General features: G+C 44.8%; 4 protein-coding genes and 2 pseudogenes across 4 annotated transcripts; 4 read left to right on the top strand and 2 right to left on the bottom strand.

Moving 5' to 3' along the window:
• The first annotated feature begins 6,025 nt into the window (after positions 1–6,025).
• On the top strand, positions 6,026–14,130 carry LOC123061782 (ABC transporter D family member 1). The gene is made up of 18 exons (XM_044485047.1): positions 6,026–6,259; positions 6,846–7,150; positions 7,233–7,338; positions 7,431–7,595; positions 7,892–7,991; positions 8,074–8,182; positions 8,601–8,691; positions 9,495–9,619; positions 9,709–9,858; positions 9,946–10,018; positions 10,805–10,985; positions 11,074–11,232; positions 12,243–12,389; positions 12,462–12,668; positions 12,835–12,989; positions 13,081–13,133; positions 13,234–13,312; positions 13,487–14,130. Exons 2-18 carry the CDS (start codon positions 6,939–6,941, stop codon positions 13,595–13,597), a joined length of 2,223 nt encoding a protein of 740 aa, XP_044340982.1. The 5' UTR covers positions 6,026–6,259; positions 6,846–6,938; the 3' UTR covers positions 13,598–14,130.
• A 1,032-nt stretch (positions 14,131–15,162) lies between these two features.
• Positions 15,163–20,257, top strand: LOC123056951 (GMP synthase [glutamine-hydrolyzing]-like; annotated as a pseudogene).
• A 645-nt stretch (positions 20,258–20,902) lies between these two features.
• On the bottom strand, positions 20,903–39,480 carry LOC123058476 (flap endonuclease 1-B). The gene is made up of 18 exons (XM_044481194.1): positions 39,459–39,480; positions 27,176–27,292; positions 25,233–25,276; positions 25,090–25,149; positions 24,948–25,001; positions 24,737–24,856; positions 23,633–23,747; positions 23,491–23,556; positions 23,365–23,415; positions 23,175–23,282; positions 22,718–22,802; positions 22,555–22,630; positions 22,355–22,466; positions 22,229–22,285; positions 22,043–22,089; positions 21,914–21,961; positions 21,774–21,816; positions 20,903–21,305 (listed from the first exon to the last, which is right to left on the bottom strand). The coding sequence occupies exons 2-17, from the start codon at positions 27,284–27,286 to the stop codon at positions 21,789–21,791; spliced, it is 1,182 nt and encodes a 393-aa protein (XP_044337129.1). The 5' UTR covers positions 27,287–27,292; positions 39,459–39,480; the 3' UTR covers positions 20,903–21,305; positions 21,774–21,788.
• Positions 39,481–39,849: 369 nt separating this feature from the next.
• Positions 39,850–46,293, bottom strand: LOC123056950 (methionine S-methyltransferase-like; annotated as a pseudogene).
• Positions 46,294–47,577: 1,284 nt separating this feature from the next.
• Positions 47,578–49,898, top strand: LOC123058475 (uncharacterized). Its single transcript, XM_044481193.1, has 3 exons — positions 47,578–47,881; positions 48,604–48,681; positions 49,725–49,898. Exons 1-3 carry the CDS (start codon positions 47,635–47,637, stop codon positions 49,754–49,756), a joined length of 357 nt encoding a protein of 118 aa, XP_044337128.1. The 5' UTR covers positions 47,578–47,634; the 3' UTR covers positions 49,757–49,898.
• Positions 49,899–56,329: 6,431 nt separating this feature from the next.
• Positions 56,330–58,465, top strand: LOC123056949 (uncharacterized). Its single transcript, XM_044480158.1, has 4 exons — positions 56,330–56,340; positions 56,418–56,934; positions 57,331–57,607; positions 57,684–58,465. Exons 1-3 carry the CDS (start codon positions 56,330–56,332, stop codon positions 57,514–57,516), a joined length of 714 nt encoding a protein of 237 aa, XP_044336093.1. The 3' UTR covers positions 57,517–57,607; positions 57,684–58,465.
• Positions 58,466–70,919: the final 12,454 nt, after the last annotated feature.

Below are 70,919 nucleotides of genomic sequence, written 5' to 3'. Positions count from 1 at the left end.
ATCTCCGTGCATCGGACGCCGAGCCTCCACAATGCCATGCCGCCGATATCCGCCGACATCGATGTGTGAGATGAAGCACCGCTCCACCATCCCCCCAGCCAGCACTTACTCCAAAACGATGCCCCCAGGAGGGAAAGCGATAAAACGCCATCATCGTCCGATCCGGAAGACCCGGATCTAGGGTTTCCCCCGGAGCATCTCGAGCCTGATGAGGCAGACTGCAACGACGATGCCTCGACAAGGGAACGACATCTAAGACGCCGCCATCGTCCGCCCTGACCGTAGTCGGCGCGATTTTCATCGGCAGTTGCTCCACCAAACGTGCGCCGCCAACGTCGATGGTCCCTTCAACCAGAGCAAACTCCAAAACAATGCCCTAAAGAGGGACTACGACGCAAAAGCGCCGCCATCGCTCGATTCCAAGGAGATCTAGGGTTTCCCCCGTAGTTGCCCGCGCTGTCAAGGGCCAGACAAGGGTAGAATACCGCGGATCTGCCCAGCTGCCGACGAGTCGCACCCACCACCGTGCCGACGGCCGACCAGCGATCAATCCGTTGAACTCGGGTCGTTAGGCTGCACAACCGCATGCCCAACCACTGAGCCAGTGATTGGTACCGTGTGGCGCTCTTGATTGTATTTTCATATACTCCCTCCGTTCCGAATTACTTGTCGCACGTATGTATGTATCTAGATGTATTTTTGTTCTAGATACGTCCATTTCGGCGACGAGTAATTTGAAACAGAGGAAGTATATATATTCATGTTGAGATAGCCCATTTTTCTTGCTATTCTTTCCAATTGCGTAAAGCCTTAACTTCGCCGCCTGCTCTCACTTCCCACCACAGGCCCCGCCGCTCGCCCGATTCCGCCCCCAAATTCGTCCATTCTTTTATCTCCTCTCCCATACTCTCCTCTCCCGTACTGACGGCGCCTCATTCACTTGACCTGGACTTAAAAGTTGTGTACTTTTCTTGAAGTAAATTGCTCAAAACCACCACATTTGTGGCTAGGATACTCCAAAACCACCATCTTTACCAAAAATCATAAAAAACCACCACTTCTGCGCCTAGTGAATAACAAATCGCACTGATCCGAAATTGAGCGCGTCTAATAGTAAAACTGACGGGTGGGACCTGTCTATCCAGCCTGATGTGGCGAAGACAAGTCATAGTCAATGTTTGACCTGTTGATGTGGACCAGGGTCCCACCTGTCAGCCACACATCTTGTCTCCTCTCTCCTTTCCTTCTCTTCCCTCCTCTCCTTCCTTTTCACCGGAGCTGCGGCCATGGATGAACGACAACGGCGAGCCCCCCCCACCCCGGTGCGCCCTTGCCCGCTCCGGCGAGGCCGAACTCCGGCGTGTCCGCGCCCCTGCCCACTCCAGCGAGGTCGAACCCCTCCGGCGAGATCGAGGCGCCCCGTGCCCGCTCCGGCCCCGTGTGCCCGTACCCCTGCCCACTCCGGCGATACCAAGGCCCCGCGCCTGCCCGCTCCGGTGAGACCGAGGCCCCGCGTGCCCGCTCTGGCGAGGCGGAGCCCGCGCGTGCCCGCGTCCCAGTCTACTCCGGCGAAGCCGAGGCCCTGCGTGCCCGCTCCGGCGAGGCGGAGCCCGCGTCCCAGCCTACTCCGGCGAGGACGAGGCCCTGCGTGCCCGCATCGCTGCTGTAGGCTGCTGGGGAGGAGGCAGCGGACCACGGCGCCTTGCGGGGTGGATCCGGTGGCCGGTGCCTAGATCCGGCGGCTAGTGACGAGGGAAGCTCGTAGGGCGTCGCCGTTGTGTCAAGTGAGGCGGTCGGAGCCGGCGAGGCTAGCGAAGATGGTTGCGGGCAGGTGCATGGCACGGTGGTAGCGGTCGACATGGTGGCGTGGTGGCCTGAGGATGAAGAAGAGAATGGGGAAATAAGACATGTGGCTGACAGGTTGGGCCCTGTGTCCACCTCAGCGGGTCAACACATTGACTAGGACTAGTTTTATCCACATCAGCCTGACGAACGGGTCCCGCTCTTCAGTTTTGTTGTTAGTCACGACTAACATCTGATTCAGTGCGATTTGTTATTCACTAGGCGCAGAAGTGGTGGTTTTTTGTGATTTTTGACAAAAATGGTGGTTTTGAAGTACCCTAGCCACAAATGTGGTGGTTTTGAGCAATTTACTCATTTTTCTTGTGTCTAATTCGGTTGCAGCGATGCTCCGTGTCGAGGGGGGGACGCCCTGATTCCGCGCTGTTGCCGTACGTGAGATCTCGGGGTGGTCATCTCGCGGCGGCGACATGCCGTCTCTGCAGCTGCTGCAGTTGACGGACCGCGGACAGGTGCTTCTGGCTTCCAAGAGGTTTGCTCCCTTATTTTTTTTCTTGCTATTCTTTCCAATTGCGTCGTGGAATGCAGTGTTTGCCTCCTCACTGTCTCTCGTGTGGAACCAGGAGGACTCTCGCTGTTGTTTCTGGCGCGCTGATTGCTGGTGGAGCTTTGGCCTAGGCGACTACTAGGCGCCGGCGCGCCGGCCGAAATTTTCGGCCGGTCAACGCCCCAGCGTTGGATACAGCCATATGTAACCGTCAGATCCGGATAAAAAAAAGAAAAAAAAACCCTCGCTCATGTACAACTCCATGACCTCTGACCGCCCTCGCTAGCAGCTCACCAGAGCCGCTCGTCCTCATGCTCGCCGGATCCGCTCGATGGAGTGCACGTCGGAGTTGCTCGTCGGAGCGCACGCCGGAGCCGCTTGCCGGTTGTAGCACCGGTGCTCACTGGGCCACCCCCAATGCAGCAATTTGTAGGGTCCAGCAAAAAATTGGCCTCCAGTTTGCAGCTTTTCCGCTGGAATTAATCGTTGTAGCGTTTGCACACGATGTGGTAGCAACAGAAATTTGCTGGTTATAACAAAATAAATTCTCTGGTTCCAGTAAAAAATCAGAAGGGGATGGTAGCAAAAATCAAATACAGTGGTAGCAAAACAAAAAGATGGCAGTAGCAAATTTGGAGTGGTTCCATGAAAAAAGATGGATCTGGCAAAAAATCAAATACGGTGGTAGCAAAAAATGAAGACGGTGGTAGCACAAATCAAAGGCAGTGGTAACAAAATAAATTGAAGTGGTTCCAGATACATCCAGCAAAAAAATAGAAAAAATAGGGTGGTAGCAAAAATCAAAGACGGTGATAGCATAAATCGAAGATGGTGGTAACAAAATTTGGACTAGTTGTAGCAAAAACAATCACTCCCAAAAAATGGCGGCCACACCGGTGCTAGCAGTCTTGCAGGTTGCAGCTATCCGCAAAGCTGGTTGCAGCTCCCCGAAATGCCGGTTCCAGCAAACGGCATGTGCCGTCGCTGCTCTGGAACGGCTGGTTCCAGCTCCCCCGCGGTGCTGGTTGTAGCTCTCTGTGTAGCTGGTTCCAGCAAAAAAGCGGCGTGTATGTAACATCGCCATTCACTGGGTGGGGAAGGGGGAGGGGGTCGAAGCTCATGGCCGCGAGGATTGAAGAAGGTTGTGCGTGGTGGTGGTGGACGGCTTGACGGTGCCAAGGAGTCAGCACGCGCGCGAGCTTTTTCTATGGCCAAGATGAAAAGAATGAAGCAGCAAAGAGACAGAGGAGGAAGAAGGGTCCCGGTTCCCCTCCTTGTGAAGAGATAAGGATGAATTGTATGTGGTGGAAAGTGAGCCACGTGATGACTAGAGTTGGTTGGCTCACGGGCTGTGTCACGGCCGAATCGAAGGTCGTACGATCTGGCTTTAATCAACGACGCGCGTGCAGCCGGCGGAACGATTCGGCCGGCGCACCGACAGGAAACGTTTCCCTTTGGCCTATGCCCGGTCAAGCTAGAGCTAGCGGAGGAGGCGTTCGGAGGCAAATTATGGCAGCGAAGCCAGTGAATTGGCCACCAAAGGGGATGGGTTGAGTCAAAATGGTAGATTGGCTGCAACAAAGCGTAAAATGAGTGGGCTTAAATCTTTGCATTTCCTAACTGCTATCCTGCTGAAGAAGATTGGTCCCAATGGCACACGCTTCCTTCTAGGCTTGGTATTAACAGCGGTAAGTTCCACCATTTTCTATGATTGCATTCTACTTTTGGAACTTGTGGCCTGTCACAACTCACAAGTGATTCCAATGTCGCAACTGGCCTACTGCTGCTAGCATATAAAGGAATCATTTGTGAATAAATCTGTATTACTCATCCTAGTTTCTTAACAAGGAAAGCAACCTAACAATCCCATGTCAATGAAGAAAGTTAGCAAAAATATTTTTTCCTGAGAAATAGAAAAGAAACAATCTATGTTCAATGCATTTTCCATATGTTTTGATGGTAAAATTTTGAATGTCTAAAAACATTTTATCCTGACTATTTAATAATATGTACTACCATCGCTAGAAACTTTTTTTAACTATTGCTACAAGTTTCTGTTTTTTCAAATGTCTACCTTTGGGAGTTTTGGACAGTATTGGAAGCTTTACTAATGATCTACAGCACCACATTCTTTTTTGCAGGTGCTGCGTACTGCTGTGGGGCATAGATTGGCAAAAGTTCAAGGCTTTTTGTTTAAAGCAGCGTTTCTTCGGCGTGTCCCAACATTTACACGCTTGATCATAGAAAACCTTATATTTTGTTTCCTCCAATCCACATTATATCAAACATCAAAATACTTGACAGGGTCTTTGAGTTTGCGTTTCAAGAAAATTTTAACCGATATCGTTCATGCTGATTACTTTGAGGTACTTTTACTGCAATTTGTTTCTTCATTGGTTCCATTTTGTGTTACTTCCAAGTGCACACATTTCTCACCTGCATCATTGCATTATTTCCTCAGAATACCATGAAGAGTATTATAGAATTTGAATGCCAATAAGGAGTATTTTCTAAGTTCTTAATCTATCAACATACTAATTTGTTCTTGTCAGTATTATGTCATAGATTATGGGACCATTTATAAAACTAGTGATCAGTGCAGCAAAGAACGCATAGCTGTCATGTCATAGAAAAAAAAATTCCATAAAAGGGGAACTATGTTTCATCACGTGCTATTCTCCTACAATCTAAAGATGAATATCGTTTCTATGATAGTCAATTATAGTATTCGGTTGGTGCATGAAAAATATGCTTACCATTTTTTTCTAGTGCTGTTACCAGTAATTTTTTAATCTTACCCTTTCTAGTGCTCCCATTTTCTTTATGCTAGTTGAATTTGCCTGCCAGTTTTTAATTTATGCTAGCATTAATTACTTTTTTCAGTTAGGTTGTGAAGATTATAATTGATTTTGGTTTTAGAAGCTATTTTCCCCTGTTTTCCTTCATGCCTTATTAGGAGAATGCAGTTGCTTTTAGTCATGCGTGCAATTTTAGTACACATGCTAGCAGCTATGTTTTTCATTAATTTATTTAACACTTCTCCTTTGAAATACAATTTTGACAAGACATTTCACACTCTTGTTTGCTCTATCTCCAGAATATGGTTTATTACAAAATGTCACATGTGGATCATCGAGTATCAAATCCAGAGCAAAGGATTGCTAGTGATATCCCAAAGTTCTCTTCTGAACTAAGTGAGCTTGTACAGGATGATCTGGCTGCGGTTGCAGAAGGGCTAATATACACCTGGCGTCTCTGTTCGTATGCTAGTCCAAAATACGTGGTCTGGATTATGGTAAATTCTTGATAGAAAATCTTGGTAGCGATGCTTTATTTACTTATATAAGATGTGATAGCCTATAATAACCTCTATGAAAGTTATTAGTATTTTGTATTGACAGCCACTTTCTTCCTGCACTCATCACTTGGTAATTTTATTATATTTAAATGCTTTCAGGCATATGTACTAGTTGCTGGTGGGGTGATAAGGAAATTTTCTCCTGCTTTTGGAAAACTGAAATCCACGGAACAACAACTGGAAGGAGACTATCATCAACTACATTCACGATTAAGAACACATGCGGAGAGTGTGGCATTTTATGGTGGTGAGAACAGAGAAGCATCTCATATTATGCAGAGGTTTGAGGCTCTTGTTGGGCATCTGAATCTTGTGCGTCATGAAAACTGGTGGTTCGGCATGATTCAAGATTTCTTTCTGAAGTATTTTGGTGCCACTGTGGCAGTTGTCCTTATCATTGAACCATTCTTCTCTGGCAACCTTAGACCTGATTCATCAACCCTTGGAAGGGCTGAAATGTTAAGCAATCTTCGATATCACACAAGTGTAATCATATCGTTGTTTCAGTCCCTTGGGATTCTTTCTATCAGTTCAAGACGTTTAAATATCCTGAGGTACAGTTTTCCATCTATTTTACAAATTGTTAACATTACGTCATTACACCATAGGTCCGAATCATGGAAGGTGACCCTTTGCTCCAAAAGTTACTGAACAGTGGTGCATCTATCTAATTAAATCTACTTTTTTTATGCCGTTGTAATTTGACAATAGTGATACTTCCTGTTCCATTTCTGACTTTCACACTGAAAATAACTTCTTTTTTCATGAAACTATTTTAGTGCTATGATCCACATTTTGTGAAGAGGGAAGAATCTCACTTTTGCTTTTTGTTGTTTAGTGGTTTAACATTTTTCCAAGCCAAAGACATTATTTCATTTTGTGTAGTGCTTGGACGAAGCATAACTGGAAATTGTTACATCCTGCTGTTAACTTGTGATTTAGATATTATTTAATTTCAATTTGTGGAGCTTATGATGTGATTCTCTATTTGATTTGACCTGTTGCATTTTGTGTTAGGTGACCTTCTGAAATTAAATAGAGAATCACATCATAAGCTCCACAACTTAGCACATGTGTTTAGGCTTGAGGTGCAACTTAGCACATGAACCTGCTGGATTTCTAACCATGCCCGTTTCACAGGTTGACCTGGAATACTTGCTAGAACTCTATCCTCTTGATAAGGAAGTTAACTGGGGTGATGAGCTGTCCCTTGGTGAGCAACAAAGACTAGGAATGGCCAGGTTATTCTACCATAAGCCAAAGTTTGCCATACTTGATGAGTGCACTAGTGCTGTAACGACTGATATGGAAGAACGTTTTTGCAAGAAGGTTCGAGCTATGGGTACATCTTGTATAACAATATCTCATCGCCCAGCTTTAGTTGCATTTCATGATATTGTTTTGTCCTTGGACGGTGAAGGCGACTGGAATGTTCAGCACAGAAGGTTGAAACCCTTTAAATAAGTTGTTAAATGTATGTTCTCTGAATTAATTCACTAAAAAATTAGTAATATACTATTTTTGCAGGGAGGACTCTTCCTTTTCCACTGAAGAGTCTGATTTTCAATCATTAGAAACTGATCGCAAATCTGATGCACTGACTGTTCAAAGAGCTTTTATGAGAAGGGCAAAGGTATATGATTTTTGGTCTACTGGATTTCTGTTCCATCATCATTAACAGGCACAACTTAACTCATGCTTCTGTTTAATGGGTTTCCTCACCAGAACAATCCTTCGTTGGGGTCCAAGGACCATTCGTACTCTACAGAGGTCATAGCAACTTCCCCTAAGGTGGAAATAGAACATGCAGTACGGACATCTCGGGTTCCACATTTGCGATGCCACCCAAGACCTTTGCCTCTCAGAGTAGCTGCAATGCTCAACATACTAGTATGATGTTCTCCTTGGTGCCTTTCTGTTCCCCAATAATTCACTCAGCCACTACTTTAGAATTTAGAAATCTTTGCTTGTTGGTTACTCCTTTGTTTGAACAAAAACATCTAATGTGATATAATTACTAATAACCTTTCGAGTATACTAATGCTCTACAAACTAAGGAACTAGTAAAAAAAAGAGGAGATTCTACACACATAGATCGGATGAAGCCCCTTAAACTAGTTCTAGGAACTTTATTCTCGATGTTGATACACCCTGAAATTCTTATGCTACTCTCCTTTGCTCCCCAGGTTCCTAAACTTCTTGATAAACAAGGCGGGCAGTTGCTTGCTGTTGCTGTACTTGTTTTCTCTCGTACATGGATCTCTGATCGTATTGCTTCATTGAATGGTTCTTCCTTTTCACCCTTGGATATCTTTCATAGTTAAAAGCTGCAAGTAAATTTCTCATATGATATGTCTCATCTTGCCAGGGACAACTGTGAAGTTTGTCTTAGAGCAGGATAAAGTTGCCTTCATTCGCTTGATTGGTGTCAGTATTCTACAAAGTGCTGCAAATTCTTTTGTGGCACCAACTCTTAGGTAATCATTGGTTAACTCCATTTCAAAGATTTATTACTAGTTAATTGTTACACATGGATGCCATAGGGTCTGTTGCTGCAGCTTTAGTGCACATAGGGCAACAGCTATAGATGTGGCTACAAGCATCAAAGAGACATAGCCTGCATGGAAGCCATGCAGCAAGATAGCAGCAGCTTGCATAGCAATATATGAGGACAGCATATTGCTAGTTGTTTGATGCATTGTCTTATCTTAACATTAGGAAGTTGCATTATTTGACAATTGATATGTATCAGGGATTGGTTTTAATTGCATGCACATCTCGCTAAGAAAATTTAATGAAGAACATACAGTGTTTCATCAGTGAATTGCATGCTACAAGGTTTCTATAGTGGGAGTATTTAACGTAGGATTGAAACTTTTACATGTATCTGTACAGGACCCTTACCTCTAAACTTGCCCTTGGATGGCGAATTCGCTTGACCAATCATTTGCTTCGATATTATTTGAAAAGAAATGCATTCTACAAGGTATCTTCTCAAGCAAAAACACATAAACACATTATTGCTTTAGTTTCCTTTACTGGTTACCTGTTGCACATTATCGCTTCTCAATAGTCTAGTTATGGTATGACAGGACTTTGTAGGTGGTGTTATAGCTGTTCTGATATTCATTTGAATGCATCATTTATGTGACAGTCTGTACTAGTGGAGAGTTGGAGACTATTTTGTTCAGTATGAATTGCTGGGGTTGTTGCTTTGTTGGGCACTTGCTTATGTAATTGTATGGGTGTGCCTCACAGAGCTCGCTGTTTGAAATTTTAATTATGGGCTTTGAATGGCAAAGGTAAAATACTTGAGCCGTTGCCTAAAACGTACCCTATACACATTTGAGCTAGTCAAAATGTTCTTTTTAGTTAAATCATAAGGCAGAAATACTCCCAAGTTAGAAGTTGTGCCTTCTCGAAAATTCAATTACTTTAGAGGTTCTAATTTGGATGCTCCAGTCTGCATGATGGAACAAGATGCTGGAGTCTGGTACCTCCGGCACTCCAGTGGGCATCAACTTTGTGTGTATTGTCCAAGCTGGAAATTTGGATTTTGGAGAGGGATAAAAAACAATAAGGGAATATGTTTGACCTGTAACGTAGCCTCCATGCCCTTTTCTATACTCCAATGCATTTATTTGTTCCTAGTTTTTTGTGAAGACGGAGATCCTGAGTTCTGAGACTGGAGATGGCCTAGCCATCATGCTGTCTAGTGGTGGCATGACAATTGTTTTAGGGTTGAGATGGACAGGAAAAGTAACAAGTTATCCTTGTATATGTTTTCAGGTATTCAACATGTCAGGTAAAACTATTGATGCAGACCAAAGATTAACACTTGATGTAGACAAGTTGACCACTGATCTTGCTGGCCTAGTTACTGGAATGGTAAAACCAGTGGTTGACATTATTTGGTGAGTTATCCTTGCATCTATTGCTAATTATGAACTTGGTTTAAAGTTACCCTAGAATTCATTGTGATAATTCTAGCCAAACTCACCAGGTTTACATGGAGAATGAAGCTCTTGTCAGGACGAAGAGGAGTTGCTATACTATATGCTTACATGTTACTGGGTTTGGGCTTCCTGAGAGCAGTATCCCCTGACTTTGGTCGTCTCTCGGGCCAAGAACAAGAACTTGAAGGAACATTCAGGTAAATACTGCATATGTTGTTGCGTCTTGGTAGAGCCAACATGCCATTTAAAAAAATTGAAGTGCTAATCTGATGAGCTTTTGCAAGGTTCATGCACTCAAGACTGCGGACACATGCTGAATCAATTGCTTTTATTGGTGGTGGTTCAAGAGAGAAAGCTGTGAGTTCCATCGCATTACACAGACAATACTCAAGTTCATAAAAATGACATGTGTTTAATACATCAGTTAATTAAATGCTTGTTTGATTATTTTAGCCTCAAATGTGAAGTGCAATGATAGGTAAATAGTGGATTGTTGAATGATAGCTGGCTTCTTTTTTTTTTACTTAAAAAGCATATTTTTGACTCAGCCACTCTGCTGAACTTGTAACTACATTCTCACTTTGTAGCTTTATGAAACCAGATATTGCTTCCTTACTGCTTTATTGTGTTTATCACTCTATATTTAGTTTTGCCTGAGATAGTTTGCTTTCCGTACCTTGTTGTCACCTTCCTAGCGAAGTTAATGTTTGCTTGTTTTATTCTTAAGAGTAGCTTGTAGCAGCCTGATTTCAATTTTTTTCAATGTGTTATATTTAGAGATTATGAGATAAAAATGTTATCATTATCCCAGACAGTGTGGCTTATTTATACACATTGCGTGTAGCCATGACGCCATGTACATGAGATGGAATATTGAAGAACTAGGATAATATAATGTGGACACCCAGTAGTTCCATTTTCTGATACTTCTATATGGCATTTGTAGAGACCATTAAGTGCTTAGACTTTAGAAACTGTTCGTGTGTGGTTCTCTTTCAATTGTATTTGCAGTTCCAACAGACATGTTATATTTATGAACTCTAACTGACAAAGGTCCCCACCCCCAACTAGCTCTTCTGCTACCCTTGCTGTGTTAGATGACATGAACCTGACTTTCAGCATATAATTCTTTTCATATATCAGATGGTTGAGGCTAAATTCGTAAAGTTACTTAACCACTCAAAGATTCTCTTGAGGAAACAGTGGCTTTATGGTATTGTTGATGATTTTGTTACAAAGCAACTTCCTCACAATGTGACATGGGGTCTTAGTCTATTATATGCTTTGGAGTACAAGGGAGACAGAGCTTTGACCTCAACTCAAGGTTACTAATCTTCACAACTCTTCCATTCTACATTAATTTTTCATCTTTAACATCCCGAAATACATTGTTCCTTTGGTTTGTGTAACAGGAGAGCTGGCACATGCTCTACGATTCTTGGCTTCAGTGGTTTCACAGAGCTTCATAGCCTTTGGCGACATTCTTGAGTTACATAAGAAATTCCTTGAACTCTCTGGTGGGATTAACCGTATCTTTGAGCTTGAGGAGCTTACATGTGCCGCTCAAAGGAGTAAGTTCAGACCTTTTTTATTCCATGCAGGAGAACTGTGTATCAATATATTAAGAAGAAAGGGTGTAGAACACGAACAGAATTACACCAGTTAGATAAAACCTGTTCATCACGACACACACTCACTATTACGTTGGCTTTCTAACAGACAATAAAAATCATGTTAAATTCTCTAATTAGATTTTTCAGTAAGGAATTATGTAGCCCATTTTAATTGTGCATAATATAACACAAACTAAAACACAATATATTAGGGTAGTAATTGATCCTGTTATTGAACTGTCAACTTGCATAATTAGGCTCTACAGAATGTACTGGTATTTTATACAGCACATATTGTGACGAATCCTGTTCAGCATATTATGGTTGAACTTGCCACCTCCTAAGAGTTTGGCACGTGAAATCTATGAAACAACATTCTTATAGCAATTCTTTTACCATTCCATCATGCCAAGTTAAATAGTAAGGCTGTGTAGCAGTGTACTGAAAATGGTGTGGTGGGCTTTATATGTTTGTTAACAGTTGCGTGTTTGCAAAATTGCCAATAGTTGGCAGAAAATTTAGGGTGTGTTTGGATCCTAAGCAAGAATGATTCTTGCCTTGCTGGGCAAGGGCTGGCATTTGGTACAAAAGAAAACAACTCACTTTTGATGGCAAGCTAGGCAATAACCGCAGCAAAAAGCTTGCCCGCGAGCCGGATCGGCTCGCTCGCGAGAGCAAAGTGCGGCATGAAAGAAATTTTTTGGCAACTGCTAAACGACATGGTGTCCTGTGTGCAAGTGCTAGTAAATCCAAAGAGTGCCTAGCCTCCGCGAGCTATTGCCTGGATGGATGGGCTAGCTGGGCATATCCGAGCTAGGCAAAGGTCAGCTACGAATCCAAACGTACCCTTGATAGCTGCCACCCTGAACAAGTTAAAAACTTTGATAGTTGCGCCAGGTTGAAGTTAGTGTTCATGTTCTGTCATTAGTTAAGTTTTCGATTCTGAACATGCTTTTAAAATTCTCCAGATACCATGGTGTCTTCCAATGCCATCAGTGCAGCCTCAGAAGATATTATTTCAATTCATGAAGTGGACATCATAACACCATCACAGAAGCTATTGGCTAGTAAACTGTCATGCAATGTAGTACAAGGGAAAAGCCTATTTCTGACTGGTATGCGATCTTCATTATTTTCTTCTCCACAGTGACCTTATATTAACAGGATTCATTTTACCCTTCCTGAAGGTCCCAATGGTAGTGGAAAGAGTTGTATATTTAGAGTGCTTAGAGATTTGTGGCCCATCTTCTCTGGGAGAGTTATCAAGCCCTCTGAAGGGATGTTCCATGTCCCTCAGCGTCCATATACCAGCCTAGGTACTCTGCGGGATCAGATCATATACCCTCGCTCACGGGAGGAAGCAGAGATGAAAGTTCTCTCACTACATCAAGCTGGTAGGCCCACTTACTTTTTGGTACATGTGTCTATTGGATTAGCAAGAAACCATGTGTTTGAAAGTGTGAACATAGCTTTATGATTTGCTAGGAGGATGCCAGTTAAAAGGGCGTACTAAATTATTTCGTTGCTTGTCCTGATAACGGGAAAACTGTGGTAATATAGGCAACAAGGCTAGTGCTTCCATCCTGCTTGATGATCACCTGAAGACAATTCTAGAGAATGTGCGGCTGGTGTATCTTCTAGAAAGAGAAGGGTGGGATTCTACACCAAACTGGGAAGATGTTCTGTCACTAGGGGGACAACAGAAGCTTGGGGTGGTCAGTATTAACTGGCAAGCCACCTTTATTTGTTTTTTCATTTTGTATGTTGTTGAGTTCATTGAAAGCAACTCTCTCATCTTTGTTCTAGGCCCGTTTGTTTTTCCAGCATCCTAAGTATGGCATCCTCGACGAGTGCACCAAGTACACTTTCTGTCACGATTTTCTTTTGACTTCTCCGATTTTTTTTAAATACTGTTTGCTAATTAATTACCGTGGTTCCTAAAATTTTCCTTGATTGCAGTGCTACTAGTGTTGATGTTGAAGAACATCTGTACAGGCTTGCAACTAACATGGGCATAACTGTGATCACTTCCTCACAAGTAAGTGCTTCGATAATCCCTGTGACAACACAAAATTTCTTATATTGGTGAACTGTTAATGTTTAGGAAAAAAAGATAATGAACTGTTGTCTATTATCACCCAAAATTTATACTTTGTTCTCAGGAATGAAAGCAGAGTTTTGCTGAAAGCAACATTTTTCATGTTTATTACAGAGGCCTGCTCTGATACCCTTCCATGTCTTGGAGCTGAAGCTCATTGATGGTGAAGGGAACTGGGAGCTATGTTCGATCCGCCAGTGCGTGATGCCATACCTGAGCGACTGAGCTGATGCTACCATGTGCGCCAGTCACCTGCATGTACAAAAGCAAGTAGATATCGCATTGCCATTTGCCTATGGATGGATAACAGACAGTGGCAGTGTTGGTGTCCTGAAAGACAACCATATTCTTGTCAAAATATGTTTGGCGTAGAACAACAAATTACTCATAGTTTAGCTTACATCAAGGAGAAGGGTGGTGCATGATTGTGATCCACGAATGATGTGTGGCGAGGTTTAACTTGTAGAGGTGTTTCCGAGTTGCAGTAGTTGGACAGCAGAAGAGACATGTAAATTAGCAGATACCTATTGATTCATTAGATTGCATTGTATTAGATTCTGTGTAGTGTAGTAGACAAATATGCTATCACAGGCAAATCAATAAATAACGTGGATGCTGCACGGCTAGCGTTGTTTAGATTAGAGGCTGTACTGTATGTGCAAAAAAGCATCTGGCTGCATGCATGTAAATGGCAATAATTTGCTGAAGTCTTGCTCCTTTTTGTCCATGCTTTTTTTAAGAAATGGAAATTTCCAATCCATGCGCTTGGTTTATTCCTTGTGACTGGAAGTATGTGCTGCATTTTTTTAAGAGAGGAGAATCGAGGTGAACTCCAATCCTGTCACGCCAAAGTTGAAGTAAGACTGTAAACTTTGGCACCCATTTGATTAGCATCTAATCGAATCATATTTGGTATGACATGCCCATATTTTGGTAGAGCGTGTCCATTTTGGCCTGCTCAAATTTTGGTACGACAAGTTTTGACACCCATAAAACAGATGTGCGGTGATGACCTTGGTGCTGCCAGGGTTTTTCTTACCGTTGGGAACCGGTGGTTCCCAACAGCTCCAGTTCAAAATTTTCAAATTTGATTCAAAAATTGAAAAATGAAAGAAAATTCCTAAAAATACTTCAAGGTGCGTAGAATCTAATGGTGTTAAAAAATTTCAAATATTAGTTCATTTAGTATTTTTTTGGGCATTAGAAGTTCAACCAAAAAAGAAAAAGAAAAAATTCGCCAGTTAAACTTCTAATGCCCGTAAAAAATACTAAACACACTAGTATTTGCAAAATTTTGACACCATTAGATTCTACGCATCTTGAAATATTTTAAAGAATTTTTCTTTTATTTTTCAATTTTTTGATTCAAATTTGAAAACATGCATTTCATTGATTCGCAAACGACCGGCTAACCGATCTTACCAGTCGGTAAACTGGTCTTACCGACCGGTATACCGCTCGCTACCGGTTGAACTGGGTTTTGAATTTGATTTTTTGAATTTGACCGGTTTTAACCGGTAGCCGAGGTAACCGCTTCAGTATACCGCTACCGCAGGCCGACTGTAGCAGGATACCGGTCGGAAAAAAAAAACCCTGGGTGTTGCGTACTTTTTAACTGGGCCCGTAACTAATTTTTTGCCCTCTATTTTTGAACCAAAAAATTTGATGGCGGCTGCTTTTGGACGACGGACACAGGGAATGCACACAGAAAAAAGTGATAATTTTCTTTAAAAAAAGGAAAAATGTATGCAGATACAGGTATATTACTTTTTTGGCCGAGTGGTATGCAGATGCCGTCCTCCGCGCTGTACGGGGAGGCGGACACCGGGAAGCGCCAGACGGTGTGGATGAGCCACGGCGATGAGGTGGTCAAGCTCCCGCAGGGGTTTGAGGTGGTTGCACGCAGCGTCCAGGGCGCCGTCGCAGCCATCGAGAACCGGGAAAAGCGCTTTTATGGGCTCCAGTATCACCCGAGGTAGCAACCGTTATGATTACTCTTATGATTTAATAAAAGTTACTCCCTCCATTCCACAATGTAGTGCCTATAGATTTCTGTGAAAGTCAAACTTTGCCAACTTTGACCAAGTGTATAGAGAAAACTTTCTACATCTACAATATCAAACATGTACATTCTGAAAATATAAGTCATGATGTATCCAATGATGTGCATTTGGTATTCTAGATGTACCTATTTTTTTCTATAAATATGGTCAAAGTTTGTAATTTGTTCCCTCTGTTCTTGACTCTTGAAAAGAAGGCAAAAGTTGGACGTTTTGTGGGAAGCTGTACGTTTGATTGTTCTGTTTCAATTTTGAATTGTGAGTTGTCCGGATTCTTTTGTAAATACTTGATGAGAAAACCAAATAAACACCATGCTTTCTAAAGTGGGTACCAATTGAGTTGGAAAAGAGGTGCTTAGGAACAAGCTACATGGTTGTTGTTATTCAATTGAATTGTTCTGTTGATATGGATGGACTGAGTTCTGCTTATATGGATAGCGAAACAGATGACAAATCATTTGGTATTATCCACTGTGTATCCACTGTATTGTGGTTACTTTTTGTGTATCATCTGGTTGCTCTTTGCATGACCGTTGAACTTTTTTAATTAGGTTACACATTCGCCCCAAGGAATGGAAACACTTCGTCTCTTTCTCTTTGATGTATGTGGAATCAAAGCTGATTGGAAGATGCAAGATGTGCTGGATGAAGAAATCAAGACCATCCAAACCATGGTTGGCCCTGATGAGCATGTTGTCTGTGCTTTGTCAGGTGGAGTCGATTCAACTGTTGCTGCCACTCTTGTTCACAAGGCAATCGGAGATAGGCTTCATTGTGTTTTTGTTGACAATGGTCTCTTAAGGTAACAATATGCTGCCTTATTGCTTCAAGTTCTTTTAAATAGAACTTATGCTTATTTTGGCTGTGCGTGCAATGAAACTAACATAGAACCTCGTGTTTGCAGGTACAAGGAGAAAGAACGAGTAATGTCAACCTTTGAAAGTGACTTGCACCTGCCAGTTACATGTGTTGATGCCTCAGAGCAATTTCTCAGCAAGTTGAAGGGTGTCGAAGACCCAGAGAAGAAAAGAAAGATTATTGGCAGGGAATTCATAGCTGTTTTTGATGATTTTGGTCACAAGCTGGAACAGAAGATTGGGAAAAGGCCTGAGTTTTTAGTTCAAGGGACATTGTACCCTGATGTAATTGAATCATGCCCACCTCCTGGGAGTGGAAGGACACAATCCCATACCATCAAAAGCCATCACAATGTTGGTGGACTTCAAAAGATATGAAGTTAAAACTCATTGAACCACTCAAGCTCCTATTCAAGGATGAGGTACCAAACTGCATCAATATCCTTAATCAACTTTGTAATTTCTCCATTCAAACTTGATCAGGTGTTATATGATGTGTTAGAATATTATTGTGTTTAAGATATAGGTAGGAGTTAGAGATAGAATAGGTTTAACATGTATGACTTGCCCTCTACTCCAAGTCTCTCTCCCTCACAATGTATTCTATATATACCCCATATGAGGGTCGGATCAATACAACAGAAACAACACCATATTCATCCATCCTATAATATTTATATGGTATTAGAGCGGTTAGTCTCACGACGCCGATCCTAAGACCTTTCACACCTTCCGTAGCGCGCCGCCCCCGGGGAGATTAATCTCCTCTCCCCGGGGGCGCGGCACCCAATTGATCAAAGATCAGATTGGTTCCGTAGATTAGATTAGATGAATTCTTCATAGTTAGAAATTCCATTAGATTAGTTTTTCATTAGCCACCAAATAAATCCAACGACCCTCAGATTCCGGAGCCTACAGGAATACGATCTTCTTCATGAAATCGTGCGGTGCCAGGCGCGGCCATGTACGGACGCATGGACACTGATCCGACCGGTCTACACGGCGCGAGGACGACGATCGTGGCGAGCAGCTGCGAAGGGGACGCACCTCCGATCGCGGGAGGGCGTAGATCTCGCGGCGATTTCCATCACGTACGAGATCGTACGCGGATCTCCCGACGGCGCAACCAGCAACTCCTTCGAATCAGCAGTTCAGCACGGAGTTACCCATCGCCAAACGCCAGCAGCCGCATCGACTTGTACGCGGAACAAGGCCATGCGCACATGCATACGTGCATGGCAAAACTCGCAAAGACCGCCATGCGTACGCGCATGGCATGGTGCCTTGAACTTGAGCCACGGGCCTTCTGCAAGGATCAAAAGGCAACGACGCGTGGGCCTCTGCGATCTACGGGTGGGAACAACCATCATCGTGATCCGATCTGGCCGACGACCACAGCAGTCTCGGTGTGTCGGACACCGGGAGAGCCCGTTCGAGACACGCGCACGGACGCGATCTTCAGCAAGCCGACTCCATCAACCTCCTGCGCGCCGGCTTGCCATCTACATCAAGCTGTACGATCTACACCGGCCGCCATGTCCGGAGCCGAGCTACATCATCTTCTGCATGGCTGCATCGACCGCCACAGTCGATCTGCACGGCTTGCCATCTACATCAAGCTGTACGATCTACACCGGCCGCCACGTCCGGAGCCGAGCTACATCATCTTCTGCATGGCTGCATCGACCGCCACAGTCGATCTGCACGGCTACACCCACGCCTCTGCATTGAGCCGAGCGACATCAAGTTGTATGACTACGCCAGGCTACGAGCCAACATACTTCTTCGACACGACACGACATCGACACTTCGTCGCCACGAGGGACGCCTTCAAGCGACTCATCATTGTCGACACGCCACGGCAACGCCATCACAGGCACTTCATCGTCAAGGTCTTCATCAACGTGGTCTTCACCAATATCTTCATCAACACACCACCACTGCCGCCTCGTCCACAAGATGGACACCTAGCGTCCTCTGACAGACTTTTCTGCAAGACGCGACCTCGACGACGGCAATGACCGCGTCACGACGACGGCATCGACCGCGTCATCCACGACGGCACGACTGCATCGACACGGCGTCACTTCAGTGATGACCCTATACAGCCACACGGTTCTGGCAAAACCGATGTGTGCTCGGTGGGCTTCCTTCGGTCTTGGCAAAACCAATGGACTCATCGCCGGCGACACCCTCTGACATCTGCAAGGTGCATCGTCAACATCTGCAGCTCCGTCATAGCGCATTTTTTTTGCGCCTCCGGCTTTGTGCGGCTTCATCATCCACGACGACTACACCATCGATCATGGCTACCTCGACCATGGCTATATCGCAATGATCGGCTACCTCGACATCGACATTCATGGCTACGTCTACAGCAACTCATCGGCGACAACTTCAGTCAACAGCGTCCGCGTCGTCACTAGCGTCCACGCCACTCCCGCTGTGACTGCGGGAGGGAAGAGAGGACAGACAAGGAAGGCACCAGAAGGGGACGCAGTCACCGCCCTAGGTGTCGACCCATCAGAGACGCAGTTGATGATGGCGCAGTGGAGAAGACGACGAAAGCGCAAGACTACAAATTCAATCGCAATCGTCCGCTTCACTCCCGCTACGACTGAGGGGGAATGTTAGAATATTATTGTGTTTAAGATATAGGTAGGAGTTAGAGATAGAATAGGTTTAACATGTACGACTTGCCCTCTACTCCAAGTCTCTCTCCCTCACAATGTATTCTATATATACCCCATATGAGGGTCGGATCAATACAACAGAAACAACACCATATTCATCCATCCTATAATATTTATATGATGAAAGAGAAATTTAATTATTTGTTCATTACAATTTTTATGATTGTAGGTTCGGAAGTTGGGGAGTATTTTGAATGTCCCAGATTCATTTTTAAAGCGACACCCATTTCCTGGGCCTGGTCTTGCTGTACGTGTCCTAGGTGATGTTACACGCTTTGGACACTCTTCGTCAGGTTTGAAACTTCTAGAATAATTTGAAATTTTGCTAGAGCTCCTTTGATAAACCTGTGAATCAGCATTTTTTTTCTTTTAGGTGGATGAGATATTTGTTCAAGCTATTAAAGATGCTGGCCTCTGATAAATTTGGCAAGCTTTTGCTGTGTTCTTACCAGTACAGACAGTTGGGGTTCAGGGTGACCAGCGAACCCACTCCAATGCTGTTGTCTTAAGGGCAATCACCAGTGAGGATGGCATGACTGCAGATTGGTATGTATCACTGAAGTTTCAGCTCTGTTACACTTTTTTTTCTAGGAAACTTTAGAAGTTTAGATACAGCTGTACTTCAGTGAAATATTTTGGTGCAGTCGTACAGATAACTTTGCTTGTCTGCAACATTTCTTGTATTCTTATCACTCTTAGTTTAGTAACAAATAATTGGCTCACATCACGATATAATTGGTTAGGTTTTTTTCCCTTTTCTTTTCTTTTCTTGCTCAACCCAAAACTCTTACGTTGCTCCTGTTATATAGTGTAGTTAACCCAAAACTCTAGCCATCTTATTTATGTGCCAACTGCAAGTGATATAGTGTTCTTATAGTTTGTAACAGGCCCATGTGATGACTAGCTTGTGTAGTCTTGGTAAACTTCTGCTTTGCACTCTGCAAATTGTACAGAACTGTCTTCTCTACCTCGTAGTTTTGCTAGTAACAGTAAACTGCAGGCTGTGTTTTAAACAGTTCATCTTCACTACCTAAAAAACCTGAGTTGGTGGTGGACCTGGCAGTAGTGGTTGGTGGTACCTTGGAGGATCATCTCCTTAACCAGTCCCTTCTCAATTCTCATATCATGTCATCATCTCTTCAAATTTGCAGGTACTATTTTGGCCATGAATTCCTAGTAGATGTGGTCAACAAGATCTGCAACAACGTGCGTGGCATCAACCGTGTTTGCCAGGACATCGCATCATAGCCACCTGCGACGGTTGAGTGGGAATAGGAAACCACCTCTGATGCTGTGGTGGTGGCATTGGGCCTTGGAACTTGAGGAGCAATTTAGATAGATGATAAACACAGCAAAGCTTGTGTACTCTGCATACTCTGCTAAATTCCTGAATAGACTTTGCTTCTGGGTCACTGAGCGTTTTCTTGGACATATGGATATGGAGTTTCATGCTTTCTATTTGTGGATTGAGCATGTGCAGGGGAAGGCTCAGTGAAAGCGCACTTGTTTTCTTGCGCACTATTCTATTCTGAGCCTGTTTTTTTTTGTCAACATATTATTGGAACCTAATCAAAAGGAACAGCATGGCTTTTTGGCACCATGTTACGGCACATATTTGCCTGTCGTATAGGCGACCGGTCAAATCAAAAGAATAGGAAATTTGCAATCCATGCCTGCTTGCTGCTTGGTTTGATTCTTGTGACTGGAAAATCGAGGTGAACTCCAAAGCTGAGAACTAGGCCTTCAGTTGGCTAACCTCGCAAGGATATACATATTGATTATTGAAGCTTTGTTGCCGTTTTGTGTATTAGTTTATTAATCACTGTTCGTGTCATTATTCGTCCTCACTTGGAGTCGTATGTTGGACTGGTGATGATTCCCGAGAAAAATTGAGCACGGCGATATGTCTAGCGCACAGGCTTTAACTAAGTTTAACATCACTTTTAAATACATAAATCATCACCAGCCCTTTAAGCGTAAAGTAGCAAACAAGAAACTTTGCACAAGATATGGGGAAAAAAAGAAAAGGGAAGAGCCCATGTCTGCAGTCAATTGCTCTACCATAACAGTTAATGTAATACTCGACTGCAACCATCATCATCTGGCTGGGTCTTGCCGGTATCAACAACGAGAAAAAAGAACCAAATGGAAACAGAGGTCGTTCCGATCTTACGTTACAAGTCAAACTAGCAGAATTGCTCCCGGAAACATACAACTGACTAGAAAAGGCATTTTGTAGCCGGCATCAACTTTTTTTACAAGCACTTCAAAAGGCTTCCGTTCTACCGAGAGCCGTGCAGAATTGGACGAGCTACTTGTCATCCTGCAAAACAAGTTTGAATTTCAAACATCAATAGTCTGCAGTGAGTTTCCATCCCACATGTACCCAACTATGGTTATGGGGCAGAGGTAGATTACTGAATCTGAATAATCTCCATGATAAAAGTGACCTGTCTAATGGTATGTTCAGTTATCACATTTTACTTAGAACTGAATCCGCTTGAGCAGAAAGATTAAGTTGTTGCAGAAAACTACTAGAACTACGTTTGAAGCCACTAGCACGAAATAATTGGAACAGATCATATACAAGCAACTAACAGGCCCTGGTGAAACAGATACGGAATTCAAACAATGTCATGTACATAGTATTAGGTAGTAGTACCTTGTAGTTGGTAGAAGTACTCAATTCTAGTTTGTACCTAGAGCTGACTTTGCTATGTACGTATAAAGTAGAGAGCAGCAGTAGCTCTCTCAGTAGTTCAATAGCAGCTAGTTTAAACATTAGCAGTACCTTTCGTTTTTGTGCTCATGTTGGCTTGAAAAATCTTTCAACGCTGATCACATGAGGTAAAAAATTAGTATAATATGGTCAACTTCAACAAATACTATATGTGCATAAGTACTCCATTAGAGATGGATCATAGTGCTCACGTCGGTTGTGTCTTCTTAGGTAACACTCGCTTGAAAAAGCTTTTGATTCTGGTAACATGATGTCAAATAATATAATCAACTTCAAAAAAACAAAATATGTACACAAACATTCTGTTGAAGATTACTCACGTTGGTTGCGATCTTAGAGATCTCGCATTATTAATCCTTTTTACTACCTACACACACAAAAAAAAATCTATCAGGGTAAGGACTAGGGTTCTATTCTCTTATAAATGCAGCTCTACTGCATGTTCAAGATTTTTTTTTTGTAAAATAGTAATTGAACTGGCAATTATAACAAGTAAATGTTCATACCAGTTCCACACGATCTTGACTGAAATCATGCTCACCTACTAAAAACGTAATGAGTTCCTGGAAAAAATAGAAACATTAATGATGGATGAATGACGACAAATAATCAATTAATGGCAAGTAGTGTACCTTTTCTTTAGGTGCAGTCCACTGAAGGTCAGCAACATCTTTTGTAACATCAGGGTCCCTGAATAACTCCCGAGCTTTTGCATAAGGCCAATCATCAGGAATTTGGAACCTGCTGAATACATGCACGAAGCAGTATTGAACATCAGATATTTAAATAGATATCTAAATGCCATTAGATATTTAAATCGAAATAGATGAACCTTTCTGTATTCTTCAAAATTTCTTCTATACTACGGTGTTCACGAATGAGATGCAATGCCTCTTTGCTCTCCACTCCTGATGGACAAGCAGGAATAAATAGGAAAAATAAGTTTTCACAAACTACAATGTTTTTGGAAGTGTGAGAATCTGCATATTGGTTACCTTCAATTTTTTCACAATAATCACAACCACATAGAATACAAAGATCAAGAAACTCTTCCAGAGAGAGCTTTAATCCCTTTAACACCTGCATCATAATTAGTTACATCACTAACAAAAATGTGACATTAAAACAAGTACTGAAGGGGAAGGAGCAAGCTAATGGTGGCTGCTGTTTGGTCGCCTGGGAGAAGGTCATGCGGCCTCTTGATCTTGGGGGGTTAGGAATTGCTAATCTGGAGAACCTTGCACCTATGGTATTCGCTAGCGTGCCTCCTAGAATTCGTAAAAGGCAAACAGTGGCAGAAGCTTTGGCCAATAATGGGTGGGTCTCTGTAATTCGTGGAGCTCTTTCATGGATTGTGATTCGGGAATTTCTGCAGTTGTGGGACTGTGTCCAGGGCATTGAATTAAATGAGCAGGAGGATAGACACATAAGGAAACTAGAAGCTGGGCATACATTGGTGGTATTGTATTCCTCCACAGGTTGATCAGCCTTAAAGTTCCGAAGAAGTAATGGCGTCCCGAGCGGAAGACAGTCCGAGTCTTCCGAGGCAACAGCATGCGCCTAAACAATAGACAATATATTCTTTAACTCAAAAGAGGCAACATTTAAAGAAAGCGAAGGAAACAGGTAAGGTTAAAAGAACCTTGCTCTCTTTGCATAACTGGACGCACTGGGCTTCTGCTTCACCGGGAGCCTATTAGTACCAAAAAAGGATTAATAATTCTTTAAAATATAACATTCAGCGTCATAATAGGCACAGCTTAATTACCTCTACGACAGGAATACCGATAAGTCCAAACAACCTTTTACAATCATTTAAGTGTGTGTTTGTGAGCTGTTCATCAAGGAAACATCGTCTTAGTTTTTTTTATGGAAACAATATCTAAATGTATGCAAAATGAAGAAACTACCTTCGTTGTCCTTTTTATCAATTCTTTCATCTTTGCAGCTTTACTTGGATCCTCAAGTACATCTTTGTCGTTGATCAAAGATTGTACGCAATAGGCTTGTGAAGCAACGTCAACCCTGCATGACGTGGTAAATAATAATTATAAAGCTCGCAAGTCCAAATTGTTAAGACTCTTCTATGGGCCAGCAATATGAGAGAATGAAGAAGAAGTGCCGGACGCGACACACTCGGTCGGCCCTGTGTCAAACACGAAATAGGAGTCTGAGTCGGATGTCGTGTGTGCCTAGTGATAGTTTAAGTCTAGTAGCTCTCTATGTGTTAGCTATATTTCTATTTCCCTAAATATCCCTGCTATGCCGGCCACACAGGGGAGCCTTTCTCGACAGTTTGGCTGAACAGTAGAGAGAGGCGATTTTTCTTCCTTCCCCAAATCCAATCCCCTCTAGATCGTGATTCAGGGTAGGGAGATCATCTGTGCGTCTGTGATCTTCTCGCAGCGCACTTCTGTTGCCTTCCACTTGCATCCAGATCCCGACTTTGGTCCCCTGGTGCCCTTGTTTTTCTACTGCGCGGTTCGGGGCGACAAAGGGGTGAACTTTAGCTTCACTGCCCGCCCTTGGCTTGCGCTTGCGGTGGAGACAGGGAGCTTTTTTCTTCTTGGTGCGAGCAGATCGGGAGAAAAAGGAGGGAGGCGAGATTGTCCTGTCAGTTTGAGGACTTTCGAACTGCGTGCCCAATGTGAGGCTAACACTCCCTTTTTCTCTGAAAATAGATATGATGAAGGCACATGACAGGGTCGAATGGAGATACCTTAAGGGAGTCATGTGTAAATTGGGTTTTTCTGATGAATGGGTATCTACTGTTATGAGATGTGTGACCAATGTGAGGTACGCGGTACGAATTAATGGAGAACTTTCAGAAGCTTTTATCCAACGAGGGGGTTGCGACAACCTATTAGCCCTTACCTATTCTTGTTATGTGGCTGAAGGACTATCCAGTCTAATGAAAAAGAAAGAACATAGGGTCTCAAGAATGGGAGAACAGGCCCAACAATATCTCATTTGCTCTTTGCGGCTGATAGCACCTTTAAAGCATAAGATCATACCTTGGTTTCTTTGTTAGTCGAGAAACGCTAGAGACAGAACTAGTCCTCCTGATATCTTCAGCTGCCTGAAGCCCAGCAATGCCTCTGAATTCATGTTCTGCAGTCTGTCTCTTTAATTTTCTGAAAAGAGAGGGGCACTAATTTAAGCAAAAAATAAATATACCCAAGTCCAAAATATCGTTAAACAATCCAAAAGTGAAAGACAACATACCTTTCATCAAGTGTTCCCTTCTTCATTTCAGGAGGTTTTCCTTCAAGAACGTATCTGAAAACAAAATGTGATCAAATAAAATGTGATCAAACAAAACAGTGATCCATTGTACTAATTCATATCGATGGAGGAGAGTTCTTACACTGGCTTGATTCCGGCCTCTAAATATTTAGCAGTTCGCTGAAGTAAGCCTAGAATATGGCTGCGTAACAAAATCAAAATAAAAAAGTAAATGCTGTTAGTAGAACTTAAGATATTAAAATGCTTAAAATATATTTTATGTACCCGGTTTGTTGATCGTTATGATTTTTGAGATCTCCATTTGCAGCCTGTGAGCATAAGATGCGACAATTAGTAACTGCTTTGTAGTATCTCAAGATACATACTATATGTTCATCTTCATTTTATTTTTGTTTAAGAAAATGCAAAGAGTAAAATTCACGGGCTTTTCTATGCCTTCTGGTCTTTAACTTTCCATGTGCAGTTTTGTACATAGATGAGACACAGGTGCCAAACACAGAAAACGAAAGAAGTCCACATACCCCCCTGAACTGTCAGATTTCGAGCAGATCACCCCCCCCCCAACTGCAAAACCGGATTCTTAATCCCCTAGACTAACATATACCAGACAAATCACCCCCTGAGGCCGTTTTGGTGGGTTTGTGAGGCCAGTTTTGCCCAAGGGGCAGGGGTGGTTGAGCATTTTAATCGAATGGGTTGCCACGTCGGCAATAGTTGGGTGGTGACGGTCTAGTACACCCCCTCGCCCTGCCTCGACCGCTCCGCTTCACCTTTTCATCTCCCGCTCCCCTCTCTTCTCTCTAACGACACGGCGGCGGTGATTTGGGCGACCACGGCGGTGCAGGCGACGATCGTCGGCATGTACTGAACAACTCGACCGGCGGCTATGATCAGGTCAGTGCTCCCTAATATTCCTCTGCAAATCTTGCCTTTCTATCCACATTAGGGCTGTCAGTTAGGGGTTTCAGGGGATTTGATTTGGGGGCTAGGGTTTTGTTCATGTTTTTTCACAGAGTGGTGGAAGCATATTAGATGGTGTTTTAGGGTGCCTTCTGTAGATGAAATCGATGTGCATATGCTTAGTATATGAATAGATGATGTATGGTTTTGTTCATCTGAAAAAAAGACAGTTTTTTGAGAAAAGTTCAGAAGTTCAGTTAATTCAGTTGTTTATTGTCTGATTTTTTGTTTAGGAAATGGATCCACTAGACTATCTTTCGGTCAGATTTTCAGCAAGTGATTGGGAGTTTGAATGTGCAAATGAGTTTCAAGCAGAGCATACAGATGATATGCAGAGAGAGCAAGGGCATGGGCATGCAGGGCATGTAGAGGAGGTGCAGGCAGAGGAAAGAAATGCAGCGACTGATCAATGCAGGACCAAATTGCCCGTGTTCAGAGCTGCAAGTTTAGTGTCTGATAGAGGAAAAGGGGTTGCAACCGAGGAGCTGCATATTTCAGGTGACTCTGACAGTGATAGTGACAGTGACTATGTTGTGCCTCCTGCTGAGAGCAATAGTTCTGCTGAAGATGAAGAAATCATTGAGTACCGAAAATATGCTAAAGAATTCAAGGAGAAAAAGAGAAAGAAAATGCTAGGGGAGGAAGAAGCAAAAGCTTGCAATGTTCCTGAGGAGTTCATTGTACCAGAAACATGTAAGCTAGATGATGATGCAGATGACACTCCATATTTTGAAAGTGATGACGATCTCTCTTATGTTGAGGCTAGTGATGGAGAGGTTAATGCAGTCAGAAGGAGAAAGACCAACCATAAGGTGTATGATGATACTTCAGAAGCACCCCAGTTTGAACTTGGCATGGCTTTTACTGACAGCAGAGAATTCAAAAATGCACTAGTTAAATATGGACTGAAGAATTTTCATCATTTGATATTTCTTAAGGATGAAAAGAAGAGAGTAAGTGCCAAGTGTAGCTGGGTTGGTTGCAAATGGAACATCTATGGGTCAATAAATAGCAAATCTGACTGGTTGATAGTTCACAGGTACAATAATGTCCACACTTGTGTGCCTAGGAGAAACGATAAGCTGGTGACTAGTACTGTGATTGCTAGGAAATACTTCAGGCAGATTAGAGACAATCCAACATGGAGGGTGGAGAAAATGCAGGAAGCTGTACTAGAAGATATGCTAGCAGATGTGACCATATCGAAATGCAAGAGGGCAAAGAAGCTTGTCATGGAAAAGTTGTACCAGAAACTGATAGATGCAGATGCTTGTGTCAATTGCGATAGTTTCTCCAAAGTAATGCGTTAAATCCCACTTCTTCATCGAATCTGGAGCCTCTTCCGAAATCAACTTCATCAAACCCTAAAGAAAGACACGAACAAGATCAAACCTGTGATGCCCCCGATTCAATCGTACACTAATCATGCACCCAAACGTGTACGATCAAGATCAGGGACTCACGGGAAGATATCACAACACAACTCTAAAACATAAATAAGTCATACAAGCATCATAATACAAGCCAGGGGCCTCGAGGGCTCGAATACAAGTGCTCGATCATAGACGAGTCAGCGGAAGCAACAATATCTGAGTACAGACATAAGTTAAACAAGTTTGCCTTAAGAAGGCTAGCACAAACTGGGATACAGATCGAAAGAGGCGCAGGCCTCCTGCCTGGGATCCTCCTAAACTACTCATAGTCGTCGACAGCAGCCTGCACGTAGTAGTAGGCACCTCCAGTGTAGTAGGAGTCGTCGTCGAGGGTGGCGTCTGGCTCCTGGACTCCAGCATCTGGTTGCGACAACCAGAAAGAAAGGAAAGAGGGAAAAAGGGGGGAGAAAGCAACCGTGAGTACTCATCCAAAGTACTCGCAAGCAAGGAACTACACTACATATGCATGGGTATATGTGTAAGGAGGCCATATCGGTGGACTGAACTGCAGAATGCCAGAATAAGAGGGGGATAGCTAGTCCTATCGAAGACTACGCTTCTGGCAGCCTCCGTCTTGCAACATGTAGAAGAGAGTAGATTGAAGTCCTCCAAGTAGCATCTGCAAGTAGCATCTCCGGTAGCATCGCATAGCATAATCCTACCCGGCGATCCTCCCCTCGTCGCCCTGTGGAAAAGCGATCACCGGGTTGTCTATGGAACTTGGAAGGGTGTGTTTTATTAAGTATCCGATTCTAGTTGTCATAAGGTCAAGGTACAACTCCAAGTCGTCCTGTTACCGAAGATCACGGCTATTCGAATAGATTAACTTCCCTGCAGGGGTGCACCACATAACCCAACACGCTCGATCCCATTTGGCCGGACACACTTTCCTGGGTCATGCCCGGCCTCGGAAGATCAACACGTCGCAGCCCCACCTAGGCAAAACAGAAAGGCCAGCACGCCGGTCTAAACCTAAGCGCACAGGGGTCTGGGCCCATCGTCCATAGCACACCTGCACGTTGCGAGGGCGGCCGGAAGCAGACCTAGCCTAGCAGGCGTTCCAGTCCAATCCGGTGCGCGCCGCTCCGTCGCTGACGTCTGAAGTGCTTCGGCTGATACCACGACGCCGGGATACCCATAACTACTCCCACGTAGATGGTTAGTGCATATAGGCTCGTAGCCAACTCAGATCAAATACCAAGATCTCGTTAAGCGTGTTAAATATCCGCGAACGCCGAACAGGGCCAGGCCCACCTCTCTTCTAGGCGGTCCCAATCTGCCCTGTCGCTCCACCACAAAGATCCACACAGAGGGCCGTCGGGACAAAGGTCCTTTCAGCCCCCAATCCGTGAATCACTCGTGGGTTCTCTTTGAGCTGACCCGACTTTAGTAACCATCTGTATAGTATGTATGTATGAATAGTATATACCCGTGATCACCTCCCGAGTGATCACGGCCCAATAGTATAGCAAGGCAGACTGACAAGAATGTAGGGCCAATGGTGATAAACTAGCATCCTATACTAAGCATTTAGGATTGCGGGTAAGGTATCATTGACTGTAGCAACAATGACAGGCTATGCATCAGAATAGGATTAACGGAAAGTAGTAACATGCTACACTACTCTAATGCAAGTAGTATAGAGGAGAATAGGCGATATCTGGTGATCAAGGGGGGGGGGCTTGCCTGGTTGCTCTGGCAAGAGAGAGTGGTCGTCAACTCCGTAGTCGTACGGGGCAGCAGCAGCGGCGTCGGTCTCGTAGTCTACCGAAGAGAAGAGGGGGAAGAAACAATGAATACCATGTAAACAGATGCATATCGATGCATGACATGACAAGTATCGATGCTAGGTGTGCCCTAACGCGGTAGGATGTGATACCGACGAAGGGGGAAGACATCCGGGAAAGTATTCCCGGTGTTCCGTGTTTTCGGGAAGAGGAGCCAGAGGGGGAAAGTTGTGAGTTCGATAGGTTAGGGGTGTGTGGCGGACGAACAGGTTGCATATCCGGAATCGTCTCGTCGTTCTGAGCAACTTTCATGTTGAAAATATTTTAATCCGAGTTACGGATTAAAAGATATGATTTTCTAAAGATTTTATTAATTTCTAGAATTTAGTTAATTATTTAATTAATTCGAAAAACAGATTAATGACATTAGCATGATGTCATGCTGACATCAGCAGTCAACAGAGTTGACTTGGTCAACCTGACATGTGGGTCCCAGCTGTTATTGGGTGCTAATTAACCTAACAGATTAATTAAATAACCTAAGTGATTAGGTTAATCAAGTTTAATTAGTTCAACTAAACAAGATTAATTAAGTTAATTAATTAATTAATTAATTAATTTTAATATTAATTATTTATCTATTATATACTATTATTATTATTATTTATTCATTTATTTATTTTAATTTTTTTAATTCTTTTTTTCTAAAAACCGCCCTGGGGCGGCGCCCCCTAGTCAGTGCCCCGGGGGGCCTAGCGGGTGCTGGGTACAGGCATCGGGCGCAGCCCGAATGGGCGCTGCGGGTGTGACCGACAGGGGAGCACCCGACTCGGCGCCGGCGGCCACGACATGGCGCCGGAATAGGGGGAGGCCGGTGGCCTGAGGCAGCCCGGGTGGACGCAGGCCGGCGACGATGGTGGCAGGGGAGGCTGCGATGGAGGGAGGCAACACGGAAGGGGGCTGCGGGCGAGGCCAGTGCGAGTGGGAGCGCGGTCGGAGCCGAGGCTAGGGGCTCCAGCGTGGCCACGCGCGGGAGGTGATGGCGGGCGCGGCGGACTTGGCAGGTCGCCAAGGCAGGGGAGGCTGGTGGCCACGGCGAGCGCGGGCCCGGGCGCGGTGAAGCTCGACGGAGTCCGGTGGTGGAGCCGGTCGGGGAAGGAGAGGCGGGGGCGGGACGGTCCGGCGCGGCTGGGCGCCTCCGGGGCGAGGTGCAGCTAGGTGAGGCTCGGTCGCGTGCGGGGCGGTGCGTGTGTCCGCTATGGAAGGCGCCGACGACAGAGGGGAAAGAAGGGAGCTCACGGTGGTGTGCAGGGACAAGGGCAGCGGTTGTTTAGGGGGAGGACGGGGACGGCATCCAATGAGGAAGCAGGCCGGCATGGAAGAGGAGGCAGCTCCGGCGGGGCAGCTCCGGCGAGTGCGTCGAGTGGCGGGGGCGAGGCGGTGATGGACGGCGATGGCGTACAGGCGCGGCAAGCCCCGGTCCGATCTGGATCGGGGGAGGGGAGTGGGCGACGTGGGGGTGAGTGTGCGATCTGGGTGGGGCTAGGGTTTGGGTCGTGGGAGATATGGGGAATGGGGGGGTGGCCGGTTGGGCCAGGCCTGGTCGGTTGTGGCCTGGTGGGCCGAAGCCCAAGGGGCAGGGGGCTTTCCCCCCTTTTCTCTTTTTTTTTTGTTTTGATCTTTTACTTTTATTTATTTTGCTTCGGTTTAAAAGGTTTTAATATCAAAACAGTTTTATCAAACTATAAAACTCATACCTAAATTAGTAAGTAGTAAGGTAGCATAACTCACTGTAATAAAATGTTCACACGTTATCTTTATTAGCTTACAATTACCTGTATACATAAAAGCATTTATTAAGTATTTTCAAATATTGTTTTACTTATTTTAGTGCACATAAATATTTTATAAAAGTGTGGTTTCGTCACCTACCACTACTTATGGATTAATCGACACACTCAGAGCATTTTAGTTTTAAAGTTTGAAAATTTTTGTTGTTGACATATTTTGAATTTGACTTTTGAACCGGTTTTGAACTAACGAGAGGTTAGTAACAGTAACCGGGGTGACGTGGCATCGTTAACATGGGATTACTGTAGTCTGGTTATCCGGGCGTCACAATTCTCCTCCACTACAAGAAATCTCGTCCCGAGATTTAAGAGGGGGACTAGGGGGGGAAGGTCTGGTTACGAAATCCTAATGAATCTTCTCGTCTTTGGTTGCTCTTCTCGAAGAGGTGGATCCATTGCGTTGGAGTCTTCATTTCTCTGCTCCAGGTCATCCTGATCAATTCATCATCCTTTCTTCGGGATCTCCATCGTCCTACGAACGCGATCAAGGGGAAAAAACTCTGGAAGAATGCATTTGCACAAAGCTGGTCATCTGACGGTGAACTCAATGGGAAATACACAAGGTACCCCACGAGTTGTATTTCAGTGAATTTGTTGAGTGCAATATACGATTGTACCAAAGTTTCAAACGGGTAGGCAATCGTTCGATGCCTGAAACAGGGCGTGAAAGGGGTTCAAAACAACGGGAATAAGTATTGTGTCTGATTCCAGAATTGATGATCTCTCGGAAAGTGGCTCATGAATTACGCACGAGGCCACGCGCGAGGAACAACCTTGGGAACAGGGGGGTGTACAGGAGAGTCAGGTTTCGATCCTGAGGAACTGTGGGTTATGTGCCCACCAAGTGGGTTAAAAGCAGGAAGGGTGGAGACGTCTTGCGTGATCATGCAAGCAAGGTATGTCAGAGGATAGCCTGTTGATTATGTCGGCAACAACGTCGGTACCAAGGGCGAGGGACGAAGAGAACCATTTTCCTGCTCGTTAGGATGAGGCGGACCAATAGGCAAAGTTCTCGTCCATCGATGGTTACCAGAATGTCATCAACAATAGTAACACGATCTTACTGATAGAGTTGTACACTGAGGTGTTCACATAAGCAGGAGAATATTATTGCTTAGATCATAAAGATCATAAGAAACATTAAACCAACCAATGGAAAGGAAAATACAATTATCAGATTAAACAGAAAATGGAAAGGAAAATGTGTTTAAACACATAATTCAAGGGTATATCCTTCCCAAGGACAAGCAGAGCATGATACCCATGACAAGATATAATGTAGAAAACTCTTTAGGTAGGGGAGAAAATTTTTATGACATTACCCACACAGCGGTGTTTGGATAATTGATCAAGAAACATTTAGCATTGGGCTTTAAATGTTCTTGTTGAAAATCGGAGTACCACAGACATGCTTCGAGATAGCATTGTCATGGTCTTCAAGCAAAGGTCGGACTTTGGATTCACAAAGGATCCATCAGGAACAACTTATAGAATAAGTCTTACAATTTCCTCATGGAAGAATCGATAGCCTTGCTGACAAGGAAACTATAACAATAGGTCCTCTGGCCAGGTGTACTAGGCATGACACCACCTTACCGGGTCATATAAATACCAATGTTATAACTCTTGGAAATATGTTCCAACCATCATATCTGACCGAGATTCAGATCTGGTTGGGGTCAGGATACCTTAGACTCAGGATGCCTGAGAAGAAAAAGGTGCGACACATTTGATGAGACGACATTATATGATTCTTGGGAAATGAGCTATGGAAGCGAGTTCCGAACAAGGGTTCACCATTAAGCCAAGGAGAGGATGAGGAGGTGGCTGATGGACTCAGCGATAATTCAATGAGATATCCAAAAAGATGGATTTCCATAACTATGTGAACAAGGAGATAACATTAGTCAGATCAAATGATATAATGATGTATGCTCTAGGAAAACATACACAATTAAACATTGGTTGAAAGGTGCGCCCAAAATATGGGTTGGGTTGCACGACCAATGTCAGAATGGTGATTCAATAAGCCATAGTCATAGAATGAAACTATAGACCAATAACTTCAAAGCAAGAGGGTTGCTCGAAGTTTAGAATTTACACATCACAGACCATTTGTCGGTATTCCGGTTAGAAACATCACGGGGACCAAGAAAAGAATGGTGATGTTAATAAGTATCACTGGTATCAAGAATTCTTAAGGGTGGTGAATTTCTCACAACATTGAGGACATAAGAGATGTTAATGTTCCAAGGTAAAGAAGAACAATTACTGGATAGCAAGGAACTCAAGTTATAACACCAAACACGAACAAGCTTGTGTTGGTGGGAAGGCAATAAAGTGGTCGATGATAACGCAGATCATCGAGGGCAAGGATGGTATTTCTCATCATGAACTCATTTGATATCCTGGAAGAGCTCATAAGGTTGATGATGATCATGACACACTTTGTCGAGAGATTTCAAGATGTAATCGATCGGCGATGACATCAAGTCAAATGAATGATGAAGTGAAAGGTTATTGGAACCAAGGGTACGACACAAACTCAAAATCAAGCTTGTTGTCCAAGGAGAAATGATATGATGAGGAAGATCAACGTAAGCTTAGCTCATCATCAAATAATTGTGCTACGGGAAGAAGGACTGGGTAGCACAGTTAAAATTTAACATGGTAATGATATAGCCGATCAGGCTAGGAATGACTTGAAGGATTATTAAACTCATAAGCAACGGAGATTACTTTATTGAATCGGAGTGCGGAATTGATTCACTTATCAATGTCCTTGAGTGTCTAACAACTCAGAACCTGGGGAAAACTGGAATCAGTGAGAAATAATACTTGAAGAACTCATAATAAGTTATGCAGTTCCATGATATTCTTGAGATACCAGAGTTTAATACTCAACGGTAGAGAAAAGTGAAGGTTGGTCAGGTGGAATGATCTGCAGAAGACAAGTACTTCAACTTGTCCAAGAAATGGTATTTAAAAGGAGAACATGGCCGGAACCACGATTGCAAAAGGCCGAATCCCAGATATAAGAACTTATACCAAAGAGGGTTTAAGAGGAGCATCCATGATAAGATTAGCATCGTGTCCATGGGCATGAACACAAAGTTCAAGGTCGACTCCCACTTCTTCAATGTATAACCTTCCATTCACCTCTCACTTTCTAAGAAGTTGTAGTGTTGAAATTTTACCTAGCAAAATACCAGAAGAGTATGACTCGTGAAAACTTTCGAGTTCACACATATTAGGAAGGCATAGGTTCAACCCATCAGGGTCTCTTAGGAACATATACCACAAACTTCAGGAGTAAATAACACCAGCTCGAAAGTAGAGCATTGTTCAAAAGCAGATGATACAATTTACCAAAGGCATTATATCCCATGGAAAGGCTCTCAAGGTTATTCAATATGAAGGACATTGTCGGATAAAATCCAACAAAGGAACCGATGGTCCACAAGGGATCTGATGTGAGCATCGGTACTCAACTAGAGGAAGAAGAATGCACGGGCATCATATTATAGAACATCTGAATAATTCAATGCTTAGATAACAAAGGAATTACGATTTCCAAAACAAAGGATCGGAAGCAGTCGCTCTGATCAAGGATGGATAAGTTGGATAGACCAGAGTCACAATTGACGAACAATAGTTTGGTCAAGAACCAGCTCATGTTCAGAATGACGTCTGAGTCGGGAAGATAAATTCTAGGATCTGACTGAGGTTTGTGAGCATTCGCAATATATTGAATCAACGAACTCGAAATGATAATGACAAAGGATACCATGAATATTGCTAGACATATGGAACACATCCATAATGCAAGCAGACAAGTATTTGCCGAGCAATAGCGGGCAGAGGATTTCTGAAAGATCAGATAGTATTTCAATGTATCTTGTGATTCATATGAACAACGGGGGAAGACCGGATACTCGACAAGTGCGAGGAATTATCCGTAGGGGTTATTCATTAGGCAAGAACTGTAGGGCAGTAAGCTCAAAGGATTTTCGGAACAACAAAGAGTATTTCGGGACATCTTGCAATAACAAGATCAACGGGGAATGATTGTATGAATGGCAAGTGTAAGCAGTTTTTCATAGGGGTTGACGGTGGAAGGAAATCGCAAATGCGATGGCACAAAGACTCGAGAGAACATCGTAGAGTAACTTCGGAATCTTCTAGTGCAGCAGGCGATCATCTGAAGTGAGGGGCTCTCCGTGAGCAAGTATTATCGAGAACCTAAAGTTAGTTTTGTTTTTAGCAAAATCATTTAACCCGAATAGAAGAGAGCTCAGAGTCCCAGAGTATAGGCGAGGAGTAAAAGATCCTATTACCACCCAATGGCGACGTGGGCCCATGGGCCGCACAGCCATGTTAGTAAAAGTTTTGTAAAGTCAGGACTCGACTTCGGCCAAGGAGTTGGAAGGGGGATTCCTACAGGCAGTCGGCTCTGATACCAACTTGTGTTTCCCCCGATTCAATCGTACACTAATCATGCACGCAAACGTGTACGATCAAGATCAGGGACTCACGGGAAGATATCACAACACAACTCTAAAACATAAATAAGTCATACAAGCATCATAATACAAGCCAGGGGCCTCGAGGGCTCGAATACAAGTGCTCGATCATAGACGAGTCAGCGGAAGCAACAATATCTGAGTACAGACATAAGTTAAACAAGTTTGCCTTAAGAAGGCTAGCACAAACTGGGATACAGATCGAAAGAGGCGCAGGCCTCCTGCCTGGGATCCTCCTAAACTACTCATAGTCGTCGACAGCAGCCTGCACGTAGTAGTAGGCACCTCCAGTGTAGTAGGAGTCGTCGTCGAGGGTGGCGTCTGGCTCCTGGACTCCAGCATCTGGTTGCGACAACCAGAAAGAAAGGAAAGAGGGAAAAAGGGGGGAGAAAGCAACCGTGAGTACTCATCCAAAGTACTCGCAAGCAAGGAACTACACTACATATGCATGGGTATATGTGTAAGGAGGCCATATCGGTGGACTGAACTGCAGAATGCCAGAATAAGAGGGGGATAGCTAGTCCTATCGAAGACTACGCTTCTGGCAGCCTCTGTCTTGCAACATGTAGAAGAGAGTAGATTGAAGTCCTCCAAGTAGCATCTCCAAGTAGCATCTCCGGTAGCATCGCATAGCATAATCCTACCCGGCGATCCTCCCCTCGTCGCCCTGTGGAAAAGCGATCACCGGGTTGTCTATGGAACTTGGAAGGGTGTGTTTTATTAAGTATCCGATTCTAGTTGTCATAAGGTCAAGGTACAACTCCAAGTCGTCCTGTTACCGAAGATCACGGCTATTCGAATAGATTAACTTCCCTGCAGGGGTGCACCACATAACCCAACACGCTCGATCCCATTTGGCCGGACACACTTTCCTGGGTCATGCCCGGCCTCGGAAGATCAACACGTCGCAGCCCCATCTAGGCAAAACAGAAAGGCCAGCACGCCGGTCTAAACCTAAGTGCACAGGGGTCTGGGCCCATCGCCCATAGCACACCTGCATGTTGCGAGGGCGGCCGGAAGCAGACCTAGCCTAGCAGGCGTTCTAGTCCAATCCGGCGCGCGCCGCTCCGTCGCTGACGTCTGAAGTGCTTCGGCTGATACCACGACGCCGGGATACCCATAACTACTCCCACGTAGATGGTTAGTGCGTATAGGCTCGTAGCCAACTCAGATCAAATACCAAGATCTCGTTAAGCGTGTTAAATATCCGCGAACGCCGAACAGGGCCAGGCCCACCTCTCTCCTAGGCGGTCCCAACCTGCCCTGTCGCTCCGCCACAAAGATCCACACAGAGGGCCGTCGGGACAAAGGTCCTTTCAGCCCCCAATCCATGAATCACTCGCGGGTACTCTTCGAGCTGACCCGACTTTAGTCACCATCTATATAGTATGTATGTATGAATAGTATATACCCGTGATCACCTCCCGAGTGATCACGGCCCAATAGTATAGCAAGGCAGACTGACAAGAATGTAGGGCCAATGGTGATAAACTAGCATCCTATACTAAGCATTTAGGATTGCGGGTAAGGTATCAAAGATGTAGCAACAATGTCAGGCTATGCATCAGAAAGGATTAACGGAAAGCAGTAACATGCTACACTACTCTAATGCAAGCAGAATAGAGGAGAATAGGCGATATCGGGTGATGCAAGGGGGGGGGGCTTGCCTGGCGCCTGGCAAGAGCAGAGGGGTCCTCAAACTCCGTAGTCGTACTAGCAGCAGCAGCGGCGTCGGCGCTCGAGTCTACTCGGAAAGAGAACAGAGGGGACACAAAAATAAGAAAGCCATCAAAGATGCATACAAGCAAGACAGACAATATGCGGTGCTAGGTGTGCCCTACCGGTAGTAGTGATACCGGGAAGGGGGAACATCCGGGAAAGTATTCCCGGTGTTCCGTGTTTCGGACAGAGGAGCAGAGGGGGAAAGTTGCAGGTTCGATAGTTAGGGATGTGTGGCGGCATGAACGGACTTGCGTATCCGGAATCGTCTCGCTCGTTCTGGAGCAACTTTCATGTGATGAAAATATTTTAATCCGAGTTACAGATTAAAAGATATGATTTTCTTAAGATTTTATTAATTTCTAGAATTTAATTAATTATTTAACTTAATTCGAAAATTGGATTTATGGCATCAGCATGATGTCATGCTGACATCAGCAGTTCAACAGGGGTTGACTGGTCAACCTGACATGTGGGTCCTAGCTGTCATTGGGTGCTAATTAACCTAACAGATTAATTAACTAACCTAAGTGATTAGGTTAATCTAGTTTAATTAGTTCAACTAAACAAGATTAATTAAGTTAATTATTTAGTTAATTAATTAATTTTAATATTAATTATTTATCTATTATATACTATTATTATTATTATTTATTCATTTATTTATTTTAATTTTTTTAATTCTTTTTTTCTAAAAACCGTTCTGGGGCGGGGCCCCCTAGTCAGTGCCCGGGGGGCCTAGCGGGTGCTGGGTACGGGCATCGGGCGCAGCCCGAATGGGCGCTGCGGGTGTGGCCGACAGGGGAGCACCCGACTCGGCGCCGGCGGCCACGGCATGGCGCCGGAATAGGGGGAGGCCGGTGGCCTGAGGCAGCCCGGGTGGACGATGGTGGCAGGGGAGGCTGCGATGGAGGGAGGCAGCACGGAAGGGGGCTGCGGGTGAGGCCAGTGCGAGGGGGAGCGCGGTCGGAGCCGAGGCCAGGGGCTCCAGCGTGGCCACGCGCGGGAGGTGATGGCGGGCGTGGCGGACTCGGCAGGTCGCCAAGGCAGGGGAGGCTGGTGGCCACGGCGAGCGCGGGCCCGGGCATAGTGAAGCTCGACGGAGTCCGGTGGTGGAGCCGGTCGGGGAAGGAGAGGCGGGGGCGGGATGGTCCGGCGCGGCTGGGCGCCTCCGGGGCGAGGTGCAGCTAGGTGAGGCTCGGTCGCATGCGGGGCGGTGCGTGTGTGCGCTATGGAAGGCGCCGAAGACAGAGGGGAAAGGAGGGAGCTCACGGTGGTGTGCAGGGACAAGGGCAGCGGTTGTTGAGGGGGAGGACGGGGACGGCGTCCAACAAGGAAGCAAGCCGGCGTGGAAGAGGAGGCAGCTCCGGCGGGGCAGCTCCGGCGAGTGCGTCGAGTGGCGGGGGCGAGGCGGTGATGGACGGCGACGGCGATCCAGGCGGTGGTGTACAGGCGCGGCAAGCCCCGATCCGATCTGGATCAGGGGAGGGGACTGGGCGACGTGGGGGGTGAGTGTGCGATTTTGGTGGGGCTAGGGTTTGGGTCGTGGGAGATATGGGGAATGAGGGGGTGGCCGGTTGGGCCAGGCCTGGTCGGTTGTGGCCTGGTGGGCCGAAGCCCAAGGGGCTGGGGGCTTTCCCTCCTTTTCTCTTTTTTTTTTGTTTTGATCTTTTACTTTTATTTATTTTGCTTCGGTTTAAAAGGTTTTAATATCAAAACAGTTTTATCAAACTATAAAACTCATACCTAAATTAGTAAGTAGTAAGGTAGCATAACTCACTGTAATAAAATGTTCACACATTATCTTAACTAGCTTACAATTACCTGTATACATAAAAGCATTTATTAAGTATTTTCAAATATTGTTTTAATTATTTTAGTGCACATAAATATTTTATAAAAGTGTGGTTTCGTCACCTACCACTACTTATGGATTAATCGACACACTCCGAGCATTTTAGTTTTAAAGTTTGAAATTTTTTGTTGTTGACATATTTTGAATTTGACTTTTGAACCGGTTTTGAACTAACGAGAGGTTAGTAACAATAACCAGGGTGACTGGCATCGTTAACATGGGATTACTGTAGTCTGATTATCCGGGCGTCACAAAACCCTAAAGAAAGACAGGAACAAGTTAAGTACATCAGCAGATATCCAAACGGGAGGGAGAGGGGGATTCACCGTGATACCCATCTCGGCGCGGCGGCGGAGAGCGGGTGCGGACCGGCGGCGGCGGCGGAGAGCGGGTGCGGACCGGCGGCGGAGAGCGGGTGCGGACCGGCGGCGGCGGCGGAGAGCGGGTGCGGAGTGGCGTAGGCGGCTCGGCTTCGGCCTTGATTGGTCCTACTCTTGTTTGTGTCAGAACGCCCAGAGGACTCGCTCGTTTGTGTTGGAACGGCCCGGAATGAGGCCCGTTTCGGGCGGTTTGGTTCGGCATGAAATAAAAATGCTGTTTGGTTAGCCTGATTCGGAATCAAACCTGATTTTACAATTTTAGTTGGGACCCATTCTTACTTTGCCGATGAAATATAATCATCTCTGGTTTCATGATAGAAGTAGTACAAATATATAGAACTAGTGTCCGGGAATTTAAAAACCTTGTCTAGAGCTACCCCGATCTGATGGAGATACTACAAATAGAAAACAGTACAAGAAGCATGCACACGTAATTGCGTAGGTTAAGAAAGTTGGATAATCTGAGTTTAACTTGACAGAGAAGAGAATGTGTAAGCTGGACGGGACAGACTTCAGGTACAACATGTAGCCATATTCCTTTACATACATATTTGGGCAATATTACTACTTCATAGCACTAAGGTTTGATTTTCAAACAATGGATTGATTGCCTCCCAGAACGGGAATGGGATGGAGGCGATCGATCAATCACCAGTCTGCCATCAGTTTCCATTCATCTAAGCCTGAACATTGCCTCCCAGAACCAACTCCTTGAACCGAGTTATGCATCCCATTGCGCGCTCAAATTTGCCGCTCTCCAGCGCAAAGCTGAACCGGCAGTAGTCGGGTATCCCAGTCCAGGAGCTGCTGTTTATGCACAGCCCCGTGGCTCTGAGGATGGTTTCCCTGATGTTGCTCGCATCCAGCTTGCCCTCAAAGCCATCAGCTTTGAAGCGCTTCCCAATGTAGGCAGTCGGTTTCGCCAGCATCGATATGCCAGCACAACCGCTGGCAACGTCCCAGCCACAGCTCTGCAACGTCTGTTCATTGTGCAACGGTGACACAAGAGAAAATGTCAAACATAGCTTGAAAGCATAGAAACTACAGAAGAATGATCATCAGCATGTACAGAAGAATGATCATCAGCTCGTACTGCTGCTCCGCCATTAGATCAGAGAAATGCTGATCCTTCTAGTTCTTCAGGCCAAGTAGCTTTTTGAAAATGTGCTGTGCAGCCGACTCAAGCTCGGGAAACTATGAAACGCATCAACCAAGGATGGGTCATTCAAAATTACAAACTCAAAGTCATGTCCTGCTGCAATCAGCTCAAAAGACAGTTCTCCTAGCAGGACTACAGATAATGAGGGCTTTGAACATTTTAAAGAAGAAAGGCATCCTTCCAGATTCCACCGACTCCAGCCATCCATTACCACTCCAGGCCTAGAAGGAGGTATCTATCGCTACCCTAGTAGCTCCATATTCAGCGCAGACGGAGAGCAGCTCTTGAATATTACTTTCACTGTACAGAAAACCAGTAGGGTTGATCGTGGGGCCACAAATGTACACCCATGGCCGAGATACATTCTTAAGAGTGTCAGCTAGAACCTTTCGCTGTTTCGCAAAAAAGCTAGAACCTTTGGCTCAATCTTGAATCCTGAACTGAAAGTTGTAGGTATAGTCAAGGTGCTTGCATTCACAAACTTTGCTGCAGAGATGTAATGGCCATTGGTGCCCAAGGGGAAAAGCAAGGTGCCCTGTTCTTGCCTGCAACAGAGAACAAGCTTATTGAAGAGTGCAAGAGAGGCATTGACATAGATAATTTCAGAACAACCATCTACCGATAAACCATAGCTATCTTTCACCAGCTGCTGGATGCTGGAATGAACATCGGTCTCAGAATCAGTGATGTTTCACCTGACAAAACTTTCAAAGGCACAGGCATTCACTGCAGAAGGTACTGGCAGAAAGCTGTGATCTAAATCCATATGAGTGACACTGATTCATTTGAATCATGAATGAAAGTTTCAGCTGCCTTTACAGTAGACATAGCTGGATCAGAAAATCCTATCATCTGATGAGGTATCACTTCTGCCGGTGCCTCTGAAAAAGAGCAAGGGATACATAAGATAACAAGTTAAGGAAACTAATAAGGCCACCAAATATCCTTGTGCTCTGGATGCGTTATTACCTTGCTCACAATTATACAAAATCATTGAAAAACACAATAAAGCATCCTACCACACAATAGTAGGTACTACCCAACTAGTAGAAGATTTAAGAACTACCTGATTTACACTAAGGGAGTAAGGGGAATGTTCACTAACCATTACAAAGAATTAGTATGGATGGGTTATGGATGAGGCAGATTTGGACCTAAGCATGTTTACCTCCTGCTGTGGATGCCGGTCAGCAATTTGAAATGCCAGAAGCTCATGGAAAAGGCAACCATAATAGTGCTGGCTGATCAAAGACATGTGGCCTTCTAATAGCTCAATAGTTTGTGACAATGCTTTATATACAGCTGCATCTTCAGATATGGCAAAAGAAACTTCAGATCGGAATAAACCTACAACCAAAATCAGAAAGCAATTACGAGCGAAACTTATAATTTTAATTCATAGCAGTACAGTGCACCAATGGAATTAAATGCTGTGTTTAAGTTGTAGGCACCTGGTTCTTTACTAAACCACACAGTATAGCTGCATGGGAAGGTAGGGTCTTTCCAGCAAGATATTTAAATACACCATTAGAGCTTGGCAGACTAGACAACTCTAGATGCTCTGAAATATCCAGGAATAACCAGGGAGACAACATCTTTTGTTGCATTTAGTAAGTTCTCAAAAGCAGCACTTGTGATAGCCTCAAATTGAGCCATCCCAGTAACAACAACTTGAGGCTTTGGCTTCCTGATCAACTCAATCAGTAAATCTGACTGGCGTGGTGCCTCAATCACAGTAACTGTACTCTGTTCTAGCCTGAAGTTTCCAAAAAAAAAGTGAGTGTTGGCGAACAACCAGATCCATGATCATAAACAAAGATATAGAACAAAAGCAAGTTACCTCAATTGCTAAAGATGTTAACCATTGCTTGGGCAAGTGTCTGGTCAAATGTTCATCAACAATTGCGAGCGCCGGTGAGAACAATTGAAGAGCATTTTCTATTGCCACAGCACGAGAAGGGAACACAACAACATTCTAGGAACCAGGAGAAAAAATAGCATCATGTGAATTATAGGTCAGAAGCATAGGCATATAATCAGTAGAGTTCGAAGATAATATTGACAAGTCTTACATCAGGAGTTAGAGGAATGTGGTGGTAGCTCTTCATAAATCGTTTAGACATCTAGCTGGTGGCTCACAGGAATTGGACTTATTCTCTTTCAAAAAACTAGCTAGGTTGCTAGGAAGGGAATTTGTTCGACAGCAACAGAGTCATCATCAAAGGATAAATCGAGGGTATTGCTGACTTCATGAAATCCATCTTTAAGAAACTCAAATATTTCTGTTGTCATATTGCAACTTTTAGAAATCAATACAGAACAGAAAGGAACCTGGTTGGGATGGCGAAGTTGACAACTATACACAGACAAAGCATGTGAAATGCGGCCACCTGATTTCATCATACATGCCCAGGCAGTGCAAGCACAGATAGGCTGATCCCCAACAAGATCCATGAAGAACTCAAAGCGATGTCTGCTATTTTTCTCAATTTCAACTAAGGCTGAAATATCTGTGTCAGCAGCCTGCAACAAGGCAATTGATTGGTAATGATGCTGAAAAAATAATGCTAACTGCAACCCTGATAGAAGATTCAATAAAACAAAAGTTCTATAAGTACATTCACTTATTTAATTGGTGTTTCAACAACAATTGTTTAAACGAGCACACAAAGCTACATGAAATACAATGCATAAATAGATTTAGTACAGATCCTTAACTCCAGATCAAGAAAATTTTGAAGAAAAAACAATTTAATTAAATGGGGCTTGATTTTAAGTTTCATGAATGCGACTGCATTTTGATTGAGTGAAGAATGTATGTAAGACACCCTTAAACTAACCTAAAGTGCACAGTAGTTACTCAATGAGTACAAAAATTTCTCATTTGAATTTTCAGTTACAATCTTTGACATTGCCTCTGGATTAGGGTTAAGAATCTGAAACAAAGACATGTAATTGAGTAGCATTTTTTTCTTTCATTTTATTTCACCAAACAAGGGGGACAATTGCCTGCACCTGTGGTATGCATCCAACAATGCGATCAAGCTCTATCTTGTTGTCTCTACAGTAAGAAAGAAGATCGGATTCATAGAATTCAACTCTATCAAGCAATGTTTTTCCAGGTGGGGCTAGTGTCGTTAGTCAGAATAATCTTCAAACCAGCCCTTTCCAGAAAAAACATTTATAGAGAATCCAAAATTATATAATACAGAACATCCAAATGTTTACAAATGTTTTCCTGTAGGTGTCCATTCTTTAAGCATTCTGAATTTGCAAGGTGTCCATTGTACATACCTACCGGAAAACAACAGGTCATATGTATCCTTTCAGTTCCAGAAATGTACAAATGTTGTCACTCTTTCACCTGTAGAGTACAAGTTTCATCTGAACTTTTAGTTAATTCCATATGTTCAGTGGATAAAAAATTACCTGTGTTATAAAAAAATTAATGTCCACCATGTTAAGAGGATAAGCATTGCTGCAAACCCATGAAAAATACTAATTCATATAGAGAACAAACCATAAAATGAATAAAGCAATATCTAACTGAGTCAAGCCGCCATCACCGATCCTCACTTGCTATTGTTAGGTAGGTGGTCCCTTTCTTATGAATATATGATGATGAGGAAAAAATGATGAAAATACATCTCCCTCCTCATTAGGATGCACCGATGTGCAAGTAATTTTGAAAATGAATGTGAAATACTAATCTGTGAGGGATCATATATAGCTACAAAAAAATTTGATACAACATATGCTATCAAAAACAATCCAAGACCTAGAAGTGAAGCACTCAAAATTGACCTTCATTAGTAAGAGCATTCTTTTCTAGATGGCTTCCACTGCAACTCAACAAGGAGCATTTGTTCTATAAGAAAACAATATGAACACGCTTGAAATTGCAAGAAAGTGACACATCAAATAAGAAGGAACAAAGTAACCAGTCGGGATTGATTTGTGTCCACATACCTTGGCAACACGAGCATGGGTTGGGAGCTCAGATTCCCTCATTGCCTAATGATTCAAAATATTCTGACAAAAGAATAAAAAAGCATTACATATTGCAATAAAATTAGGAACAATGTACAGGTTGTAGCTTATACCTACTAAATAGCAGCAGTGTTTCTTAGATGCTTGTATTGTTCTGGAAACCTGCAAACTTTCCAATATGTTCAAACTGAAATTATGAGAGTGCTGATGACCTTAGTTTTGATATTCAATCTGCTAAAGAATTTTTTGACAAGTTGGTTTTTCAACAGCCGTGTCTAAAAATGTTGGTGCTGCGTATCTTTAAATGTGCAACTTCAATAAGGATACATGCCACATGGAGAATGAAATCTATGATCAGATCTCTAAAAGCCCATATGGCAGCAAAATAGGGAGGATCATAGAAGGATAAGGGATGTACCAAAAGGGTACTCCCACGAAGATAATTTATTTCAATTAATAACTGGATGGTTCATAAATATAAATAGGAGCGGCAGAACTCGGAAGAACAGAAACTGACCGTCTATGGGATGCGGTAACTGAATCGATGTCAACTTCCTCCTTGCACAAGGTAATAATTATTGCAGCACAAATCCCTAAGTCATGACATGGTCTTGAGGAGATAGTAAGCTGATCCGAAGGGTGCTGCTACTTTCCTGGTATGAAATAGGAGCCACCCCATCAGCTCTCATCTGACAAAGTAATGTAATTCAGTCTATGAAGGTAGTATGACAGATTAGATGCAGATAGTATGACAGATTTCATAAATAAAATGAAAGAGAATACACATTTGACAGCTTTCACTCAATAATTTCAGTCTATGCCGTCATTCTATTTAGCCGCCATTCTTTTCATTTTTTTTCGAAAAGGGGGGCATGCCCCAGCCTCTGCATCTGAATGATGCATACGGCCAATATTATTAATAAGCAAAATATCCAACATAAGTCTCCCGGTCTCGAACAAAGAAAGAAAATTTAGCCGCCCATTCTATTGAAAAGATTGTTTGCAAATTCCTGAAGAGAAACAATTTATCAAGCAAGAGAGCAGCTGCCATCTCAATTTTATTATTCTCACTTAATTCAATAATTTACTCAATTAATGGAATGGTATATGATGCCATTAGCCCATTATACTTGACCTTGCTGTACTTCAAATACTGTAGCAGTGACGGGATGTCTTGCATCAGATACCAGTAACTACGCGAAGCATGCAAGCGTCGATCGAATCATCCAACACAGGACATGTTACGACATTGCAAAGTGGAAAATAGGGAGCGTTCACCAGTACGTGGGGACGCGGAATCAGTAGATGAGCGGCCGCGGAGACGGGCTCGACATATGGGGAGTTTTGTCCTTGAAGCTGAAGAGCGTGCGCGGCGGCCGTCGCAACCCCGGCCCGTGCCGGACAGCCGCCGTAGTCGCGCGTCGCGTCGGGCCTCGAGGGGCGCGGCCGTCCACACCACGGCACGCGTCGGACCACGTCAGCACTCAGCCGCGAGGATGTCGAGGACGCCGCGATGGCCCTCGCGCCCCAGTGCGCCGCGCGCTGCAGACCAGCGTAGGAGGCAGGCCGGGTGCCGTGGCCCGCGCCCCTGAACTGCTCGTCCCAGCCCTGGCCTGCCGCCGCTGCTTCCTGACCTCACGCTAGTCACGCATGCCGGGTGCCGGTGGCCACGCACCTGCCCACCTCCGTCGCCGCTCTTGTCCCCGCGGCCACACCCCGGCCGAGGCATTGCTGCTGCCGCGATGGAGGCATGGAGCAGCCAAAGCTCGGATCTGGCCACCCGCGCAATCAGAGAGAAAGGGGTGGCGTTGGTGGACAGAAGGCCGCGGCGGCAACGCAGGTGGATGACGGCGGGGCCGCGGCACTGTAACACCCGTGGATTCGGTGTATGGACAGAAGGGCCCACCTGTAAGGTTAGGGGGAGAGAAGGCATATAAGGGCATGTACAATGGTGCTATTTTAGGAGACAAGATATGATCTCTTAGCACAATATGTCTCACCATGTTTACAGGAATAACTAGTTATTGAAGATAAGGCTAAGACATGACCCATTGTAGACGTCTTTTTTTGTCATATCTAAATTAGATGCAAGACTGAAGATAAGACTATCACCTGTAACGACCCGACCCAGGATGACGGCTAAGACCCACTCTACACGTTGAATGGACCACACCTATCAGTTAACCTCTTACTCTTTCGTCCTCGCTTCACGCAAAAAAGATCGATCTAGGTTAACAAGCCTCCTAGGACCAACTATTTAGCTTGGTCTGGCTCACCTCGGGCTAGCGATGTGGGACTAAATCCCACTCCCACTCGCGTTACAGTGTTTTCAGCGCAGCTAGAGTAACCGCACTACAGTAACCAGCTTCTGGCCCGGCCCACCTTGGCCCAACAACGGCCCACTGGGGTTGGTCTATTACAACTCACCTACCCTCGGAATTCGACGTCCCCGTCGAATTGCTAAGCCAAGCTACCTTCATCCAATCTAGCCAACTGCATCTATATCTCGATCAAAAGCTTGCTTCCTTATCTTCTTGAAGTGTTATCTTGATTTCTTGGATGAAGGTTATGGCAATGTTTGGATTCTAAACTATGTGACTATGATGATTCTTTCTTTTCTTCTTCCTACCAAAAGATCTCTACAAGCTCATAAGAACCAATTTCTTATCAAGATGTCCATATGTTGTTGGTGCTATAACTCTATCAAGTAAAAAAGTTTCCAAATCTATCTTGCACTTATTAAGTATGAGCTTCTCTAATCTATCTTGTTCTTTATCGAGAAAACCCTATCTCTCTGTTGCTTCATCGCCATTCCTATCATCTCCTCATTTTTTCCTTTTCCGTCCTTACTTGAATCTCGGGGACGAGATTCCTTAAGGGGGGAGAGTTGTCACGAACCAAAAATCCATAGCCACGGACAGTCCGTCCCTAGGGCACGGACAGTCCACCCGAGCTCGTCAGACCGCATCAAAAGCCACCCAGAAGCTTATCCGCTCACCCGTACGTCTCACTCACTTTCTCTCACTCTCATTCTCTCCCCCATTGCCTCCCTTCTCCTCCTCTCTTCCCCATGGAGCCATGGAGGGAGCAAACTCCTCCCCCCACCAAATCCACCACCAACCTCACCGGAGATCGCCGGAGGATGTCCCTGACAAGCTTCTCCACCACCTCCTCCTCGCCGGGAACCATGGGAAAGGTCAAGCCCAAGCTTTTCCTCTTCTTCTTCCTCAAGCTCTCAAGGATGAACTCGGCCCGATCTACTTCTACGTTGCCCTACGTCAACAAGCGGCATCAAGATCATGCTCTACTCATCGTCGGTGAGCTTTCCTCACCGCTCCCTCTCTTCCTTTGCCATCAATCAAGCTCCCTAGCCCCATCTATGGAAACCTAGGGTTCCCAATCACCATTGATGGGTTCGAGCTTCTAAAACTTGTTTTCTCTCAAATCTATCACTTGGAATCACCTCTATACACTTCTAGCAACCCATAGAAACAAACTCCATCCAAAAACATGGCCGGAGTCGCCGCCGGCGAGCTCGACGGCGAGCCACACCTCATCCGTGGACAGTCCGAGAGTCCCGGACGGACTGTCCGTAATCAAAACCAAATCATCCAGAGATGATTTTGGATTTTCGGGGTCCCGCGAACAGTCCGTACATGAGGTTCGAACAGTCCGTCAGCTCATCGCGGACAGTCCGTCAGTTGACCACGGACGGTCCGCAGTTACTATTCACAGCCCATGTATCATTTTTGTAAAATTCATATAAAATTGCATATAGCTCAGAAAAATGTGAACAAATTTTGTTGGTTTTCCAATGATGTAAAGAACCTGTTAAAAATGAGTTTTCTCACAAAATAATTAATTAATTTTCTGAATTAATTATATGAGTTTTAATCTTGTTAATTGCATAGTTAATTCTCTTTTAGTCCAAAAATCATGAAACCAATTTTGTTAGATCATATTTGAGTATATTTTTTCTCATGTCATTGCACTCATTCATGGTATGTTTATTTATTTTGTATCATTGCATTTCGTGTAGAGACCGAAGCGCTGGAGCAAGAGGTCGGCGAGTCCCAACAAGACCCCATCGCCAACGATGCCTCGGTTGGCACCCAAGGCAGGCACCTAAGCATTCTTTGAACCCTAATTTGGATCAAATGTGTATATGTGTCTTGTATGTGCATAAGTCAATATTAGTGTATATGTTTGCTTAGCTCCTATCTTTATGCATTTATCCTTCCTTGATCTAGAATAACCTCCTTTAGGTGAGTATGCTTGTTAGGTGTCACGTTTATAATTGCTTATCCATGCTTAGCTTCGGTAGAAGTCGAGAAGTGGCAAGGTCACCACCCCTCGCGAGCTATATCTATGCTTGATCTAATAATACTTGGATAGCTATGTTTGGTTTAAAATTTGAGCCATGATAATCATGTTTCGAGACTTGAGCAAGTGTGCTAGGGTCATTTGAGATTGGAGCTCACTTGATTTAGACTTGATTGAGTTGATTGAGGACCTATCTTTGTAGCTAGGCTCTTGAGCACTTTTTTGTACAAACCACATGCTGATTATGGGTAGGTAAGCCAAGTAGCATAAGTCGCACCGTTCCTTGACCGAAATTCGAGAGCGGGGTGTGATGAGGTGTGATCAGGCTGCGTTCGGTGCACCTATACACTTCCGGCCGTTCGTTCATAGTGGGGTGCGGGTATGTGAAAGGTTGGGGGCATGAATTAACACTTATCTTGTGTACAGGGATATGGTCGTTGGTCTTGCCTTTTGTGTGGGTACAGTTGTACACCCCTGTAGGGTTGTAATCTATTGCAATAGCCTCGCTCCAAGTCACGGAGCACGCTCTTGAGTTTAGAGTCTCAAAGTAGAGTTACCGTTGGGAGTTCATGGAAGACTGAGCTCATATACTTGATCACCTTACTTCATGTACTTGCTTGATGTTTGGCTTAGAGCATAGAATGCCAGGTCTTTATTTGTTTATATCACAGTAAACTTTACTAGGTGCTTTTTATGCAACTTATTTACCTATTGCCCTTCCTTGCTACTAAACCAAATGCATACTCATTGAGAGTCGGGCAAGTATATACCCATATGTTGGATAAGTCCTGCGGAGTAACTTTTGTACTCACAGTGCTGCCGTTAAGTTGTTTGCAGGTGACCCACAGCTTTTCCGTGGACGGGAGTGAAGGTCTAAGCCTGGAGGAAGACACTATCTTCATATAGTGTCAACCTTCCGTTTAGGTGATCGTGAGTGCCATGCTAAAACCTTTCACTGTAAATACTCTGAATTTGTTGTAAATCAACTTGAATCTATTTATGCAAAGTGATGAATGGTGTTTAGATTTGTTATTGGTCATTTATTATTGTGCTTAGTGAGGTGTGTTTAAATCCTGGGCATCGCTCATGACACATCTCAAGGACTACCGGGGTTATTCCTTTTTAATTGGGTTGATAAGTGGTGATGACTCGATTAAATGGGATTAACTTGGTCGGTTCCTCACAGCACCTCTGGCGGTCACGGGGCGGGTCGTGACAGGCACACCTCGCTGGGGAAGATCACCGTGACAGGCACATCTCGCTGGGGAAGATCACCGCGGGCGTGTGCGGACGGCTGTCGGGGCTCACGGAAGGAGGAAGTGGTGCGTGAGGAGGGGAAAGGCGCGACATGATATCGGGAGAGCAGTGGATTGGCTGGGTACAGGCGGCGGGTAAACATGAGGTGCGGTGTCAAACACATTCCAAATGTCATCAACAGATCCCACGCCCCAGAGACCACCATGCCTACTTATCGCTCCATGACATGTGGTATGATGATCATTATATAAGTTGTGTTTGCAACGTATCAACTTTTCCATGTCATGATTAGTGTTTGAGATGGTACCTACCTTCAAGCACTCATCATTATATAAGTTCCCTCCGCTATCGTCATACAAACCACATCCTTTCTAGATACGTTGGACTCCGTTGCCGGGGAGTCTGCACAAAAGTCAACATACCAAGTACCCATCACAATCTCTATCTCCCGCATTACATTATTTGCCATTTGCCTCTCGTTTTCCTCTCCCTCACTTCACCATTGCCGTTTTATTCGTCATCTCTTTCCCAATCTCCTCTTCTCTTTTTCCGTTTGCTTTTTTCTCGCTTGCCTGTCGTTATGTCTAAATTTGGGGAAATTATTGCCGATATGGACAATAATAATATCATGGAGAATTCTGATGCTCCTGCTGAAGAACCCCCTACCTTGCATACAAAAAAATTCGTGTTGGTAGCGGTAATATTATTGGAAAATGAGTTATTCAAGATTTCTTTACTTGTGCCGGTGCTTTGCCTTCTATGGGCGGTTCTATTCTTCATAGAACTAGTAGTCTTGCGGACGCTATTGCCATGCTTATAGTTGAACTTGAAATGCAATTTATGCACATGCATCCTTGCATACAACGAATCTTCTTAGAATTCTCTAATATTGAGCATTCTTCTGTTAAGCGTGCCGTCACTATCTTTTTGGCTCATGAGTTTAGATTTATAATAAAAGAGGCCAAAGAAATCTTTGCGCATTATAGGGTGGATGCTAGTCATCCTCCCATTGAAGCTATCCTATTTAATCAAGAAGACATGATGCGTTTACAATCTTTAGATCATATTGCTTATAATGAAAATCTTAGGAAAAAGGTTCCTGCCGCTGTTCTAGTTGATAAAATTTCCGAGCTTAATGATGATTTTGCTATTCAAAATAATGGACTAGGTTTTCCTTTTGAATGAAGGATTGTAGATTTTTGCCAAAAGAATGCTCTTAATGATGAATTGGTTGTGCAATACAAAGGGCCTAGGGAGGCACCCATACCTCCCGAGATTGATCTTGGGGACTTTTGTCCCATTAAATTTAGCCCTTTTGATTATTTTTGCTTGCCTCAAAGAAAACTTACTGCTGAACGTAGAGAATATGAGAGAAGTTTTCATGATTTGCCATACCACTATTATGGCAATACCTAGATCTATCCTTGCTTTTATGTCTAGCTAGGGGCGTTAAACGATAGCGCTTGTTGGGAGGCAACCCAATTTTATTTTTGGTTTTTTGTTTTTCTTTCTGTTTAGGAATAAATAATCCATCTATCTTCTGTTTGGATGTGATTTTGTGTTTTAATTAGTGTTTGTGCCAAGTTAGACCTATAGGATCTTTTTGGATGATAGTTATTTGATCTTGCTGTAATTTCCAGAAACTTTGCGCTCAGTGCCCGAATTGTTAAAAATCACCACAACGTGATAAAATAATGATTCCAATTGCTTATGATCAATAAAAAAATTGTCTAGGTCGTCCTATTTTGGTAGAATTTTTTGGCTTCCAGAAGTTTGTGTTAGTTACATATTACTACAGACTGTTCTGTTTTTGACAGATTCTGTTTTTCGTGTGTTGTTTGCTTATTTTGATGAATCTATGGCTAGTAAAATAGTTTATAATCCATAGAGAAGTTGGAATACATTAGGTTTAACACCAATATAAATAAAGAATGAGTTCATTACAGTACCTTGAAGTGGTCTTTTGTTTTCTTTCTCTAACGGAGCTCACAAGATTTCTATTGAGTTCTGTGTTGTGAAGTTTTCAAGTTTTGGGTGAAATCTTTTGATGGATTATGGAACAAGGAGTGGCAAGAGCCTAAGCTTGGGGATGCCCATGGCACCCCCAGGATAATCCAAGGACACCAAAAAGTCAAAGCTTGGGGATGCCCCGGAAGGCATCCCCTCTTTCGTCTACTTCTATCGGTAATTTTACTTGGAGCTATATTTTTATTCACTACATGATATGTGTTTTGCTTGGAGCGTCTTGTATTATTTGTGTCTTTGTTTGTTAGTGTGCCACAATCATCCTTGCTGTACACACCTTTTGAGAGAACCATACATAAATTGGAATTTGATAGAATACTCTATGTGCTTCACTTATATCTTTTGAGCTATGTAGTTTTGCTCTATGTGCTTCACTTATATCTTTTGACCTTTATAATTTTACTCTATGTGCTTCACTTAGATCTTTTAGAGCACGGTGGTGGATTTGTTTTATATAAACTATTGATCTCTCATGCTTCACTTAGATTATTTTGAGAGTCTTTAATAGCATGGTAATTTGCTTAAAAATAAAAATATCCTTGGTGTTCAAGGTTTGCGAAACTTTCTTTTGAGTGCGTTGAAGAAAAGTTTGATGCTTGATAATTGTTTTGAGATATGGAGGTGATAATATCAAAGTCGTGCTAGTTGAGTAGTTGTGAATTTGATAAATGCTTGTGTTGAAGGTTGCAAGTCCCGTAGCATGCACGTATGGTAAACGATATGTAACAAATTTGAAACATGAGGTGTTATTTGATTGTCCTCCTTATGAGTGGCGGTCGGGGACGAGCGATGGTCTTTTCCTACCAATCTATCCCCCTAGGAGCATGCGCGTAGTACTTTGGTTTTTGATGGCTTGTAGATTTTTGCAATAAGTATATGAGTTCTTTATGACTAATGTTGAGTCCATGGATTATACGCACTCTCACCCTTCCATCATTGCTAGCCTCTTCGGTACCGTGCATTGCCCTTTCTCGCATTGAGAGTTGGTGCAAACTTCGCCGGTGCATCCAAACCCCGTGATATGGTACGCTCTTTCACACATAAACCTCCTTATATCTTCCTCAAAACATCCACCATACCTACCTATTATGACATTTTTGTCGTGGTTTTGTCACGGCAGATGTCCTCATGAAAGGACTTAGTCATGGAGCCATCGCTACGGGTTAGCTTGAAGGGGTTAAAGCGGAGACAGGGACACAAGAGAGTTTATACTAGTTCGGCCCCTTCGATGAAGGTAAAAGCCTACATCTAGTTGTGATGGAATTGATGGGGTTTCGATGACTAGGGAGCAAACAAGCTTCGCCTAAGCCTCGAGTTGTTGTCTGTTTTTCTTTGAACCATCGCCGGGTCGTCCCCTTATATACATGGGTGACGCCCGTCGGTTTACAGAGTCCCGAGACCGGCTCATAGATGTGTCTGGTTCGGTCTCTATTATCCCTAACTTACAATACAAGCTATATACCGACACTGGTTTACGACTACAGGCCTTAAACCGATAATGGGCCTTGAGCCCTCATCTGCCTTCATGGGCTCTAACATACTCAATTACTGATGAAGTTAACCCGGCATGTCTTGGCCGGTTTACTCCCAGTAGTAATATCCCCAACATTAGGCCCCAGATTGATTTGAACAGGTTCATGTCAATCCTTAGCAACAAACTTCATCTTCAACGTCTTCTTATAGTCTGGTGAACCGTCGTGACGTCATCTTCTCTGATCATTGTAAACCAGCGTGATGTCATCTGTCATAAAGAAACTATCCATGATACCTTCTTGTTTAATAGATCTGCGACAATCGAGGCGACAACTCCGTTTCCAAACTTACGGCCCCTTGATTTTCGCGCCTGACACATGTCCATTGCTTTATAAATAGGACCGAGGGGTCATTTCTTTTTCCCCTTCGTGCCCTTCTGCTTCGTCTTCCTTGCACCGCCCAGCTTCGGAGCTCTGCCGCCGCTGTCAACTTCTGCTCCAACCTTGGCCGCTGCATCACCCTGAGTGTACCAAAGCATTGCGGCGACCTTCCGTTTCTTCCTCAGCTCTGGTAAGTCTTTCACCCTTTCCACCATAGATCCGTTCTAGGGTTTCCAAGTTCTTCAGTGTTCATCATCTGCTTCTTGTTCATATGATAGATCTTAGATGAATCTGCGAATCTTTGCTCTGTGTAGTGGTAGTTTTTAACCTCTGTCCTTACTTACGCATCTCAAGACCATAGATCTCATGTATACCTTTGCTCATTGATTCGGTACTGCTCCCTTTGGACTTTGAATATTTATCTCTTTTCTGAACACGCCCCAGATCCAGAACTGTAATATAACTTTGTGAAATATGTTTTTGCATATTTAATCATCTGCAATCTTGACTCTTCAATGTTTAGACCAGGCGGTTTAACTTTGTAAAGAATTGACAAACTGGTATATATCATTAGTCCCCTTGTTGAACCGCCAGAATCCTTTAGTAGGGCACTGCCGCTTTGTAGAACTCTGGTTTATAGATAACTGCCTCCGGTTTAGCAATATATGCGTCAGTGTACACCTTTCCAACATATTCTTGAACCGGTAATTACTGCCTTGTAGATCTTGCCATGGCCAAACAAGTGTACGAGTGCAACTGGGTCCCTTCTCGAGTGACCGAAAATCAACCCAACAACTTGGTCAAAACTGGCGCTTTAAGCAAACAAGATGCCATTCACTAGAGGGTCCCTGGCCCAGAATGTCCTCCCACGCCCAAAGACAGAGAAGTTGTTGTTTTTGCCGATCATCTAGCCCGGGGCTTCAATCCTCCCGGTTCAAAATTTTACCGGGACGTCCTAGCCAACTTCCAACTGCGTCCACAAGATACTGGTCCCAACTCCGTAACCAACATCTGCCACTTTCAAGTGCTCTGTGAGGTGTTCTTTCAGGAGGAGCCCACAATTGAATTATTCAAGGATTGCTTCCATCTAAACCGCTGTACTGAATTTACCGACGGTCCTAATACAGAGTTAGGCGGTATGGTGATTCAGAAAAGGAAACATGTCACTTATCCTCACGCCAAACTGCACAACCACCCCAAAGAGTGGAATCAAACATGGTTTTACTGCAAAGATACCTCTCCTTCTGAAGAAAATCCCTTGTCGGGTTACCGTCCGGAGCGGCTGAGCAATACACATCCCTTTCCACAAAGGCTGACTGCTAAAGAAAGAAGTAAATATGCTCCCCAATTATCCAAGCTTAGGGCGTTCATGGCTAATGGGTTGACAGGGGTTGACCTTGCTTGCTGCTGGATATCTTGGAGCATACTATCCTTAAGCCAGCGCCCCGGTTTGATGTGCGAGTATACCAGAGATGTAAAAGACCCTCAATGGCACATTGATATCTAGCTTACAGATGACAAAGTTACTGAGGATGTGAAAAAGATTTTAAATGAACCAGAAGCTGTCTGTGCTCAAACCGGCCTACCTCCTTTCTGCGCCATTAACAAACCGCCAGCTGTAAGACTCATACCTTATGCTTTTACTGAATCTGCTTTTGTTCAATATATCCTCTGACAATGTTAATATCTTTAAAACAGGGCGATGATCCATTTTGGAGCAAGAAGCCTCCGCAAGAGAAACCGGAGAAACCAACCCGGCCCAAAACCAGAGTTGTGAAGAAACCGGCTAACAGGAAGAAAACCACTGCGTCCTCCGATCCACCACTTGACGATGATGTGGGTAACCCTGACCTTGAGGTAGAGCTTGACTCACTTGGTTTATTTTTCACATGCCTTATTGATAATGATCATTGCCAGGACGACGCTGAAATCAGTCACGCTGATGTTGTAGAGGTAATCGCTCTTTCCTCCGATTCAAACCCTTTGCCTTCACTAAAAATCCGTCGGGCGAACCGGAAAGTTAAATTTTCTCATCCTCTTGCTTATTTGGACCCAAACTTTCTTGTGAAGACACAACAACACGAAGCTCGCCGGACAACCCGGCACAGCGGGCAAGTAGTTACGTCCGCCGGTTTACCGAACAGTCCGGTTCGGAAACGCCTTTCAGAGGTCTCTAACTCTCTTGTCAATGCTTGCCCTAAAACGGGTTGTTTACGTCAACCTCTTAATCCATCTGACTCCGATTATCAGGGCACTTCTCATTCGTCTTCCGGCAAGTCATCAGCCACCCAGCTTCCACCACTGAAAATGGTGCTTGGGTGAGCCACATTCCTTATAATACCTTTGATATATTAGTTTTAATATACGCCGTACTGATCCTTCTTATTCTTTTCAGGGCCAAACCCAGGCCAAGCAAGAAAACTCGTCTGGACAAAGCGGTAGAAGAAAATATCGCTCCTGAACCGGACAAAATACCAGATCCTGAAGAAACCATCCGTTATGATGTGCTGAACGACCCACCACCGCAAGACCATGACTTTGTTGCTGAAGAGGCACATGTTGATTCCACAAGCCCTATTGATCAGCCCACAAGCCCTGTCCGGATTGACAAAACAATGAGTCCATCGAAGCATGCTGACAAACCGGCGACCCCAGTACGAACCGGCGAAGCAAAAGATGATGATGATGTTATTACTGGCATTGGTCGTACGAAGCCAAGCAATCCTGTCGCCTTATCCAAGCATACTGCCAAAGATGAATTTGCTGCAATTGGTAAAGGCAAATGGAATGCCGATTTGGCAACCTATGCTGCTCTGAACGCCCAAGATCTCCATTCTGGCTATCTGAACCGGCTATACACCAGCCGTGATTATGAAGCCGGTCTGGTTAATATGATGAAGGACAAATATGAGGTAATTTCTATATGCTTCTCTGCTTGTATGTTACAATGTGTCAACTCCAATAGCCCCCAAGTGACGATTTAAGATATCAACTTAGACCGGGACTTTCCAATGTGAACTTCAATTCATCTGTACTTTGCTGACGTAGCCCCCAAGGGCCGATTCAACTTAATGCAGTTAAACTGGGACTTTAGATAATAAAAATTACAGCGTCAGTAATAACTGAGCAAATAGCCATTAGCCCCCAAGTGCCAAGTTGAATACTTGCATTGAGCTTGGGACTTTATAGAAATTGTATGATGAAAAGCAAATATGCATTAGCCCCCAAGTACCAAGGGCATAACTTGTTATGTGGTTGGTACTTCAATTCCGTATCGTCATCTTCATCATATGAGTATTTGTATGCAGGTTGAGCTGAGCAAAAGAGAAAGTCAAATCGTCGATCTGCAAGAAAACCTGAAGTCCCAACAAGCCGAAACCTCGAAGGCAAAAGAGGAATTAACTAGCGCTTTAAGCGTCATGGAGAAGCTTAAGGAGGGCTACAACAAAGAGCTGGCGGATTGGGCCACCGAGAAAGCCGCTTTAACTCAATGAGTGGAGAATGCCGAAGCTGCACTCAAACCGGTGGTGGATGAATTAACCAGTGTAAAACGACAAGTTCATGCCATGACCGCTGCTGTCTTTGGTAAGCCTTCTTGATTTCTGAAGTAACTAAGCCTTCTCATGTAACTGCCGGTTTATTAACCCTTGCAATGATACAGGAACACGCATTGGTCACTTGGGATCAGATGTGCGGAAGAAGTTGAAAGCCGCCTATACATTGATAGAACAACTATATACTGGTGCGTAACGGATCATCTTCACTGCTTCCCACGACAACCCGCCGCCCACCTTGATCTAGGACACTATTAAAAGGTTGTCTATGCTTCCTGCCCGGGTTGAAGAGCTAAAGAAATCTGCTGCTAGAACCGGCGCTATAAACGCCTTAATCCGGGCAAAAGCGTGGGTGCCGGATTTTGATCCCGTTGAAGCGGCCCAAGGCTACCCCAGCTTGAAGGAAGACGGGACAGAGTTCAGTGAAGAGGATCACCGAGTGATAAACCGGGAAGTGCGCCCTCTAGCTTGTCAATTGGTTGAAGAGGCGGATTTGTCCCACTATCAAGCCCAATATGATGATCAAAACAAACGAGTGGCTGCGTCAATTCCTGAAGTGGAGAACCTTATACCTCCAATCCATAAGCATACTTACGCCCCCTGACATTGAACCGTTGTTGCTGATCAATGATGAAGCTGTTTTTCAAGCGTTAATTGGAATCGACTGGGCAACTGTTGATTTCCAGCTAATGGGTAGGGAGGAAGAGGCTGAACCGGCGCGAGATGAACCGCAACCATCAGGTCAAGCTGGTGACCAAGCATGAACCGGAAGCCGTTTTAAATCACTGCACATTGTGTTATGCAGAAAACAATGATCTTATTTGGGCACCGTGTTGCCTTGTAATAGGCTAGCTGATACACTTGGTCTTGATATGCCTTCGTGCATATTTATCGCTACTGATGCTTCTTTTGATTTATCAATATCCAAAAGTCTTTCTGCAGCCAAAAAAACTTAAAGCGCCGCCGCGGTTTATTGCCAGGCGGGTCATGATATCTATGTATGTGAAATCAAAGATAATAGCGTAGATTTAAGCATATGATCAAATATTGAGATACATAATACCTGCCGTCATTGGGCATGAAGTTGGCTTGGCCAATCTTGAAGCGGAGTTTAATAAACCCATATTGTTGGAGGAGAAGCAGCTCCTGTTTATATAAGGCCGGTTTACAATGTAAACCGTTCCGGGTTATGATAAACACCGGTTTCACTCCATAATAGGATGGTAATAAAAAATTAAACCGGGCAATTAGTCTCCGGATTAAGATTTAACCATGTTCTGTCAATGTGTAATTGAGAGTTGAACCGGTTTAATAATGTCGGTTTAAAAACGCAACAAAAAAGGTCTTTAGCAAAAAAGAACAAAATTCAAGCAAAGGCAAAGATAAAACCATTTGCAAATGAGGCTTTGGGCCGATCAAGTGGCATTACCATGGTCGGACAAGACCATGCCCCCAAAAAGGCGTAGCTATGGTTCAAGTCAGCCAGGTCCCCAAATGATGCATTGGCATTACGCCGATCAAGAGGTGTAGCGATGGTTCGGGTTCGACCAAAGCCCCCAAGTGATGCTGTGGCACTAGGCCGATCAAGAGGCGTGACTATGGTCCAGATATGACCAAGTCCCCAAGTGATGCTGTGGCTTTCGCCTACCAAATGGCGTTGCTATGGTTCGGACACGACCAAGCCCCCAAGTGATATGATATAAAGCTTTGAGAAGCTAACTCAAGGGGTAAACCGGAGGCCGCTTTAAGACAGAAACTCCGTGTAACCACAAATGATGTAAAAAGAACAGAGACCCCGCTTTAGCTGAGGTTCCGGTTTATTGCATTGATCATAATATATACATTGTCATAATATGTACATAAGTAGAGCCGATGGCTCAAGTATAGTAAGGCCGAAGATGAGCTATGTTCCACGGCCTGTTGGTCTCCTCCTATGATGTACGTGAGTCTTTATGCTCTCGAATATCGATCAGGTAGTATGACCCGTTGTGCAGATTCTTGCTGACCACAAAAGGTCCCTCCCAAGGTGGGGATAACTTGTGCATATCCGTCTGATCTTGTATGAGCCGAAGTACCAAATCTCCTTCTTGAAAGGTTCTGGTTCTAACTCGGCGACTGTGATAGCGACGGAGATCTTGCTGATAAATTGCCGAACGGGCAGCCGCTATGTCACGTTCCTCGTCCAACAGGTCCAGAGCGTCTTGTCGTGCCGCCTTGTTGTCTGCTTCAACATATGCCGCTACACGAGGTGAATCATGACGGATGTCACTGGGGAGAACCGCCTCCGCTCCATAAACCATGAAGAACGGTGTGTATCCTGTCAACCTGTTGGGTGTGGTGTTGATGCTCCATAATTCAGATGGTAACTCCCCAACCCAACAAACCGGCGTCCGTTGCAAAGGAACCATAAGCTGGGGCTTGATGCCTCGCAAGATCTCTTGATTAGCCCTCTTTGCTTGGCCATTGGACTGTGGGTGAGCCACTGATGAGACGTCAAGCCGGATGTGCTCACGTTGACAAAACTCCTTCATAGCACCCTTGGACAGGTTGGTACCATTATCAGTGATGATGCTGTGTGGAAAACCAAACCGGAAGATCACCTTGATGAATTGAACCGTCGTGGCTGCGTCACACTTGCTAACGGGTTCTGCCTCCACCCACTTTGTGAACTTGTCAACCGCCACCAAGAGATGGGTTTTCTTATCCTTAGACCTTTTGAAAGGCCCAACCATATCCAGCCCCCAAGTTGCAAACGACCAAGTAATTGGAATCATCCTCAGTTCTTGAGCCGGCACATGCGCATGTCGTGAGAACTTCTAACAGCCATCACATCGTCTGACCAGGTCCTCCGCATCAGCATGAGAAGTCAACCAATAAAAGCCGTGGCGAAACGCTTTAGCCACCAAAGATTTTGAACCGACATGGTGACCACAATCTCCTTCATGGATTTCTCGTAAGATTTCACAGCCTTCCTCAGGAGACACACAACGTTGAAACGCCCCTGACACACTGCAATGATGCAACTCGCCATTGATAATAGTCATGGACTTGGATCGTCGGATTATCTGCCTGGCCAGAGTCTCATCCTCTGGTAACTCGCCCCGGTTCATGTACGCATAATAAGGAACCGTCCAATCCGGGATGACATGAAGAGCCGCCACCAATTGAGCCTCCAGATCAGGAATAGCCAAATCCTCTTCACCAGGGAGCTTGACAGACGGATTATGCAGAACATCCAAGAATACTTTAGGCGGGACCGGTTTACATTGAGAGCCCAACCGGCTCAAAGCGTCTGCCGCTTTGTTCTTCCGTCGGTCCACATGATCCACCTGATAACCTTTGAAATGACCCGCAACAATATCCACCTCACGACGATATGCTGCCATGAGCAGATCCTTGGAATCCCAAGTGCCAGACACTTGTTGAGCCACCAAGTCCGAGTCACCGAAGCACTTAACTCGGCTTAGATTCATCTCCTTAGCCATCCGGAGACCATGGAGTAAAGCTTCGTAGTCAGCTGCATTGTTAGTACAAGGGAACATTAAGCGGAGAACATAACAGAACTTATCACCTCGTGGGGAAGTTAACATGACTCCAGCCCCCGAGCCTTCCAATTGCCTGGACCCATCAAAATGAATAGTACAATAAGTGTGATCCGGCTTCTCTTCAGGTGCTTGCAGTTCTGTCCAATCATTGATGAAATCCACAAGTGCTTGAGACTTGACCACCGTCCGAGGTACATATTTCAACCCGTGAGGCCCAAGTTCTATAGCCCACTTGGCAATCCGGCCAGTTGCTTCCCTATTCTGGATTATATCTCCCAAAGGAGCAGAGCTGACCACTGTGATGGGATGACCTTGGAAGTATTGCTTAAGCTTCTGGCTTGCCATGAAGACTCCATATACCAGCTTCTGCCAATGTGGGTACCTTTGATTGGACTCAATAAGCACCTCGCTGATATAGTAAACCGGACGCTGAACCGGATATTCCTTGCCTGCCTCCTTACGCTCCACCACAATAGCTACGCTGACTACGTGAGCATTAGCTACCACATATAGTAGCAACGATTCCTTGTCAATCAGAGCAGCAAGAACAGGCGGATTGGCTAGCTGACGCTTCAAATCCTTAAACGCTTCATCAGCAGCAGACCTCCAGACGAATTGATCCGTCTTCTTCAGCATCTGATACAAAGGAATGGCCTTCTCACCAAGGCGGCTGATAAACCAGCTCAACGCGGCAATCCGGCCCGCCAAGCGTTGAACATCATTGATACACTTTGGTTTAGCCAGGGAGGTGATAGCTGTGATCTACTCTGGATTAGCCTCAATCCCCCTGTTGGACACCAGAAAGCCCAATAACTTGCCTGCCGGTACACCGAAAACACACTTGGCCGGGTTGAGCATCATCTTGTATGTCCGTAGGTTGTCAAAGGTTTCCTTCAAATCGTCAACCAGAGTCTCCTTCTTTCTTGACTTGACCACAATATCATCCACATAGGCATGAACATTACGGCCGATTTGCTTATGAAGGCAGTTCTGCACACATCGTTGATAAGTCGCCTGGGCACTCTTGAGCCCAAAGGGCATAGACACATAGCAGAAGGCTCCAAAGGGAGTGATGAACGTCATCTTCTCCTGGTCCTTATCTGCCATCTTGATCTGATGATAACCAGAATATGCATCTAGAAAGCTCAAACGCTCACAACCCGCCGTAGCATCAATAATTTGATCAATACGAGGGAGGACAAAAGGATCTGCTGGACAAGCCTTGTTGAGGTCTGTGTAATCCACACACATACGCCAGGTGCCGTTTTTCTTAAGAACCAGCACCGGATTAGCTAACCATTCAGGATGGAAAACTTCAACGATGAATCCAGCCGCTAAGAGCCTGGCCACTTCCTCTCCAATAGCTTTGCGTCTTTCTTCGTTGAACCGGCGGAGAAACTGCTTCACCGGTTTGTACTTAAGATCAACATTAAGAGTGTGCTCAGCGAGTTCCCTCGGTACACCTGGCATGTCAGAAGGCTTCCACGCAAAGATGTCCCGGTTCTCACGGATGAACTCGATGAGCGCGCTTTCCTATTTCAGATCCAAGTTTGCATTGATACTGAACTGCTTGGACGAATCGCCAGGTACGAAGTCAACAAGCTTAGTCTCAGCAGCCGATTTGAACTTCAGGGCCGGATCGTGCTCCGTAGTTGGCTTTTTCAACGGAGTCATGTTTGTCGGATCAACATTATCTTTGTAGAACTTCAACTCCTTTGTGGCACAAACCGACTCAGGATAGGCCGCATCACCTTCTTCGCATTCCAAAGCGATCTTGCAGCTGCCATGAACAGTTATTGTTCCTTTGTGACCTGGCATCTTGAGCTGTAAATAGACATAGCAAGGCCGTGCCATGAACTTAGCATAAGCCGGCCGTCCAAACAGGGCATGATATAGACTTTGAATTTTCACCACTTCAAAGGTCAATATCTCTGATCTGGAGTCATAATCATCCCCAAAGGCCACCTCCAGAGCTATTTTGCCAACATGATATGCCGATTTACCAGGTACCATGCTGTGAAACATCGTATTAGACGGTTTGAGATTTTTATCTGTCAACCCCATGCGACGAAAGGTCTCATAGTAGAGGATGTTAATACTGCTCCCTCCGTCCATGAGTACCTTGGTGAACTTATAACCTCCCACCTGAGGCGCCACCACCAACGCTAGCTGACCCAGATTGTCAACCTGGGGAGGATGATCCTCTCTGCTCCACACACTTGGCTGCTCAAACCAGCGTAAGTATCGGGGCACTGCCGGTTCAACAGAGTTTACTGCCTGTTTTTAACCTTTCGGTCACGCTTGTCCAAACTAGTGGTGAAAACATGATATTGCCCACTATTTAACTACTTCGGGTGGCTCTGATAACCCGACTGTTGCTGCTGATTGTAACCACCCTGGCTGCTCTGGTTACCTTGATTGTTTACTCCGCCCTGATTGCCATTGAATCCTGAACCGGAATTTCCTCTACCGTAACTCGGCCCATGAGATCCGGACCCTGAACCGCCACCTGATCCGTGATCATACCGGAAAGCATTAGAATTTTTAAACTCTTGCATAATGTAGCAATCCTTCCAAAGGTGGTTGGCCGGCATCTCCTTCGTCCCATGCTTTGGACAGGGCTGGTTTAACAGATAAGTCAAGCGGTCCGGGTTAGGATTAGGTGCTCCGCTGCGATTCAACGGTTTACCCTTTCGTCGCTGGCCCTTGTCCTGCGCGTTGGTATTAGCCACAAAGTCCATGCTGCTATCCGCTTTACGCTTGCCTCCGTTTCCATGACCTGCCGTGTTGTGTTGCTGCCCTTTGGAGTTGCTGCTCTTCTTTCCCTTCCCTGTCTTGTCATCGTCAGGCTCGGGATCCTTGGTACTATCAGAGTCAGCATACTTCACTAACGCAGCCATGAGGGTCCCCATATCGTTGCAATGGCGCTTCAGCCGTCCCAATTTCAACTTCAGAGGTTCAAACCGGCAGTTGCCCTCCAAGGTTATAACTGCTGTATCGGCATTGATGCGGTCTGACGAATGCAAAATCTTCGAGACCCGGCGCACCCAATGGGTCGTCGATTCTCCTTCCTCCTGGACACAGGTAGCTAAGTCCACTATCGACATAGGCTGCTTACATGTATCCTTGAAATTCTGGATGAACCGGGCTCTCAACTCGGCCCATGAACTGATAGAGTTGGCCGGTAAACTTTTTAACCAAGTACGGGTCGTCCCTTCGAGCATCATGGTGAAATACTTTGCACACGCCGCATCATCCACATCAAGCATCTCCATGGCCATCTCATAGCTCTCCACCCATGTCTCTGGAGACAAATCAGCAGTGCAATTTGGCACCTTGCGCGGGCCCTTGAAATCCTTGGGCAGGCACACATTGCGTAAAGCGGGGACAAGGCATGGTACCCCAAAAGAACTAGAGGTAACTCCTGGCTCGACTAAGGTAGTTGGACGAACCGGCGTAAGCTGACGAGCCTCATACTGTGCCGCTAACTCGGCCTCCCTGCGCGCTTGGGCCCGGTCCACCACTTCCTGAGCATCACCGACACCACCTGCCGGGTTGTTGCCGCGGGGTGCTTCATGGTTTCGTGCATTGCTCGACACGGCCGGTTCATCCATACGCATGGTGTAGCTCCGACTTGGACGAGGGGTGGAATGAATTCGGTCACGGCTGTACGAATATGCTTCCTGTTGGATCAAAGCTGTCCGAAGAAGCTCCTTAACCCGGCGCATCTCCACCGCCTGCGGAGAATCACCTTCAATTGGGATGGCCTCCAGTCGTGAAGCGGCAGCCGCAAGGTTGTCCATCGGATTGTAATAATGACCCAGAGGCGTTGGGACAGGCTGAGGTACGATATTGTTCTGATGAGGCGGATCCATCAAGCGTGGCTGAACTGGCACGCCCGTTCCAGGTGCTTCCGCCCGGTTTAACACCGGCGGGTTACTGGTCCCTGCTCCTGGGGTGTTGAAGAGGTCCCTAGCTTCATACACCAGAGGCAGGCAAGACCGGTGCTTCCTCTTCAGGACTTCATGTGACGCGTTCTGATCCAGCATAAGCCGATAAGCCTGTGCGTCCAAAGCGGCCCGCTCTGCGGCCATCCTGGCATTCTCGGCTACTAGGTCGGCCTTAGCCTGAGTAATCTGATCCTTCACCTTTGCGATCTCCGCATTGTGGGCGTCCTGATTCGCCGGGTTAGCCTCCGCCATGAGTGTAGCCAATGCATCAAACAGATCAGATAGAACTTGAGCCGGCGGGTGCACAGGGCCTCCTGCCCCGGCTGCCGCCGCCGTCCATGACCCGGAGATCATCGCTGCTACGGTCGAAGAGTGGATCGTTGCTTGTGTACCGGCCATGAATATTCCAACCCGGTTTGGCAGACCCGAGGGGTCCGGAATACTGTCACCATCGGAACAGCCCCCAATCCGGCTGTCATGTAATTGATACAACGATTCAGTTTCTCCGGTCGAGGACTCGTCGCCGGAATAAACGACGGTCTCACCACCAGATTCTGATCCATCCTCGTATCTCCCTCCATGGATGACTCCCACGAAGGCACGCTTCACGGCCGGTTTAACCTGGGCGGATCGTGCACGCTGAGCCGTCTCGACGAGGTCGGTGCAGATGTCCGGCTCAGGGCCTGGTTCACTGATCTTGCCAATGAAGACGTGTATGCCACCAAAGGGGACCCGGTACCCGTACTCAATTGAGCCAGCCTCGGGGCCCCATCCTGCATCATCGATGTAGAGCTTGACGCGACGACTCTTGGTCATCCGGCCCACGGCGTAACCCTTGAGTCCTTCGAAGTTGCCCTCCAAGAACTTGAAACCATCGTGCGATAGCCCCACGGTTGGCGCCAACTGTCGTGGTTTTATCACGACAGATGTCCTCATGAAAGGACTTAGTCGTGGAGCCATCGCTACGGGTTAGCTTGAAGGGGTTAAAGCGGACACATGGACGCAAGAGAGTTTATACTAGTTCGGCCCCTTCGATGAAGGTAAAAGCCTACGTCTAGTTATGATGGAATTGATGGGGTTTCGATGACTAGGGAGCAAACAAGCTTCGCCTAAGCCTCGAGTTGTTGTCTGTTGTCTGTTTTTCTTTGAACCGCCGCCGGGTCGTCCCCTTATATACATGGGTGACGCCCGTCGGTTTACAGAGTCCCGAGACCGGCTCATAGATGTGTCCGGTTCGGTCTCTACTATCCCTAACTTACAATACAAGCTATATACCGACACCGGTTTACGACTACAGGCCTTAAACCGATAATGGGCCTTGAGCCCTCATCTGCCTTCATGGGCTCTAACGTACTCAACTACTAATGAAGTTAACCCGGCCTGTCTTGGTCGGTTTACTCCCAGTAGTAATATCCCCAACAATTTTCATAGCCATTCCGAGATATATTGCCATGCAACTTTCCACCATACCGTTCCTCATGACACATTCATCATTGTCATATTGCTTTAGCATGATCATGTAGTTGACATAGTATTTGTGGCAAAGCCACCGTTCATAACTCTTCCATACATGTCACTCTTGGTTCATTGCATATCCCGGCACACCGCCGGAGGCATTCATATAGAGTCATGCTTTGTTCTAGTATCGAGTTGTAATCATTGAGTTGTAAAAAAATAGAAGTGTGATGATCATCATTCAATAGAGTATTGTCCCCCCCCCCAAAAAAAGAGATAAAATGCCAAAGAAAAAAAGAAGGCCCAAACAAAAGAAAATAAATAAAAGGGGCAATACTACTATCCTTTTTTCCACACTTGTGCTTCAAAGTAGCACCATGATCTTCATGATAGAGAGTCTCTTGTTTTGTCATTTTCATATACTAGTGGGAATCTTTCATTATAGAACTTGGCTTGTATATTCCAACAATGGGCCTCCTCAAGTGCCCTAGGTCTTCGTGAGTAAGCAAGTTGGATGCACACCCACTAGTTTCTTTTTGTTTGAGCTTTCATACATTTATAGCTCTAGTGCATCCGTTGCATGGCAATCCCTGAAGGAAATATGCCCTAGAGGCAATAATAAAGTTATTATTTATTTCCTTATATCATGATAAATGTTTATTATTCATGCTAGAATTGTATTAACCGGAAACATAATACATGTGTGAATACATAAACAAACAGAGTGTCACTAGTATGCCTCTACTTGACTAGCTCGTTAATCAAAGATGGTTATGTTTCCTAACCATGAACAAAGAGTTGTTATTTGATTAACGAGGTCACATCATTAGTTGAATGATCTGATTGGCATGACCCATTCCATTAGCTTAGCACCCGATCGTTTAGTATGTTGCTATTGCTTTCTTCATGACTTATACATGTTCCTATGACTATGAGATTATGCAACCCCCGTTTGCCGGAGGAACACTTTGTGTGCTACCAAACGTCACAACGTAAATGGGTGATTATAAAGGAGATCTACAGGTGTCTCCAAAGGTAGATGTTGGGTTGGCGTATTTCGAGATTAGGATTTGTCACTCTGATTCTCGGAGAGGTATCTCTGGGCCCTCTCGGTAATGCACATCACATAAGCCTTGCAAGCATTGCAACTGATGAGTTAGTTGTGAGATGATGTATTACGGAACGAGTAAAGAGACTTGCCGGTAACGAGATTGAACTAGGTATTGGATACCGACGATCGAATCTCGGGCAAGTAACATACCGATGACAAAGGGAACAACGTATGTTGTTATGCGGTCTGACCGATAAAGATCTTCATAGAATATGTAGGAGCCAATATGGGCATCCAGGTCCCACTATTGGTTATTGACCGGAGATTTGTCTCAGTCATGTCTGCATTGTTCTCAAACCGTAGGGTCCGCACGCTTAATGTTACGATGACAGTTATTATGTGTTTATGCATTTTGATGTACCAAAGTTAGTTCAGAGTCCCGGATGTGATCACGGACATGACGAGGAGTCTCGAAATGGTTGAGACATAAAGATTGATATATTGGACGGCTATATTCGGACACCGGAAGTGTTCCGGGTGATTTCGGAGAAAACCGGAGAGCCGGAGGGTTATCAGAACCCTACCGGGAGAAGTAATGGGCCATATGGGCCTTAGTGGGGAGAGAGAGGGGCTGCCAGAGGTGGGCCGCACGCCACCTCCTCCCTGGTCCGAATTGGACTAGGGGAGGGGGGCGACGCCCCCCCTTTCCTTCTCCCTCTCCACCTCTTTCCCCCTCCTAGTAGGAGTCCTACTCCTACTAGGAGGAGGACTCCTCCTGGCGCGCCAAACAAGGGCCGGCCGGCCTCCCCCTTGCTCCTTTATATACGGGGGCAGGGGGCACCCTAGGACACACAAGTTGATCCACGTGATCGTTCCTTAGCCATGTGCGGTGCCCCCTGCCACCATATTCCACCTCGGTCATACCGTTGGAGTGCTTAGGCGAAGCCCTGCGTCGGTAGAACATCATCATCGTCACCATGCCATTGTGCTGACGGAACTCATCCCCGAAGCTTTGCTGGATCGGAGCCCGGGGAGCGTCATCGAGCTGTACGTGTGCTAAGAACTCGGAGGTGCCAGAGTAACGGTGCTTGGATCGGTCGGATCGGGAAGACGTACGACTACTTCCTCTATGTTGCGTCAACGCTTCCGCAGTCGGTCTGTGTGGGTACGTAGACAACACTCTCCCCTCTTGTTGTGATGCATCACCATGATCTTGCGTGTGCGTAGGAATTTTTTTGAAATTACTACGAAACCCAACAATCCCTACTCCTTGCATTGACATCAATCGATGGGCATCTCCATAGCCTATTGATTAGCCTCGTTGATGTGAGATCTTCTCCCTTTTTGTCTTCTCCACATAACCCCCATCATTATATTCTATTCCACCCATAGTGCTATATCCATGGCTCACGCTCATGTATTGCGTGAAGGTTTATAAGTTTGAGATTATTAAAGTATGAAACAATTGCTTGGCTTGTCATCGGGGTTGTGCATGATGAGAGCATTCTTGTGTGACGAAAATGGAGCATGACTAAACTATATTATTTTGTAGGGATGAACTTTCTTTGGCCATGTTATTTCGAGAAGACATACTTGCTTAGTTAGTATGCTTGAAGTATTATTATTTTTATGTCAATATGAACTTTTGTCTTGAATCTTTCAAATCTGAATATTCATACCACAATTAAGAAGATTTGCATTGAAATAATGCCAAGTAGCACTCCGCATCAAAAATTCTCTTTTTATCATTTACCTACTCGAGGACGAGCATGAATTAAGCTTGGGGATGCCTGATACGTCTCCAACGTATCTATAATTTTTTATTGCTCCATGCTATATTATCTACTGTTTGGACTATATTGGGCTTTATTTTCCACTTTTATATTATTTTTGGGACTAACCTATTAACCGGAGGTCCAGCCCAGAATTGCTGTTTTTTGCCTATTTCAGTATTTCAGAGAAACAGTATTCAGGACTCCTCCTGGCGCGCCAAACAAGGGCCGACCGGCCTCCCCCTTGGTCCTTTATATACGGGGGCAGGGGGCACCCTAGGACACACAAGTTGATCCACGTGATCATTCCTTAGCCGTGTGCGGTGCCCCCTGCCACTATATTCCACCTCGGTCATACCGTTGGAGTGCTTAGACGAAGCCCTGCGTCGGTAGAACATCATCATCGTCACCACGCCGTTGTGCTGACGGAACTCATCCCCGAAGCTTTGCTGGATCGGAGCCCGGGGAGCGTCATCGAGCTGTACGTGTGCTAAGAACTCGGAGGTGCCGGAGTAACGGTGCTTGGATCGGTCGGATCGGGAAGACATACGACTACTTCCTCTATGTTGCGTCAACGCTTCCGCAGTCGGTCTGCGTGGGTACGTAGACAACACTCTCCCCTCTCGTTGTGATGCATCACCATGATCTTGCGTGTGCGTAGGATTTTTTTTGAAATTACTACGAAACCCAACAGTGGTATCAGAGCCTAGGTTTTATGGTTTGATGTTATTTGCATGAGTAGAACACAAGTGAGTTGTGGGCGATATAAGTCATACTGCCTACCAGCATGTCATACTTTGGTTCGGCGGTATTGTTGGAGACGACCCGGACCGACATTACGCGTACGCTTACGCGAGACCGGTTCTCCCGACGTGCTTTGCACATAGGTGGCTTGCGGGCGACAGTCTCTCCAACTTTAGTTGAACTGAGTGTGGCTACTTGCGAAGGTTAAAACGGAGTCAAATTGACAAACTATCATTGTGGTTTTGATGCGTAGGTGAGATTGGTTCTTGCTTAAGCCCGTAGCAGCCACGTAAAACTTGCAACAACAAAGTAGAGGACGTCTAACTTGTTTTTGCAGGGCATGTTGTGATGTGATATGGTCAAGACATGATGCTAAATTTTATTGTATGAGATGATCATGTTTTGTAACCGAGTTATCGGCAACTGGCAGGAGCCATATGGTTGTCGCTTTATTGTATGCAATGCAATCGCGATGTAATGCTTTACTTTATCACTAAGCAGTAGGGATAGTCGTAGAAGCATAAGATTGGCGAGACGACAACGATGCTACGATGGAGATCAAGGTGTCGCGCCGGTGACGATGGTGATCATGACGGTGCTTCGGAGATGGAGATCACAGGCACAAGATGATGATGGCCATATCATATCACTTAAATTGATTGCATGTGATGTTTATCTTTTATGCATCTTATCTTGCTTTGATTGACGGTAGCATTATAAGATGATCTCTCACTAAAATTATCAAGAAGTGTTCTCCCTGAGTATGCACCGTTGCCAAAGTTCGTCGTGCCCAGACACCACGTGATGATCGGGTGTGATAATCTCT

This window comes from Triticum aestivum, chromosome 3A (assembly GCF_018294505.1).
Source record: "Triticum aestivum cultivar Chinese Spring chromosome 3A, IWGSC CS RefSeq v2.1, whole genome shotgun sequence".
Classification (NCBI taxonomy): Eukaryota; Viridiplantae; Streptophyta; class Magnoliopsida; order Poales; family Poaceae; genus Triticum; species Triticum aestivum.
Note: the sequence above shows the minus strand (reverse complement) of the source record. Positions and strands in the feature narration are given on the sequence as shown.

What these genes read in the sequence shown, in the direction of transcription:
- LOC123056949 (XM_044480158.1), top strand. An exon ending in TGATGAAGGACAAATATGAG is followed by an intron (nt 56,935 to 57,330) that starts GTAATTTCTATA and finishes ATTTGTATGCAG; the next exon opens with GTTGAGCTGAGCAAAAGAGA.
- LOC123058476 (XM_044481194.1), bottom strand. Translation starts at nt 27,286, where the DNA reads ATGAAGTTGATTTCGGAAGAGGCTCCAGATTCGATGAAGAAGTGGGAT. An exon ending in AGTTATGCAAAGAGAGCAAG is followed by an intron (nt 23,283 to 23,364) that starts GTTCTTTTAACC and finishes TCTATTGTTTAG; the next exon opens with GCGCATGCTGTTGCCTCGGA. An exon ending in TCTCTAAGATCGCAACCAAC is followed by an intron (nt 21,962 to 22,042) that starts GTGAGTAATCTT and finishes TCATGTTACCAG; the next exon opens with AATCAAAAGCTTTTTCAAGC.
- LOC123061782 (XM_044485047.1), top strand. Translation starts at nt 6,939, where the DNA reads ATGGCCAGGTTATTCTACCATAAGCCAAAGTTTGCCATACTTGATGAG. An exon ending in TGGAATGTTCAGCACAGAAG is followed by an intron (nt 7,151 to 7,232) that starts GTTGAAACCCTT and finishes CTATTTTTGCAG; the next exon opens with GGAGGACTCTTCCTTTTCCA. An exon ending in TACATGTGCCGCTCAAAGGA is followed by an intron (nt 11,233 to 12,242) that starts GTAAGTTCAGAC and finishes AAAATTCTCCAG; the next exon opens with ATACCATGGTGTCTTCCAAT.
- LOC123058475 (XM_044481193.1), top strand. Translation starts at nt 47,635, where the DNA reads ATGGAGCCATGGAGGGAGCAAACTCCTCCCCCCACCAAATCCACCACC. An exon ending in TCATGCTCTACTCATCGTCG is followed by an intron (nt 47,882 to 48,603) that starts GTGAGCTTTCCT and finishes CATTTCGTGTAG; the next exon opens with AGACCGAAGCGCTGGAGCAA. An exon ending in TGCCTCGGTTGGCACCCAAG is followed by an intron (nt 48,682 to 49,724) that starts GCAGGCACCTAA and finishes AGTTGTTTGCAG; the next exon opens with GTGACCCACAGCTTTTCCGT.